Genomic DNA, 69,992 nt, shown 5'->3' with positions numbered 1-69,992 from the left:
CTGTTTTTTGTGTGCTCCTCCAGTGCCTACGAGGTGATTAAGCTGAAGGGGTACACTAACTGGGCCATCGGCCTGAGTGTGGCTGATCTCACTGAGAGCATCATCAAGAACATGAGCAGGATCCACCCTGTCTCCACCATGGTCAAGGTGACGGGATAACCCACACAGTCACACATTATCCACATGCGGAAATGTAAACACACACACAAGAATAAAAACACCCATTTCTATGTGATTATAACTGACGGTTGTGTTTTGTTTCCCTAGGACATGTATGGTATTGGCGAGGAGGTGTTCCTGTCCCTGCCATGTGTGCTGAACAGCAACGGAGTGGGCAGCGTGATCAATATGACCCTGACCGACGCTGAGGTGGGACAGCTGAAGAAAAGCGCAGACACACTCTGGGGCATCCAGAAGGACCTCAAGGACATCTAGACACACACATCTACCCTCCCTTTTCCGTTCCCGATGCAGTCAAACACAGACCTAGTTCCAACCGTCCTCCGATCTACTGGATCCATCTCCCTTTCATCTTAATCTACTGGTATACTCTTCCTTTCACCCCCCCCCCCCCCCCTTTCCTTTTGTAGGATTAGGTTGCTGTGTTTCCATGCTAGGTACTGTGTGAACCAGTATGACTGTGTGCACCCTCATTGGATTCATGTGTTGAAGCTATTGTACTACGATCAAAAAAAAATGTTGGCTTTATCCTCCGTTTGCACTGTCTTGAAGCACTGTTCTGTTCACTTCCTGTAGTGAGCGCAGAAACACAGACCCTGTAACTCAGTCCTCCTGAGGGGAGCAGTGGTGTTGGTTATTGTGTGAGGAGAGATGTTCAGTCTTTCTTTCTGGCAATCAATGTCAGAGGGAGATAGGGCAGAGGTGGAATCAATCGAAACGGCCTACTTTATTTAGACTTACTGTAACACCCATGTTGATTGTGTAATGAATGACAACAACAACCAATTAATAAATATTTGAACCTTACGATGCCTGTTGTGTCTAAAGACGTAAATGTTTCTCTGTAAAAACAGGGCTACACAATGCCTCCCTGTGGTTAGATATTGCTACTACATAATCTGACATTTTTCAAGATGAGTTAAGTGGAGAAGGAAATCCAGATCCCTGGCCATGCTTTTATTCACATAAACCATCAAATTAATTTGGACAATTATTGACATTTTCAGCAAAGAAACATTCTGTTAAATAGCCAACACTACTACCTGCCTTTTACATTGTTTTTCTTCCCCAACCAACAAATGAAGGTCCTGTCAACTGTTTAGTGGTACTGACAGCTGATTATTATTTTTTTTTTAAATGTTATTTTACCAGGTAAGTTGACTGAAAACGTTCTCATTTGCAGCATCGACCTGGGGAATAGTTACAGGGGAGAGGAGGGGGATGACTGAACCAATTGTAAACTGGTGATTATTAGGTGACCGTGATGGTTTGAGGGCCAGGACACCGGGGTTAACACCCCTACAATAAGTGCCATGGGATCTTTAATGACCTCAGAGAGTCAGGACACCCGTTTAACGTCCCATCCGAAAGATAGCACCCTACACAGGGCAGTGGGGAATTGGGATATTATTTTTTTTTAGACCAGAGGAAAGAGTGCCTCCTACTGGCCCTCCAACACCACTTCCAGCAGCATCTGGTCTCCCATCCAGGGACTGACCAGGACCAACCCTGATTAGCTTCAGAAGCAAGCCAGCAGTGATATGCAGGGTGGTATGCTGCTGGCTCAAGACAATTACACTACATGGCCAAAAGTATGTGGACACACCTTCAAATTTAGCAACTCATTTTTAGGGGTGTCCACATACTTTTGTGTAATTGTCTTGAATCATCACGTTGCTGAAAGGTGTATAAAATTGAGCACAATAGCCATGCAATCTCCATAGACAAACATTGGGAGTGGCACCATCAACGTGGCACCATCATAGAATTCTACCTTTCCAACTGACTAGTTGGTCAAATTTTTTGCCTAGTGGTAACAATGGCTCCGCCGTGAGGTGGTAAGCGAAACTCCCTACCGAGATTCAAACTGTCTCTGGAGGCGTAAGAACTGTTCGTCGGGAGCTTCATGAAATGGGTTCCCGTGACCGAGCAGCCGCACACAAGCCTAATCCCCATGAGCAATACCAAGTGTCTGCTGGAGTGGTGTAAATCTTGCCGCCATTGGACTCTGGCGCAGCGGAAATACGTTCTATGGAGTGAGGAATCATGCTTCACCATCTGGTAGTCCGACGGACGATTCTGGCGGATGCCAGGAGAACGCTACCTGCCCCCAATGCATAGTGCCAACTAAAGTTTGGTGGAGGAGAAATAGTGGTCTGGGTCTGTTCTTCATGTTTTGGGCTTGGCTCATTAGTTCCAGTGAAGGGAAATCTTAACCCCACAGCATTCCAGACAATTCTGTGCTTCCAAATTTTTGGCAACAGTTTTGGGAAGGCTCATTTCTCTTTCAGCATGACAATGCCCCCCGTGCACAAAGCGAGGTCCATATGCAACAGACTTTACATCCGTCCCCTCGCCCCGACCTGGGCGCGAACCAGGGACGCTCTGCACACGTCAACAGTCATCCTCGAAGCATCGTTACCCATCGCTCCACAAAAGCCGCGGCCCTTGCAGAGCAAGGGGGACCACTACTTCAAGGTCTCAGAGCAAGTGAAGTCACCGATTGAAACACCACTAGCGCGCACCACCGCTAACTAGCCATTTCACATCGGCTACACATACATAAATGGTTTGTTAAGATCGGTGTGGAAGAACTTGACTGGCCTGCACAGAGCCCTGACCTCAACCCCATCAAACACCTTTGGGATGAATTGTAAAGCCGACTGTGAGCAAGGCCTAATCGCCCAACATCAGTGCCTGTCCTCACTAATGCTCTTGTGACTGAATGGAAGAAATTCCCCGCAGCAATGTTTCAACATCTAGTGGAAAGCCTTCCCAGAAGAGTGGAGGCTGTTATGGCAGCAAAGGATGGACCAACTCCATATTAATGCCCATGATTTTGGAATGAGATGTTCAATGACCAGGTGTCCACATACTTTTGTGGTGCACTTTTGGACATTTAGTGTATTTTTTCTGATCGGTTGTTACAAGGTGTAATAATTACATCACACAATACATGTACAAAACGTTTATTTAGCAGACTTGAATTTCCCAAACCCAACTTACAAGTAGACAATATGACACACACATTCTTTACCTCATGAGTGACGCGCTATAACGACGCTGCTATAACTGCTACAACATTAAGAAATTGACAGTCTCCGTTGTTTAAATATTGGTTCCTTCTTGGGAAGAGAAAATGCGTGTCAATTTAGGCAGGAACTTCTAGTTCTCGGAGGTAGAGTAGAATAGGCAACAGTTTGCTTGTCCTGGATCTTATGAGGCTGGCCTTGGATGGGTCAAATTTGTCGCGCTTTCCAAATCGGAGCCCAAACGGGTTGACGTTGAATTTGCTGGTCCGAGTTAAACGATGTTTGCAGATCATTTGTTGCTGGTCTTCATCTTTCAAAAGGTAACAAAGGTTCGCATCGTCAGGTAAATTCGGACTGACAATCTCGCTTCTCCTCACCACAGAGTGCCCCACTTGCACCTTAGCAGGTGTTTGTCCTGAGAGAAAAGAGAGAGCATCAAATGATAAAACCGAATTTTCTTAGCTTATTACTTTTGGATATTACAACGTTTGGGCTCAGGACATTATGAGAAGAAAATGAACCTGTAAGAAATCCAAAAGTAATTAGAATATATCAAATCAAGAAATTACCTGGGATATCTGTCCACCCAAATCCACGCGTTGGAGTTCCCCATGTTCCATACTGGCGAGTTATTGCACAAACAAGGAAAAATGCCAGCATTCTCATTCTGTCAAAATCCAAGTGATGCAGAAAGAAACTATATGTTATCTAGACTAAGCTGTCTTTCTTTGATGCATGACGTGTATTCGGTGCCTTTTATATTTCCCTCTGTATGCCCCGGATTGTTAGGAGCGAGATGACAGCGAATGAGTCGCGTTCGCAGCGCTGTCCACTGTTTAGTGGTGCTGAAATGAATAGTTCATTACGTTCTAGGAAATGTTGACAACCGCACCAAGGGATGTCTTTTCTCTGAAAATATGACCGTCAGATGTGGTTATTGTTGAATTGATGCAGTTTGCTAAAGTGCACGAGGGGATTGAGGGATATGAAAATAGTATGTGTTATGCGTTTGGCTAAAGTAAAAAAATATATACATCCATACACTGCAAAAATTAAAATCTAAGTAAGATGAAATATCTTAAATCAAGGCAATATATGCTTGTTTTTTGTCTGACAAGATATTTCTTCTGATCAGCCAGTTTTTATGTTGGAGCATTTAACCTGTTTCAAGCTTTTTTGTCCTTAATTATCTTGATAAGATGATATAACTTGATACTGGGATTGTATTACTGGTTCTGAGTAACTTAATGCTCGAAACTAGAATTACCAGAAATATAAAGCTGTTTCATCAACAGTGACAAGTACAAAACTGCTTTGTCAAAGTCCGAATTTCTTATTTCAAGCATCTTATCCTTTTCATCTGTTCACATAATAAGAACAGATAATGAATGACCAAATGGAATTCACTGTTTTATTGTCAATCTTACACACAGCAATCATGCAGACAAAATACAGTACAGAACAAAGACAGTACACTTTTCATATCTGGGGAACACACTATGAGTCATTTGAACTGTTGTACAATTCTATTACATCCCCAAGATGGTATTTGACTTGTACCTAAGTTTGGCTCTTGTTGCTAATTGTGTAATGAGAGGTCAAATCAACCAGCTTTTCAGCATCCACTAACTCAGTGGCCTGTGCAAGGTGTGGGACCTCAACTTGATATGCCATGACGTTTCTATCAAAGCTTATAGTTTGAAATGGTTGATATTCCAAACAATAAAGCCTAGAATCAACAAGAAATATGTTTTTGACCAGTCCAAATTCTGTCATATTACCATTCAGTACTTTGGCAAAGATCATGGACTTCTGAGTTCTGTATTTATTAGAATGTATTTACAAGCCATCTGACTGATACAGCATGGTTTACTTCATTGAAACCTAGGAAGTCTCAATATTCCACGTAAATATTGTAGATCTTTAACCTCTGATACAGGTCCCATCTCCCTTTCATTTGAAAGAATTGGGTGCATTGAACTGTCAACATTTTGGCAGCTTTCATATATTTGGTTCTGATTGATCAAAGACTTGCAAATCTTTTTTAAATTGAGCTTGGAAGCCCATTGTTTAAAGAAACAATGTTTGGACTCAAACCACATACACATATGTCTAACCATTGGACCCAATGATTTTATCTGTGATGGCAAATGTATCATATAATGTGGTTTAGGTGTAACATTGCGGTCTGGAAAAAGCTCCTTCCAATGCTTCAAATGATTTTCAATGAGTAACTTCAACCTAGACACAGTCGCAATGGAAAGAACAGGTGCAAATACTATCTGTACAATCTCTATTAGCTCAATTATCAATTGTATATATGCATTGACTTCCAAACTCTCCAAAACAAATGGCAGTATCATTAGCAGGACAAGCATTTGCCCAGATGACTGTTTTAGTTTACCATCACTTGACGTTAATGTACTAACAGAAATTGGGGATGGCCGATCTCTAACATCTAGAGGGGAATAAGGGAAACCAAGAATAGCCGAATTCACTGAGTCCAGATCAATCTGTCCTGACACAACAAGATGATTCAAAACACATTTGATTTCCAATGGGGCTATGCCCTCCAGAATTACATGCATAATGTATTGCGGAGTTTGCTGTATGATATCAAAGGCTGGGAATTCAACTAACTTGCTCCTTCTATTGATCCCATATTTTGTTCTCAGGCTATTGCGAAGCAAGTCCGTCTGCGCATCTTCTATTGCATCACACTGTCTGTCTGGCATGCTTCTCCAATGTCCTTTTAGTATATGCATCCTCAATGAAGTGTGACTGCATGTCCTCAAAAGAACACTCACAGTGTCTGCACTTACTCTAGGCAAAGCCCCCACCCTCTTTAAACCCTGCTAGTTCATGTTGTGCCAGGGTGTCTCCACAGAGAGAGACCATGGCACCATATATCATTTTCTCTCCGTTAATAGTTAGCATTTTAACCCCACTATACAATGTATCCATGTCTTCCCTGATTCTATTCAATATTACATCTCCACCAGATTGACGGAGGTCTGCTGATCTAGCCATGGCAGGTAGCCTGATAGCAGCCAGGTTAGACCTGTATTTTGGATGTATATTTCCTAGGGTGTAGTACACCATTAACAACTTGTTTTTTTGATGTAAAGGATCCTAGTGGATTACAGATCTCTATTTCATCCGTGTACAGAACAATCTGCAATGCCTTTGGTGTCTCTGAAAATAAGGGATGTGATTTTAGAAGAGCACCATCCACAATGTCATGAACAAAAACTTTCCCTGCACATCTGGGGTCCCTTTTCAACCACAGACAAAATCCTTGGGTGTGATAAGAACTGTTCTAGACTTTTGACTAATGGTACATAATGAAATAATTTATCTTTGATGAAAATTACTTTTGATCCTCCACAGTTCATCCTACATATGGTTCATCCTGCATATGGTTCATCCTGCATATGGTTTGAGCAATTGGAATTTCCTCTGCGTCCAAACAGCTAAACTGCTTCTTTTTGTAACAGTATTTTTATTGGAATTTCACAATTTTCACCCATATTAAGAGATACAACAACAGAGACAAAGCACACAGAAAAAAAAACAAGATAAACAGCACCCACTTACACATATCTACGCTGTCACGACTCCGACCGAAGGACACTCCCCTTCCCGTTCGGGTGGCGCTCGGCGGTCGTCGTCGCCGGCCTACTAGCTGCTACTGATTATTTCCTCCCCCTCCTTGTGTTGATTGTGTGCACCTGTTTTGAGTTAGGTAGTAGGCTTTATTAGTCAGCCGGCCCGCAGGGTTCCTTGTGCGGGATTAATTATTGTGATCGTCTGTTTGGTGTACTTGTGTGCACGTCTATTGGGTTTTGTGTTTTCCCATTTTGTGGGTTTTTCCCTGGACAGTTTAAGTCCCCCTGTTTGGGGCATTTGTTTGTTCAGTACGCCCTGTGTTTTTGTGAGGGTTGGCTTATGTTCAGCGTTTATCAGTGCATTAAAATAGCACTCCCCTGAACTCTCTGCTTCCTGCGCCTGACTCCTCACCCACTACACTCAGACCGTTACATACGCATATATATATATGTATATATATATATATATACACATACATACATACATACACACACCCATACATATACATACATACACTCATGCATATACACACATATACGCGTACACACACACACATACACACCCATACATACGTACACCATTTTCCTCTTCCCGCTCGGTGCTTCTCTCACCCCATCATCATCATTGCGTCTCTCAATACATACATTTTAAACAAACTTACAAACAGAAATGAAACAAAAAAAGAAGCTCAGTTTAAACCAAGAGGTTAGGTTCCACACATGGAACGTACAGTGTAGTTCTGAAATACATAGATCCCCGCCATTCTACGAGAATCCTTGCAGCATAATAGCTGATACCTCAGGTTCTAGGTCATTTAGATAAGGTTCCCATACTTTGTAAAACTGGTCTGTTTTAGAATACAATGTACATGTCAGATATTCCAGAGGCACCCATTCAAATAGTATCTCATGCCAATCTTTAATAGAAGGAACCTTATCACTAATCCACTGTAGAAGGATGTTTTTCCTCGCTGCGAAGGTAAGGATGTTGTAAAGCCTCCTTTTACCCACAGAAGTAACATGCCTACTAGGGAGACCTAACAGTAAAGAAACTGGTTCCAATTCTAGATCAACCCCTAGGATCTTTTCAATTTCTTGCAGAACACCAGACCAGTATCTTTGTATTTTGGTACATGACCATAAACAATGTGTTAGGGTGCCTGTATCAGTTTTGCATTTAAGACACTGAGGGGAAGAGGAAGTGGGGCTAAAAGCATGTCTGCGATTTGGGGATATATGCAATCTGTGTATTATTCTTAATTGGATTGCTCTAGTACGATTACATATAGATATTGTTTTTGCATATCTCCAAATGTCCTCCCACATCTCTTCGTCAATAGTAACAGACAATTCTTTCTCCCACACTTGTTTCACCCTCTGTGTGTTGACAGCAGAAAAGGACCTTAAAGTATCATAAAACAGACTTACAGACATTTTCCTTTGTGGGAAAAAAAAGCATTATTTCAATGACAGATACATCAGGGTTACCAATTAAGGTGGTGCTCTTCAGAATATAATGTCTTACTTGTAGGAAGCGGAAAAAGTCCTGTTTTGGGAGTCGATATTTCTCGACCATCTGCTCAAATGACAACAACATTTTATCAGCAAATAAGTCATTTAGCCTGCGTATGCCCTTATTAAGCCAAAAGTTAAAGCCAGCATCCAGCAATCCTGGACTGAAATCTGGATTGTTAAGAATTGGGGTAAGAGCAGAGGTTAGTTTGGACCTTCCCAGGAAGCGTTGAACTGACCTCCATACTTTGAGTGTGTTAAGTGTAACGGGATTATTGCAGTGATCTTCTACAGACTTGAAACTTCTGAAAAATAAAAGATCCTGTAAGGGGTATTTTGAAAGAGAAGTCTCAATGTCTAACCAAATAGAGGAGTCATCATTTGTGATTCAGTCAGAAATATAACAAAGGTGGGCACACCATTGATAGAACCTGATATTGGGCAGGTCCAAGCCGCCCATAGAACTTGGCAGCTGCAATATTGCCATCTTAAGTCTTGGCTTGCGTTTACTCCATATAAAGGAACTTAGCCATCCATTTACATCCTTTATTACCTCATTGGAGAGTAATACTGGGATCATTTGGATTGGGTAAAGTAGTCTAGGTAAAATGTTCATTTTCAAGAGGGATATCCTACCCAACCAAGAAATCGGGAGAGAGTTCCAGCGCTCCAGATCCTGTCTTATTGTATCAAACAAGAGAACAAAATTGGCTTTGTACATTTGCTGGAATTTAGGAGTTACAAATATACCCAGATACATGAAACCTGAGGGAGACCATTTAAAAGGGAAGGGGGGAGAAGTATTAGGTACAGAGTGTAGGTTACCAAGTGGCATAGCCTCTGATTTAGTTAGGTTAATCTTGTAGCCTGAGAATTCGCTGAATAATTCAATAATATTAATAAGAGATGTAATTGAAGTCTCGGGACTAGAGATGAATATCAGGACATCATCAGCATACAAGCTTATTTTATGGTGAACATCACCAATGAGCAGCCCCTGTATAGCAGGCGTTGCCCTGATGGCCTCGGCCAGTGGTTCCATAACGAGTGCAAAGAGGAGGGGGGATAAAGGACAGCCCTGTCTGGTACCTCTGTGTATAGAGAAGCTATTTGACCTTAGCCCATTAGTAAGGACAGCAGCCTGAGGATCATCATATAAAACTTTCACCCATTTTATAAAGTTGTCACCCAGACCAAATTTATTTAGAGCAAATAATAGGTAAGACCACTCCACACGATCAAATGCTTTCTCAGCATCTAGGGAGAGCACAAGACCATCCACAGCACTTTGTTGGTAGGCTTGAATTACATTAAGAAGCCGCCTGACATTGTTGCATGACTTACGGCCCTTAATGAAGCCAGTTTGGTCTCCTTTCACAATTAGTGGCAGTGAGTCCTCTAATCTTGTGGCTAGAATTTTAGAAAGCAATTTTCTATCCACATTGAGAAGGGAAATTGGTCTGTACGAGGAACAAGACTCTGGACATTTTCCCTTTCTGAGAATAAGTGAAATGTTGGCTTCTCTTAGCGTTTGAGGGAGTTGGTCATTTGAAAATGAGTGATTAAACATATCACGCAGTGGCTCAAGGATCAGGCCATGGAACTCTTTATAGAACTCACTACAAAACCCGTCTGGTCCTGGGGCCTTACCATTTTGCAGATTCTTAATTGCGAACATTATCTCTTCCTTGGTAATAGGGGCATTAAGGAGGGACCTCTGCTCTTCGGAGATAGTAGGGAGCTCAATCTTACAAAAGAAGTTCTCCATTCATTTGGGTGCATCATTTGGCAGTTCTGAGGCATAAAGGTTTGTATAAAATGTCTTAAATGAGTCACTTATCAATTTATTTTCATTTAAATGATTACCATCAGAATCAGTAATAGTAGCAATTGACTGAGAGTCAGCTCTCTTTTTAGCTAAGCATGCCAAGTACTTTCCTGGCTTATCACCATGTTCATATAGCTTTTGCCTGACAAATCTCATTTTCTTTTCAGCGTCCTGTGTTAGGAGAGAGTCTAACGTTGATCTAATGACTGATATTTCCTTTAATAGGGCAGGAGTGGGCGTTTTAATGTAGTCCTTCTCTTTAGTTCCTAATTCACCCTCTAACATTTTCTGCTTTTCACGCTTTTTCCGCCTCTTAGTAGCTGTGTATGACATAATCAGACCCCTGGCATACGCTTTACAGGTCTCCCAAAGGAGCGAGGGGTTATCTGTTGATTGAGAGTTAATAGAGAAAAATGCTTTAAACTCTGTAATAAAATATGATGTGAATGTATGGTCTTTAAGAATGGTTGTGTTCAACCTCCAATGTCTTGACTGATTGAATGCCCCGTTGAGTTTTATGTCCAGGATCACCTCAGCATGATCAGATATGACTATGCTTCCTATCCTAGCGGATAAAACAGACTGCAGAGACGTCCTGGGCATAAAAAAATAATATATTCTAGTCCCATGAGGTGTAGAGAAAAAAGTGAACTCTCTGTTGGAGGGATGAAAAGCTCTCCAGACATCCGCATACCCCAGATCATCACAAATAGCTTTAAGTGACTTAGCTTGAGGAGAGAGTGAAGCTATACTGCTGGGAAACCTATCGATAAGGGGGTTCAACAAGCAGTTAAAATCTTCTCCAACCACTGCAGTGTCCGAGTTTAATTCTGAAAAGTCTAGAAATACCTTAGTGAGGAAATCAGGGGGGTGAGCAGGGGGGAAGTAAATATTCATTATGGAAATGTTCTGCCCTTGTAAAGTACCATTAATTATAACAAAGCGACCAAATTTATCTTTCACACAATTCAAGACCTTAAGTGGTAAGTTATTTTTCACCAGAATTGCTACCCCTCTACTTCTGGATGTAAATGATGAGAAAAACACTTGACCAAACCCCCCTTGTTGTAATGTCAGGTGCTCCTTATCATCCAAATTAGTTTCTTGCAACAGGGCAATATCAATATTTTCTTTTTTCAAAAAAGACAGTACCTTCTTCCTCTTAATGAGGTTATGGCTCCCTCTAATGTTCCATGTACATACACGCAGTCCGTTACCTGCCATTGTATCTTGACCATTCAATATCCAGGCTGGATCCCACTGTAAAAGTGGGGTGGTACCTTTTTCCATGTGTTGAACTCTCCTCTATCTCACCCAGCATAAACAAACGATATGAACCCTGAACTCGAACTATACTAAACATGTAAAGATCCAAAAGGGGGTTTTCCCACTAGCTAACATGCAGGGGATTTCAACTCTCCAATGTAGACTCTTAAGTCCGCATTGCCGCTCAATAGCCTCATCCCTTAAATGTATGGAAAAGAAAATCAATAGAAGAAGATTGAGGCTCTTCCACCTAAAACCAAGCCTGGGCACCAATATGGATTCACACATATCTCAGCCTGAGCTGTAGCGGCTATTACTTTAGCAAGAAAAATAATAAAGATACGAATATCACTGAGCCGGAGTACGTGAGGACTCCCACCACTGTTTCATGATCAGATTCAACCAAAAATAAACAAAGTTATCCAATGCTGCTGAGGTGCAGCTTAAAAGTTATTTACCCGAGAGTCAATAAACGCAGCAGCCTCTTCAGGTGTGTATAGCTTTTTAGGCGATCCGTTGACCATAATCTTCAATGTGGCCGGGTACAACAGTGCGTAGTCCATCTTCATTCTCCTGAGTCGAGCCTTCGCCTCATCAAACGCTTTGCGTCTTCGTACAACCGCAGTGGAATAATCATTGAAGAATGAGACCTTAGGACTTTTACGTTGACTACCATCAGAGCCGATGTTTCTAGCCGCGTCCATGACGCGCTGCTTGTCGGTGAAGTTGTGGAACTTTATAACCACTGTGGGCGCTGATTGGGACCAGGTATCAGTGCTTGAGAGCGATGGGCTCTGTCCAGCTTCACACGGCCAGCCTTAGTGTCCATTTGTAGGTAGCCAGGGATCCATTCCTCAAAGAATTTTACTGAACGTGTCCCTTCAGAATTTTCCGGGAGTCCCACAACACGAATATTGCATCTGCGTCCTCGATTATCCATGTCGTCAATGTGCTCCGCCATTTCGCGCACCTGTTTCTCAAGTGCTTTTATCTTAGCGTCCATAGATGTAGTTGAAGTTTCCACTGCATCAATTCTTCCTTCCGCCTCAACAACACGTTTCACAACCCTCTATAGTTCAGCTGAATGGCCTGCTATTGCTTCCAAGACCGTTCTTATCTTAGCATCGATCACTTTAGTAATGTTACCAGTCATCTTTTGAATCACCAGGTCCATTGTGCCTGGATCCGCAATGGTGTTAGCCTCGCTAACGTTAGCTAGCTCCTCATGCACATCCACAGGGGTGGTAGTTTTGGTCGACTTCTTAGTAGTTCTGTTGGGCCTGTTGTCGGATATTTTTGCGAAATAGCCGTCAAGATTCATTATATGGTAACTTATTTAGCCAATTCGACCACTTTTTCAAGATATGAGATTAATGTAAAAATATAAATTTTATGAATGCCACGAGAGCTCGCTGACACACTGTGTTCTCTCTACGGAGCCATTTTGTCCCCCCCTAAACTGCTTCTTAATAACACTGTCCTGTCTAAATGTTGTTGCAACGCCAGCAGAAGGGTAAATGAAATTGTCAAATATATCCATGGCATCTTCTTCAAGTTGACCTGATGTGCTTCCTGAATGCTTCTTTACCACTGCCTCCATCTGCTTCCTGAGGTCGTCCAATAGTGATGATTGATACTACTAAATTACTTCACCCGTGATTGATTCTTGTGACGTCGGTCCGTCATTATTGGATGCATTATATTTGACCAACATTCAACCCCATTCAGGACGAATGGGGGTGCCAAGTGTTTGCATAGCCAATACAACATATGGGGCCTATTTCTGCGAATGAATCGAGATAATTTGATGAGAAACTATGCCATATACCACCAATAGGCTTACCTATAGGCTGAACCACCGATAGGCTAGGCAACATTGAGAAAAGGACTATATGCTTGAAAAGGCTACATGGACTGAACATGGATTAAGAGCGAGGTCAGGTTTCAATGTGTGGATACACACTACACAGCCCTCACATTTGGCTGTCACTGAATGAGGAGGAGCAAAGTTCAAGCGAACGTTGCGTCACGTACAGCCTGCCGCGTCATCATCTGCGGAAATGAACTATAGGCGACCTAGGTTCTGTTTTTGTCGCAATTGCTGTTTTTTTCCCCTAACTTAAACTATTGTTTCAAAACAAAAGTGTGATTTGTGTAATTTTTTTAGGCTACCATAATTAATGTTGAGGTCCCTCAATTGCAGACATATGATATGCATGATAATAAAACTCCAGTAAGCCTAATATAGTCTACAGCGCTAAATAAGGAGGAAACTATAGCCTTATAAATAGTAGGGACAAATTTATGATATCAATAATAAACATTTACATTTTGATATAAAAAATACAATATCCAAATGTGAATGAGTATTTTTAATATCAGGAATCTGGTGTACTGTTTAAGGCTAGGGAAACCACAGAATAATGACTGTAGGATCTTCAGGATCTGTAGGATCTTCATTTGATCACTCTTTTGTTGCTGAGAATTGTCCTGCACAGCAGGAAATGCAAACTTGTAGTGTATTTGAGTTTTAAAAGTACTTCTAAAGTTGGTCATTTCCAGTAATGAAGAATGTATCAACCCCTATAAACATGTCAATGAATTATAATCCACATAATAATGAATATTTCCTGTTGCTGCAGGATTATTGTCCGGCTGTAGCAAACTGGCTCAAATTAAGATCCTACATCTGTATATTCTCCACTTTGGCTCACTATTGGCTTTGTCAAAACATTACTCTTGATATCTGTGTGTGGACTTCAGTCCTGTACATGCAGCCAGGGAATGTTGACTTTCTGTTCAAAGACGAGGGTCGGGGATTCAATCACAAAAAGTAGGCGGGCTGGACAGTGGACTGCTAGGAGTGACGAACTGGGACCATGGGATGTGTGCTGTATCTTCTTCTGAGTCCATGTGAACTCCAGTGGGACATTCGGGTGTGAGAAGATAGACAGTTTACAGTTGAACCTACAGAGGAGAGGACCAACAACAACTGAGATAGCATCAGTGGCACTTACCTTTTCTTAACTTCAAAAACTCTACCTGTTGACAGTAACATGCCCCTGACCCGTTCCTTGTCCATGACGTCACTGAGCGGTCTGCCTCTGTGGGATGAGGAAGATCTACCTGTAGACGACCTGCTGCTGTTTGAGGTTGCCTGGGAGGTCACTAATAAAGGTTAGTATGACCTGACCGAGAATGATTTGCATGGAGACAGACAATTCACTGTGAAGTCTCTTCCAATGGTCTTGGTCCTTGGAGTATAACAGTTTTGTGTCCCTTCTCAGTAAATGTAATAGTGACAATGGATGCAATGTTGTATGCATCATACAGATGCCATTGATGACCTTGCAATTTTAATAGTCCATCATCTATTTTAGGCAGTGTTACTACTTTTGTGTAAAGATGGGTTGCGGTGGAGTGTACAAGTATGGAGCAACTATTACAGAGTTCATGACCCCTGGACTATTGGTCCAGAGTGGTCAGATTTAGGATACTATCATGATTGAGAGGATCCTCTTAAAATTCCTCTGGAGCTGTGACAGTTTAGCCTAATGCCAGTGTCACCTGTCATATTCTATTTGCTAAATATGGTCATCTTTGAATCTTTGGCCACAAAAGTGCAAATATTGAAATACAGTGAAAATACAGTGTGGAGAACATTAACTGTCTCAGTCTCACAGTCTGAACCTTTAAACATTCAATTCAAGATAAATTCACAATCTCTGTCAAATACATGTCTTAATGTTGTTTGTGTAAGAGGATGTGTGAACCATATGAACTATGGTTATATATACTATATGAACCTTAACCTTACTGGCAAATAAACGTGTGTTCTCAGACTGAACTAGACATGAGAGTCCCAATGATCATAAAAACATGATGTACTTTTTGTAGTATAGGGCTCTTCCTGGTACCTCTCTAGGTTACTTCCTAGGTTCTGGCCTTTCTAGGGAGTTTTTCCTAGCCACCGTGCTTCTACACCTGCATTGCTTGCTGTTTGGGGTTTTAGGCTGGGTTTCTGTACAGCACTTTGTGACATCAGCTGATGTAAGAAGGGCTTTATAAATACATTTGATTGATTGATTGATTCAGTTCTGTGTACTGTACACGGACGGATCTGTTGTCTGAGTCTATCCTGTTGTTGTGCAGAGTTCAGAGGTTATCACTTATGCTGTGTTGGGAGTAGTGAACTTCTGTATATGTAGTTCAACCTACAAAGCTTATCACTAAGCTAAGGACTCAGGGACTAAACACATCCTGGACTTCCTGACGGGCCGCCCACAGGTGGTAAGGGTAGGCAACAACACATCTGCCACGCTGATCCTCAACATGGGGGCCCCCTCAGGGGTGCGTTCTTAATCCCCTCCTGTACTCCCTGTTCACCCACAACTGCATGGCCAAGCACGACTCCTCCAACACCATCCTTAAGTTTAAGGATGACACAACGATGGTAGGCCTGATCACAGACAACGATGAGACGGCCTATAGGGAGGAGGTCAGAGACCTGGCAGTTTGGTACCAGGCCAACAACCTCTTCTTCAACGTGAGCAAGACACCCCCCCCTCCCACCTATTCACATCGACAGGGTTGTAGTGGAGCAGGTAGAGCTTCAAGTTCCTTGGTGTCCACATCACCAGCAAACTATCATGGTCCAAACACACCAAGAAAGCCATGAAGAGGACACAACAACACCCTCTCCCCCTCAGGAGAGGGCATGGGTCCCCAGATCCCCCCCTTTGCTTTTACACTGCTGCTACTCACTGCCCCCAAGCGGGGGGCACGTTGACTCGGTACCGGTACCCCCTGTATGTAGCTTCTTTATTGTTATTTTATTGTGTTACTTTTAAGTTTGGGGTCACTTAGAAATGTACTTGTATTGAAAGAAAATCACATTTTTTTGTCCTTTAAAATAACATAACATTTATCAGAAATACAGTGTAGACATTTGTAATGTTATAAATGACTATTGTAGCTGGAAACGGCTGATTTTTAATGGAATATCGACATAGATGGAATATCTACAGAGTTCCTCTGTCCAGTGTCTGTGTTCTTTTGCCCATCTTAATCTTTTATTTTTATTGGCCAGTCTGAGATATGGCTTTTTCTTTGCAACTCAGCCTAGAAGGCCAGCATCCCAGAGTTGCCTCTTCACTGTTGACGTTGAGACTGGTGTTTTTCTGGTACTATTTAATGAAGCTGCCAGTTGAGGACTTATGAGGCATCTGTTTCTCAAAATAGACACTAATGTACTTGTCCTCTTGCTCAGTTGTGCACCGAGGTCTCCCACTCCTCTTTCTATTCCGGTTAAAGCCAGTTTGCACTGTTCTGTGAAGCCAGTGTTACACATAATTGTACGAGATCTTCAGTTTCTTGGCAATTTCTCGCATGGAATAGCCTTCATTTCTCAGAACAAGAATAGACTGACAAGTTTCAGAAGAAAGTTCTTTGTTGCTGGCCATTTTGAGCCTGTAATCAAACCCACAAATGCTGATGCTGCAGATACTCAACTAGACTAAAGAAGGCCAGTTTTATGGCTTCTTTAATCAGACCAACAGTTTTCAGCTGTGCTAACATAATTGCAAAAGGGTTTTCTAATGATCAATTAGTCTTTTAAAACGATAAACTTGGATTAGCTACACAACGTGCCATTGGAACACAGGAGTGATGGTTGCTGATAATAGGCAGTACAGTACCCCTATGTAGATATTCCATTAAAAACCAGCTGTTTCCAGCTACAGTACTAATTTACAACATGAACAATGTCTACACTGTATTTATGATACATTTGATGTTATTTTAATGGACAAAAAATGCGATTTTCTTGAAAAAACAAGGACATTTCTAAGTGACCCCAAACTTTTGAAGGTAGTGTATATTTTTTATTTTAGTTTGTTTAGTAAATATTTTCTTATCTCTATTTTCTGAAAACTGGGTACCTTTTGTATTCGGCGCATGTGACAAATAACATTTGATTTGATTTGAATGTAACTACATTTTGCAGTAGCTTGGTGGTAGACCTGAATTCAAATCTTGGTTGTGTTTTCTTGGGTAGGCAAGAATTTCATTCATTTTTCTGCATCAGACCTGCCTAATTGTTAATTGAAACAATGTTTTTGTATTTAATGGGCTAAATTACACGTTCTGTTTACATATGACCCCAAAGTGATCTGTTATTGCAATTTGTAGTCTATGACATTTCAGATGAGGTTTGAACGTAGTGAAATACCTTTTCAAAGTCAATTTAGTTAAGTAAACTGTATTGTTCTTAAGGGTTGCTTAAGTCTAGCTTAACTTCTTTCAGATTGAAGTAATTAGTAGCTTGGTAAACTATATTTGAAGAGTAGCATCCCTAACACTGTTTATCAGGTATGCTGAGTAAATGTATTTGGCATCGGGGAAGTGTCTTATACGGCTATAGTATGACGGTGTGCAAACGTAATACTGTGGTTTGTGATTGTCGAGGGTCCTCTTCACAAATATTTGACAACTGTAGCTTATCTTCTATGCAGAATTTTCCTTTTTTAAAATTTATATTTATAAGTAATTTATATCATGGTCTTTGTTTTTGTTAATTCTAGTGTATCTTAGACTATTAATCATGCAAAACACACAATATCATGCAGAATTACACCTTCACATGTGGACACACCTCCCCTTACGGTTGTCATAACAAGTCACAGGTTAGAAAGTTTGAATCTCATGTATATTATATATATTTCCTCCAGTGGGTGGGATCTACACAGTTATCCAGACCAAGGCCAAGATAACAGTGGATGAATGGGGGGAGAACTTATTCATGATGGGTCCATACTACGAACACAACTTTAACACCCAGGTGGAGCAGTGTGAGCCCCCCAACCCAGCCATCAAGAAAGCCATGGGTGCCCTCATTGACAACGGCTGCCTGGTACTACAGACTTACTCTATTCTATTATTTTCTATTATATTCTATGGCTGTGACATGCAAGTGGATAATAGTAGTACTGTAGTAGTACTTTCTGGCCAGAAGAGGGCAGACACGCACATCTACAGAAGTAGGCCTAGACTATTGGTGCCAATAGAGTTAGATAGAGACGATGAATCCACAAGATGGCAGACAAACTCCATCTCCAGGATCAGAAGCAAACAAATACATCAGCAGCTTCAGAAACTATTATTTTGTAGTATTTCAGCTTTGCCCCCATGTGTTTGATACTGTGATTGTGGGTCTCGTGTTGATTGGTGCTGTCTTGTAGAACCACACATATCTTTCCCTTGTGTCGGGGTTATACTGTATGTGTTAGGTGTACTTTGGGCGCTGGCTGATTGAGGGCAGTCCCTATGTGATCCTATTTGACACGGGGTCAGCAGCCTGGAACCTGGACCGATGGAAGGGGGATCTGTGGGACACCTGTGGTATCGGCATGCCCGCCCATGACAGAGAGGCCAACGACTCACTCCTCTTTGGATCCATGGTTGCCTGGTTCTTTAAAGAGGTAATTTGTCAGGTTGTTAAGGATGCTTTGAAAAATACTCTGAAAGAGGTTTAAAGATTGGTGTATCGGTTTGTTTTTTTAAAGTCAAGAATATCTGCTTGATGTGAATACCTTAATGTCAGATACCTTTGAAAATAAATGATACAGTAGCCTACTTCTTTTTATCCAATACATATTCACCCTCTTGGGTAATATGAGATTTCAGAGCTAATTACCAGTAATCAATTGCCTTCATTCCTAGTTAACCGACGAGCTTGGAGACTCGCCCAATGTCCTCGCCCATTTCCATGAGTGGCAGGTAGGGGCAGGACTTATTCTCTGTCGCTCACGGAAGATTCCCTTGGCAACCATCTTCACAACCCATGCCACTCTGTTGGGAAGATACATCTGTGCCGGAAATGTTGACTTCTACAACAACCTGGACAAGGTAAAGAGGCCGCACACGCACACACACACAACGTTTTGTTATTCAAATTCCTCACAAACTTTTTCTGCCTTGACAATGGTGAGGTAATAATACATTAAGCGTCGTTAAGAGTTAGTTTGAGTTTAGCTTCTCATAGTATCTTCCCTGTGGGCGTCAGTGAGCTATGGGTTTGTGTGGTGTTCACGCTGGTGTAGGGTATTGTAATTGGCCCTCAGGCTAAGTGTAAAAAGGTCATTGTGGACCGAAAGGTTATTCACTGGGCAGACAGGGTAATTGACAGCAGCTTCTCCTTATGGAGAGGAAGAGGAAGCCTCCTCATCACTGGCAGACAGAAGACTCAAGGGTGATCTTACTTCAAACATTTGTCAAACTGTTTGATTGACAGATACCCGACAATCTCGATGAATGAACCCCATAGCCCCAATAATAGTTATTGTAGATCTCAACATTTGAAAAAGTTGTGTCCACAGGTTTCATTCACTATTCATCTAATATTTACTTCGAACATGCATGACAATATATAATTACACACTAGTGATCTCTTAACAATGACCCATTAATGACTCTTGTGTTGATTTCTGATGTGCCCCTGTCAGTTCAACATAGACCAAGAGGCTGGTGAGAGGCAGATCTACCATCGCTACTGTCTGGAGAGAGCTGCTGTCCACTGTGCCCATGTCTTTACAACTGTATCCCAGATCACTGCTGTAGAGGCTAACCACATGCTGCACAGGAAACCAGGTGAGGGGGGACAGGGTCCTGTACATTACGGTTGACCGTACCAAAACCTTTTTCGAAATGGAGGAGGTACTACCTGAAATGGTCAATTTATGTCCAATAAGAATGCTCATTTCACTTTAAAAAAAAGGTTTTCTCCTGTTTCACTCTATTTCCTCATTTTGAACAGAAAGTGACAGAGCAGGGATATTTGATGTTGACGTAAGCTGGGTTTCTCTCGATCTGCTGTACAGATGTGGTGACTCCGAACGGATTGAACATCAAGAAGTTCTCAGCCATGCACGAGTTCCAGAACCTTCACTCCACTAACAAGGGTCAGATTCAGGAATTCATCAGGGGACACTTCTATGGGTAAAACTGAAGTCTTTATTACGTTTTCAAGTTTGTTATCCGATACACTGCTTAACTATATCACTATTGCCCGTTGTACAACTATCATCCCTGGTTTGTTTGTCAGTCATCTGGACTTCAATCTGGAGAAAACTCTCTTTTTCTTTATTGCTGGACGATATGAGTTCTCCAACAAGGGAGTTGACATCTTCCTGGAGTCACTGTCCAGGCTCAACTATCTGCTAAGGGTATGGGCCTCTAATCATTACTGCACATGTGCTGGTCTCGCTCATAACAACAGGACAGTTGGAGTTTTTTCTTCTTTCTTCTTCTCTCCCAGGTGCATAAGAACGACGTCACAGTGGTGGTGTTCTTCATCATGCCAGCCAAGACCAACAACTTTAACGTAGAGACGCTGAAGGGTCAGGCGGTGCGCAAACAGCTCTGGTACGTCTCTGCAACCCCCCCCCCCCCCCGATGTTACACCTCACGGAGTTCTGCAAAAATGTCTGCGATGTCCGCTCCAAACGTTTCACGGAAATACCATTCTAATTTGTAGTCTTCTTAGAATGTTGCCTTGGAACTCGTGTTGCCAACACGGTTCCCATGACCATGTTCAATCTTAAAACCGTTGGCTGATTATCTACGTGTCTCTCGCTGACAGGGACACTGCTCACACTGTGAAAGATAAGTTTGGCAAGAGGCTTTATGAGGCGTTGTTAAAGTAAGTCAATTTCAATGTAAATAATAAATACAGAGGCTCTCTTCCACCAGTGCATTCACTAGACCTGTACGGTATGTCATATCAGTGTAACACTTTTCTATTTGACAACCCTGCCATTTAGCCAGGCAATCCTTGAGCAGGCTTTTGTTATGAATGAACTTAAACTTCACTTAGTTCATTCATGCGGATGGTGTGTGACCTTTGGGTCTTCCGTGTTACCAAAGTGTGGAACGAGCTTCCGTGTTAATGAAGGGCTTGTCCATGCGGGTTATAATGTGATTACTTGAGTGTTGCCTTACTGACCTGCTGGTGACCTCGTGACGTCTTCAGAGGAGACATCCCTGATATGAACACCATCCTGGACAGAGACGACTTCACCATCATGAAGAGAGCCATCTATGCCACACAGGTAGGAGTTGAAGAGACAGATAATGTATGAAATATACTCCGGTCAATGTTATAGTATATAATTGTTGTAAGATGTGCGCTATACACAGGATTAAAGCCATTAAGTGTTAGGTTGTTGAGAATGCTAACAGTCTCCATATTGTAGATTGGGTCAGGTCTACATTACGATTAAAAGACCGGTGTATAGACATTTGTGTGATAAACATCAAATAAAACAGAGTTGGGGTGTGAGACAACCAGAGTTGTAGAAAGACAGAGACAACTGGACAACAAGGCAATATAGGGATGTATCGTACAGAGAATCCCTACATATTGTACACTGCTGTTTTATGAAAGGAGCAACTTAACATTGACGTGATAAAATGGGCCTATAGGGTCGCCCTGTACGGTGATCAATTCAGAATGGGACTGGGGGATTCCTGGTGCTAAAATCATGAATGAATGGTCCCTGCAGTTATACAGCCCAGCGTGAATCATTGAACCGCCATAACAGCAGGCCATGGGTCAATAGATTGGCTGGTGTTGCAGTATTTAATAGCAAAGTGCCAGTGAAAATGGTGTTGTCACTTAGATTTATTCATGTCACTTGTGTGCAGGCGTAAAATTACGAGCCGGGTGTTTGATGGGTGGACAGATTGTGGCCGTTGTTACTCTCACTGCCATTTTTATTGACCCCGAGTCTCATTTGTGTTAGATGTACCAGTACAGAATGACTTGTCTGTCTCCACTTTTGCTGCATTCACTCTGTGGTTAGGGTGACGAATGTCTTTGCTTGTCCGGTAAGTTCTTACGCCTCAGAGCTGACGTAGCGGCCTGTTCACGTGTGACATGTTTTTAGCATTACTGTCTATTCAGCAACTCTTTTACATGCAAGTTTATATCTTCTGAGAGAAAGGCCTGTGTTTCTTTTGAGGGTAATCCCAGGAGAAGAGAATCATTAAACATCATTAGGCCAAAGGATAGATATTCTTCTTCAGATCCATATTCCTGTAAAGGTTATTAGTCACGGATCAGTGACTTATAGATGTTGACACGCGCCATGTTTACGGCTCAAGGCGCGTGCACAACGATGACGCTGTTACAACACATGCACACACACACACACACACACACACTGTACTCTGTCTGTCTCCCTCTCTGCAGAGACACACCCTTCCTCCAGTGACCACTCACAACATGCTGGATGACACGTCCGACCCCATCCTGGCCAACGTGAGACGCATCGGCCTCTTCAACGCTCGCACTGACCGAGTCAAGGTCTGCAGGATGTTCGTCTGATGTCCGTGTTCGATAGTGTTTTGCCTCGTTTATATGTGTTAAACCAGTTGAAGCGCTGTCTGGATAAAGCCTGGCAGCCGAGACATTGACAACAGAAAACACCCCATAAAGACTCATACGTGCTTATGATAAGTAATGTACGTACCATCAAAGTATTCTTTATTCCGCTAGAGTAGTGGTTCCACAACTGTGGGTCGTGGGAGGACATTACCCCCCACCCCCCCATTTGTTGTATTTATTTTTAGAAATACATTTTCCGAATAGAAAAAGCACTTTCATTAAACTTAAATGACTTAAAACCAGATAGAAAGTAGGTAGAGAAGATAACGGACCTATACGTTTTTCTATAATAGCTTATCATTTCTTTGAATTTACCATCAACAAAATAAAAGCTAGACAACCAGGACCACATTGATTTTGTTATAATGTTTGAGCATAACAACACAACATTAGCCATGTCAAAATGCATAGAATTGTAGGAAATGAGCTTAAAAACGGCAAAATGTTCTCTAAGCTCCATGGGAAAATGTATAGGATTTCAGGAAATTGGCTTTAAAATTGCAACATTTTCTTTCAGCTCCATGGCAGGATGTGTGGAATTGCAGGAGATTAGTTTTGAAACTGCAACATTTCATCTCCGCTGCCACGATAATGTTTTACTTATTCTTTGGTCTGTGTTTTTTTCACCACACAACACTTATGGTTGTGGCTCAAAAGAAACCTCAATTTGTGGGTCATGAAGCAAAAAAGCTTGGGAGCCCCTGTATAATCCATTTAGCAGACACTTTTATCCTCAGCAAATTGCAGCTATAGATTTTACGTACAGTACAGTTGGTTCTGGGAATTGAACCCACTACCCTAGTGTTGCAAACACCACGCGCTACCAACTGAGCTACAGAGGACCCTCAGAGCATACAGTATAGCCAGTGTTGTGCTGATCTCTATATTTTATTCTAAATGGTACTAACAGACGTTTCCTGATACTCTCAGATAGTGTTCCACCCAGAGTTCCTGTCATCCACCAGTCCCCTGCTTCCTATGGACTATGAGGAGTTTGTACGAGGCTGTCACCTGGGGGTCTTCCCTTCTTACTACGAGCCCTGGGGATACACACCAGGTGACCTGTCACACTTACACAGCCTGCAAACATAAACTCCATCACTTTGGTTTTCTCTGGCTAATGTTTATATCATTGTTTTTGTGTGTTCCTTCATGTGCGCGGAGAGTTGTATGATGTGTGGGTGCACTATTATGTTGTTGCTATTGTTCCCCAGGTGAGTGTACTGTGATGGGGATACCCAGTGTGACCACCAACCTGTCTGGCTTTGGCTGCTTCATGGAGGAACATGTGTCAGACCCCACAGCATACGGTATGTACGTGCATATAGACCTCTTCACTCTCATCACCAAATCAGTGCATAGTTTGATTGACCTCTTATGGAAGAGGTCTGATATATTTTGGGAGTGCCCCAAAACCAGAAGAACTCTTTTTATCAGTGAAATACAAGCCCCTACTTCCTATCAGTCAGCAGTTTAGAATAAATACTCTATTTACATTAGAATGGAATACTTTATTCCTGTGTCTCAGTGGTCCATTCCTGTCCCGCTCTTCTCAGGGATCTACATAGTGGACCGGCGGTTCCGTTCGGCAGATGACTCGTGTAACCAGCTGACCCAGTTCATGTTCGGGTTCTGCCAGCAGTCCAGACGACAGCGCATCATCCAGAGGAACCGCACAGAGAGACTGTCGGACCTGCTGGACTGGAGGTACCTGGGACGGGTGAGTCCCTATAGGTTCATGTCCCTGTTTACCTAATGGTTGGAAAGGCAAGTGGATCTCACAATGCAACAAAGTTTAGATAACAAAATACTAGGACCACCATACTGAAAGTAATTCCACTGAATTGCGTGCTTTTGGCGCTGACTTCATTGCTGTTATTTGTACGATTTATTTTTTGTAACATTTAATGTAAACAATGTCCCTTCTCTCCTCTGAGAAGTATTTTATTGTTCCTTCTTCAGACTAGTTCAGTTGATTTGTGATTGGGTCAGTGGTGTTTTACTTGTGGTTCAATTGATTCAGTTGATTTATGTTTGCAGTTCTACATGCACGCCCGGAGCCTGGCTCTCAGCAGGGCTTTCCCTGACAAGTTCAAGATGGAGCCGCTGGCCCCGCCACAGGTGAGGTACGGAGGAGAGTTTGTCTTCCTCTGACTCTATTGATGGACACTATAGATGCCTCAGAGACCCAGAGTTCATCCCTTCCCTTCGCTTTAATTGACAACCTAACATTTTAGTAAATGACAAGACATGATTTTGTATTTGTGCAATCTGTTACTACTGTTCTCTAAGCACTGTCCTCTTAAGTAAAACATATCCCTGTCTCTCTCTCTCTCTGCTCATTTGTTCCTGGCTTGTATGTTGTATTTATTGTACAGACGTGAATAACTTGTCTCCTCTCTCTCTCTCTCTCGCTCTCTCTCTCGCTCTCTCTCCTCAGACAGAGGGATTCCGTTACCCCCGCCCCGGCTCTGTGCCCCCCTCCCCCTCGGTGTCGGTGCACTCCACCCCCCACCACAGTGATGAGGAGGATGATGAAGAGCCGTATGATGAAGATATGGAGGCGGAGAGGGACAGGCAGAACATCAAAGCCCCATTCACTCTGGGTGCCACGCCCGAGGGCAAGAAGACACACCCAGGAGAGTCTGCCAACTGAGAGATCTCTCGCTACGAGCCTGGGATGGCCAACCCTGGTCCTTGAGATCTGCAGTATGTGGAGGTTTTTGTTCCAGCCCAGAACGTACAACATTAGCTCTGTCTCAAGTAGCTGTTACACATACTACCTATGTATATTTTCTAAGAGAAAATGCCTATTCTTTTGATGCTAAAAGTCCCCTCACGCCCATAGGATATGAGACATGAATAGTTTAATCAGTAGTTATATTTCAGGAATTGCATTGAGAGGTCTCTCGCTCTATAGCCTGGGATGGCCAAACCTAGTCCTGAACACATTACTTCTATGATCAGATATACTCTCAGACAAGTGTGGCTATGAATTCTGAATCATTTTATTCCACATTTTATTAAACAATACATTCAAACATTTTCAGTGTAGCCGTACTTAGAGTCCAGTGTTTTTCTCACATCGCATTAAATATTTGACATCCAACAAGAGATCAACAGATGCAATAGATTATAATGTTATCAACAATAATAAATACATTATGAAACGCATCAGAAGTACTCTCTTTTCCATGCCGGCAAGTCTTGAAAGTACAGTTGTTCAAGATGTTCTTCTCCTGAAACAAAAAAAGTCAACAGTGCAATTACCTTTATGGCCACTTCAAACCTATAGCTTGGATGTAGTTGGGGGAAGCCGATGCCTGAATTAGCGCCTATTGAGGTGGTTTTCCTAGCTAGCTTGGATGTATCCTTAACCATTACTGTAGGTTCCAATATGACCCAACTCACTGTCCTCCTTGGCTTGCCGCAGGAAGTTGAGCAGGACTGTGGCTGCCTGGTTCACACTGAGTCTCTCTGTGTTTTGACTGCGAGTCTCTGGAAAAAGAGGATGTCATACAGAGTAATGACAGGTCAAAAGTAAAAGATGATGGTAAACATCTCAAATCACCCTAATCCCCATACGGTGCACCACTTTACAGAGCCATACAGTAGAAGAGCCATACAAAAGAAGAATATGGGCATACCGCCCGAATACAAGCGTACTGTATTTACCTAAATGTAATGTGTCATATACGTCTCCTTCTTTTCTGTCCTCGCTGATGAACCGCCGTCCCTCTGTATTAGCAACATACACACAGTCACACACAGTTATGAAATACAATATTTTAGTTGCATTCATAAATAAACGTACATAATGAGGAAATAATAGGACAACTTCAGATTTAAATGATAATGTTCATCTCTTTACATTAAATATCATTATAGTTGTGCCTTAAAAAAACAGCTAATAAATGCATATTATTTCCAATTATTCTCTGTGGAGGACATACATGCAGAAATACATTTAAAAGGTACGTCAAAGGGATGCATAGTATGATTAGGCTAATATAGGTAGTAGACGTACGGGTGCCCTTGAGGTACAGCATTGCCTGAGGCGACCAATTTCTCCTCTGGAAACTGCCCTTCGGTGCGCTCCACGAATGGGAGACGAGCGTTGCCAGAAGTAAAAGAGCAAGTGCATAAACTGTAATAGTCCTCACACCCTGAAACATGTAAAAGTAGAGTTATGACGTATGAACAAGCGGACAATGTAAAACAAATATGCGCTCAAAATAAATAACAAGAAGGTAATCATTTTTCGTGCGTCATGCGCATCTCCATTCGTAAGTACGCAAAGATCAAAATGTACTTCCCTAATAAGCAACTTACTTTCATTGCGACGGAGGATATTAGATCCCTGTAACGCCGGTAGAGATCTGTTTCAAGTGGAAAAAGGGCAGAAGTTGTGTGCCTTGGCAAGTGCTATCCCTGTATTTATATTGGACGGGTGGGGGAGACCTCGTAGCCCACAGCGCAACACGTTATGGATGTCAACAGCGATAGGTCATGTAAATTTGATGAAAGAGAGGTGGGCTCCAAGCTCAGAGAGGGAATGCAGAGAGGAACCAATCAAATCACTTACTCACATTTTAATGTACACAATACACACTTTATGAATACAGTTAGCTGCCAAAGGCAATCATGGATCTACAGTGCCTTCAGAAAGTATTCACACCCCTTGACTTTTTACACATTTTGTTGTGTTACAAGGTCTGATTAAAATGGATTTCATTGTCATTTTTTGTCAATGATCTACACAAAATACTCTAATGTCATAGTAAAAAAATAAAATCAAAAGTTTGTAAAAAATGTATGAAAAATTAAAACGTCATATCTTGATTACATAAGTATTCAACACCCTGAGTGTTACACCACTACATGTTAGTTCAATACTTAGTTAAATACTTATTGTTAGTTCAATACTTATTGTTAGTTCAATACTTATTGTTAGTTCAATACTTATTGTTAGTTCAATACTTATTGTTAGTTCAATACTTATTGTTAGTTCAATACTTATTGACTCAAGACATTTCAGCTTTTCTTTTTTATTAATATATTTGTACATTTTTTTTTTAAACTACACAGTACCAGTCAAAAATGTGGACACACCTACTTATTCAAACATTGTAGAATAATAGTGAAGACATCCAAACTATGAAATAACACATGTGGAATCATGTAGTAACCAAAACAGTGTTAAACATATCGAAATATATTTCAGATTCTTCAAAATAGCCACCTTTTGCCTTGATGACAGCTTTGCACACGCTTGGCATTCTCTCAACCAGCTTCATGAGGTAGTCACCTGGAATGCGTTTCAATTAGCAGGGGTGCCTTGTTAAAAGTTAATTTGTGGAATTTCTTTCCATCTTAATGCTTTTCCGCCAGTTGTGTTGTCACATGTAGTGGTGGTATAAAGAAGACCAAGTCCATATTATGGAAAAACAGCTCAAATATGCAAAGAGAAATGAGAATCCATCATTACTTTAAGACATGAAGGTCAGTCAATCCAGAAAAAGTACAGTCCCTATGATGAAACTGGCTCTCATGAGGACCACCACAGGAAAGGAAGACCCAGAGTTACCTCTGCTGCATAGGATAAGTTCATTAGAGTTAACTGTACCTCAGATTGCAGCCAAATAAATGCTTCACAGAGTTCAAATAACATATACATCATCTGTTCAGAGGAGACTGCGTGAATCAGGCCTTCATGGTCGAATTGCTACTAAAGGACACCATTAATAAGAAGAGACTTGCTTGGACCAAGAAACACGAGCAATGGACATTAGACTGGTGGAAATCTGTCCTTTGGTCTGATGAGTTCAAATTCTAGTTTTTTGGTTTCAACCGCCGTGTCTTTGTGAGACACAAGAGTAGGTGAACGGATGATCTCTGCATGTGTCGTTCCCACCGTGAAGCATGGAGGAGGAGGTGTGATGGTGTGAAGGTGCTTTGCTGGTGACACTGTCTGTGATTTATTTAGAATTCAAGGCACACTTAACCAGCATGGCTACCACAGCATTCTGCAGCGATACGCCATCTCATCTGGTTTGCGCTTAGTGGGACTATCATTTGTTTTGCAACAGGACAATGACCCAAAACACACTTCCAGGTTGTGTAAGGGCTATTTGATCAAGAATAAGAGTGATGGAGTGCTGCATCAGATGACCTGGCCTCCACAATCACCTGACCTCAACCCAATTGAGATGGTTTGGGATGTGCCAACAAGTGCTCAGCATATGTGGGAACTCCTTTAAGACTATTGGAAATGCATTCCTCATGAAGCTGGTTGAGAGAATGCCAAGAGTGTGCAAAGCTGTCATCAAGGCAAAGGGTGGCTACTTTGAAGAATCTCAAATATAAAATATATTTAGATTTGTTTAACACTTTTTTGGTTACTACATGATTCCATATGTGTTATTTCATGGTTTTGATCTCTTCACTATTATTCTACAATGTAGAAAATAGTATAACCAAAGAAAAATGTAATGAGTAGGTGTATCCAAACTTTTGACTTGTACTCTAATTCCACTTTGACGTTATGGGGTATTGTTGTGACAAAAAAAAAATCTAAATTTAATCCCTTTTAAAATTCGGGCTGTAACACAACCAAATGTGGAGAAATTCAAAGAGTGTGAGTACGTTCTGAAGGCACTGTATGAGGTCATTTTTGATCAAAAGTCAAGAAAGAAGCCATTTAATGCAAAATGCTGAGACACTATCAGTATTCTTACTGTTGTAAAAAATGAAAGTAATTGCTTTGGAAATATTGATATGTTTACTTCTTGTGCACTGAAGCGGTTCATGGATAGATAGCCTGGTCTTTTTTTTTATGAATGAACATCTGACAGTCTCCCAATGAATGTAGGAGTGTTTGATTGGGATAGACTCAGGGAAGCTGGGATTCTCATTGACATTACCATTAATTATTATATCTAGCCTTATGTTGGTAAACAATCCACAACTAAAACTAAACAATTGAGAGTAGTAGGCCTAGCATATGGATACGATGTAATGTGTATGGAGACAAAGAATACATTATTCCAAAAGTTATTCATACATTAGAAATGAACAAAATAATAGTAGAGCCATCTGGACTTGCCTCGTTAAATAAACATTTTTAAAAATGAAGGACTACAATCTTACATTTTCTGTGCATAAATGTTGAGACAAAAACAGGCCTGCCGTTATAATGTGACATAAAGTCCATTGTTGTGAGTAGTGATGTCATGTTATTGACCCTGTGACCTGTGAGTCTATTACCATAGTGCAGGTATTCCCAAACTGGGGTACGCATACCCCCAAGGGTACGTGCAATACCGTCGGGGGTACACCAAACAAAAATGTGATTCACGTTAAAAAAATAAAAACCTTTTTTTTTTATTCTTCAAATTTACAAATAGTACATTCATATTTCCCAAAGGGCTATACATTTGGGTGAGTTTCCTTTCTCACCTGAGTAGCCTTGTTTCACTGCCAAAAATAAAATGAAACCATCTAGTGTTCAGCGAAATAACAATACAATGTCAAATACAGATAGCCTAGTCAAATAATTAACATCCAATCACATTAACCGTTACTCTCTCACGGGAAACCTCAACTCTTGAGCAGACATTGCCTTCATCAAACAACACTGTTTCATGACGCATCAGTGACATGGCAGGAGATGTTTTGAAACAATTACTGCTTCGCATACAAGCCAGTGAATTATATGCGTTACAGCTGGATGAGTCAACAGACGTGGCGGGCCTGGCACAGCTCCTGGTATATGTCCGTTATGTTTATGGGGGGTCAATTAAGGAAGACATCCTCTTCTGCAAACCACTGGAAACCAGGACATGAGAAGATATTTTTAAAGTACTGGACAGCTTTGTGACATCAAATGGACTTTGGTGGTCAAGATGTGCTGGTACCTGTACTGATGGTGCAAAAGCCATGACAGGGAGACATAGTGGAGTGCTAACGCGCGTGCAAGCAGTTGCTCCCGACGCCACTTGGGTACACTGCAGCATCCACCGAGAGGCTCTTGCTGCCAAGGGAATGCCTGACAGCTTGAAAGACGTTTTGGACACTACAGTGAAAATGGTTAACTTTGTTAAAGCAAGGCCCCTGAACTCTTGTGTATTTTCTGCATTATGCAATGATATGTGCTGTGACCACGTAACAATTTTACAACAAACAGAAGTGCGCTGGTTCTCAAGGGGCAAAGTATAGACAGGTTTTTATTTATTTATTAAGAGACGAGCTTAAAGTTTTCTTTACTGACGATAATTTTCACTTGTTTGACCGCTTGCATGATGACAAGTTTCTCACACGACTGGCCTATCTGGGTGATGTTTTTTCTCGCCTGAATGATCTGAATCTAGGATTACAGGGACTCTCTGCAACTATATTCAATGTGCAGGTGGATGGATTACCTTGGCAAAGGAGAAATACTCACTAACAGGGATGTAAAGAAATGTGTGGACAAAATTTGAGAGAAATACAATTTGTGTGTGTATGGAACATTTCTGGGATCTTTTATTTCAGCTCATGAAACATGGGACCAACACTTTACATGTTGCATTCATATTTTTGTTTAGTGTGGTTGCAATTTCTCACACTCAAAACAATGAATGACAGACAACGGCACAATGGCACGTTTTCTTTATTAAAGTGTCAGACAAAACTTTGTAAAACCATTGTCATATCCCATTCAGTACCCTCCATTACTATAGTTAACATTGATAAAATTCCAACTCAAATGTTGCTCTTGAAATTTAAAATACAAAATGTATCTACAGAGCTTCCTCAACCAGTCATACACAGAAACGGCAGAAAAATAAGGGGGAAATATGCAACTGCCAGATCCGGTAATCATAACGGGCGTGAGAGAAAAGGAAAGTAAAGCTATTTTCTTCCCCAGGACTCAAGTTTCAGTCCAGTGTGAGAAAGCACAGGCACCATAAGTAGGACCAGGAGTCTTTCCAATACCTGACCAGGAAACCACCTTCAACTACGGCTTCGAGTTTTCCCTGGTCTGGTCATATGGTCAGGAAACCCTAACATGGTCTAAGATCTGTTTGTGCCATCTCGCTAACCCCTAGTTCATTTTTTGGCAAGACAGCACAGCACTAGGAAAACCCCCTGGCCCATCTACAGTGTAACAATAGGACCAGCTCTCCTCCGCCACACCTCTTGAGGTTGTCCAGAGGCGATGACATGGTGAGTTTGTCTGTACATTCAATAGTAGAGTGTGAGTGCCAAAATGGACACGGGTTCTCTTCAGTCCGGTAGAGGGACTCTCCTCCTTGTGGGGAGTACTCCAGTAGAGGAGAGCAGCATTCAATAACACGTAACAATTCTGGGGTAGCCATCTTAACCAACTCCAGATTCATTAGTAACAGTTGCCCGTAGCAACCAGGACTGGTACCCTTGGCTGGTACGGACCTTAAAATTGCAGAATCAAGATACAAAAAAAGTGGATTGTTTTCCCTTTACATGGGAAGAGGTATCAATTTACAAAGTCTCATGAAAGTTACCTAGCTAACTGTTGGAGGTAAGCAATTGACCAATGGGGGTTACGTGGCTTGATGAGAACAACTGTATCATAAATATAATAGATTGTTTTTCTCCATAAACAAAAAGTCACTGTTATACCATGGTGTTGCTCTCTCCCACTTTGTCCACGAACTGAAAGAGAGAGAGAAAATAAACTAATTTAAGTCAGTCTACTGTCCCCTTTGTAAAGTAGAGCAAAAATAGATGACATATACAAGCTTGGCTAAAACGTTTAGTGCATAGTTGTACATGGGAAATGAAATGTTTGCTTGACGTGACTGATTGAGTAGACTATTCAAAATGGCGTGTAGGATAAATGCTGTTGCTGGTGTCCTAGTATAAATTATTTCCAATACCAATGGTTCCCTACTCTGGTCAGGCATAAGGCAACATTACAGTATAACATACATTATAAACAGATGTGAATCATGCTCACATGCAAGGGAAAATCTGCAGTGACTGACCAAGACAGCGGATTGTCCTCAGAGTTAATTATGAAGGCTTTAAAAGAGAGAGACACATTCTCCTCAAAACAAGTGACTTCACGAACATACACCGCATACCACACACACACACTTATATGACAGAAGATTGAGTGACACAGTATGAGACACTACAGCCTTCCAGAACCAATGTCAGAGACCAATTGGAACCTGTGTTGTCTTTAGTGTAACCACCTCAGCCCACCCAGCACCAACTGCATTGTAGCTCCTGTTCCCATACACTTCCACTACACCACTGTGTGAGGAAGAGTAAGTCTACCCACCGGGAAAAATGCATCGAAACTATTGGAGCGTTTCTTTTTTTTTACCGTGACCAGCAATCAGAATTTACCCAGCTATTTAGTTTTTACCACTATATCTCTGAACTCACCCCACTGATGAATGGGAGGTTTAGCAGGGAGCCCAGGAAGGGTATCCTTCTGATGAAGCCTACTGCCGCTGGGAAGAAACCCCTGGAGAAGATAAAGAGAGAGTTAGTTGACAACAGCAAGCACATGATGACGGACTACGGATCTTTACACGCAGCAAGCCCTTGCATAAAATGAGGGCTGCACTCAACAGGGGGACGGGGGGGGGGGGGGCGAGGGGGCGAGACAGTTGACAGGGCAAACAAAGATGTCCTTGGCTTGTTTTACCTCCAGACTGCATCTTATTCGAAAGATAAGCTTAGGGCCTGTACTTGACCCACCTGAATAAAAGGAAAAATCCATAGACCTCTAGGACCACTCCCACAATTGGCCAGCCAATAAGAACGATCAACACTCCACCCAGGAAGAAGCTAGTTGCCTTCATCTTGTGTTTTTGGAAGAAGAACCGGAACGTCCTCTCCAAACCGATCACAAATGACAGGCCAGCCACAAACAGGATCTATAGCGAGATAGAAGGGACAGGGAACAGACAATGTCAATGTTTGTTGACAATGACAGAGTACTTCACAGTTAAACCCTACAACTCCCCACTCCTCTATAAGGTGGTGATTGTGCTCAGTTGATAATCAGAAAGGCGAGGAGGGCTCTGCAGCTGTGTTTTTCTCAGTGTCACTCAGAGATAATGTAATTGCATTTCAGACCAACGTTCCAATAAATATAGCAAAACCTAAGCCTCGTGTATGTAGCTGCAGAAGGTAGACAAATACATGAACAGTGGATGGTGATGATGAAATCACTCACATTTCCTATGGCAAGGAGGGCTTTGTCAAAAAACAGTATCATTCCAAAGAAGAGGAAAAACACGCCGAAGCCCGTTAGTCCCATTCCGATCTCTGCAAGAAAGAAGAATCACATTATTTAAAGTATCCAAGCACACTAACGTTAATACGTTTGAATCACAGGATGGGAGGGTTGAGGGGGGGACAACTCATAACAATGGCCGGAACGGAGCGAATGGAATGGCATCCAACCTTTCCACTGCCTATCCTCCCAATTGACATCCCCCGTCCCTAACTAGCCATCTGGTTCAGGATGAATATGTTATTAATTAGCTAGCTATAACGTTAGCTGTCAATGGTCACTCTATCTAGCAAACAAATACGATTCAGCAGGCTAGCTATTTCTAGCTGTTTTCCTGTTTTAGTAATGTAGCTGAGAGGATAGCTTGCTAATGTTAGTTAGAGAGCTGGAACAAATTGGCAAGCAACAACCGTTAGATAAAATATAAATCGCCTTACTCTGTGAGTCCGTTAAAGAGATCATTTTGACAATGAATCAACAGCTTGTAAAATATAAAAGTTGACACTGTCAATTGTAGTTTACTAAAATACAAGTTCAGGTGCTGCCACTGTAGCACTAGCCACGTCTTCCGGAAACACGCCTTCTTGGTTTCATCAAAAAGATCATTCTTCCGGACAAATTCAGGGTTGCATTCAACATTCTAAAGGGTTGTATAAAAACGTTAATTAAAAAAATAAGGAGAGCACTTATCTGCTGAATATAACTAGTTAGTTGCTGGAAAATATATTCCCTGCCTACATACACGTCCATTTTACGGATGGAAAATGTTTTCAGGTTGTATTGTATCGTAAAATAAAAGGTTAAATAAAAATACAACATTTATTCAGCATTGATTGCAGTTGGTTTGTTGAATGTACCCAATATCACGGAGAAAGTGAAACAACCACAATCTGATTGGTCTGCACAAGAAGAAAAAAAAAATCACCCGCGCGAGCTGTCTAGCAACCGTCAAGAAAAAAGGGAGCGCAAATAAACAGTGCAAACTCGAGAAGTGAGGGGAGTACATTTTGGATGGTGAGTTTTGCTTTGTTCTTTCAACATCCTCTTTCCCTAATTTTCCATAATTTCGTTCCACATTTTAGTTTCATTAATGACTAGCCAAATATGTAGCTGTCAAAAAGTATAATTTGCTAGCTGGTCAGCTACAGGTTGGCTAACATTAACATTAGGCTGTTTGGTGGAGCAGGTGGCTGATTCCCGATGGAGGCTGGTTAACGTACTGCTAGGGTGGTTGATCATTGGCAATCTATTTATCTAACTATCATTGGCTAGCAAGCTAATATGGTGAAGAAAAAGCTAAGATAAAGGGTAAAGCCACATGGAGGAAGGGTGGGGGCTTTCCCGGTTCACACATGTCCGTTTACTTTATACAATACATGTTTACATTCCGCCCTGCTTGCCAAAAGCTCAAGGAAACAACTTGTTCGTGTATGGATAGATTCAAAGTGTATTTTATGCATACAGTTTATAATATATCCTTGGATAATTAATAAATAAATAAAGCCCGAGGGAGTGTGGTATGTGGCCAATATACCACCTAAGGGCTGTTCTTATCCATGTGCTAGGACACAGCCCTTAGCCGTGGTATATTGGCCATATATCACAAATCCCCGAGGTGCCTTATTGCTATTATAAACTGGTTACCAATGTAATTAGAGCAGTACAGATACATTTTGTCATAGACATGGTATATGTTCTGATAAACCACAGTTTTCAGCCAATCAGTATTCAGGGCTCGAACCACCCAGTTTATAATGCACATTATACCATGGCATCGTTGAGTACTTGTTTCTGATTGGCTTGAAGGACATTCAAGAGCGTGCATTATTTCCCTAAATAATGGACAGTATAATTGCACTGTAGAATTAATTGCCAATAGTTGATTCTAACATGATCGATGTTTGAGCTGATTTGGAAAGCAATAGTCTAATTGAAAACATTATTGGCATTGTTGAATTTGATTTTCATAATGGTAAGCTAGGACATACCCATAACATTCAGCCACCACCGTGCTTGAAAATATGGAGAGTGCTACTCAGTGGTGTGTTGTGTTGGATTTGCCCCAAACATAACACTTTGTATTCCGGACATAAAGTTCATTTCTTTGCCACATTTTTGTGCCTTATTGCAAACAAGATGTATATTTTGGAATATATTTATTTTCAGTGTTGTTGATCCATCCTCAGGAGAAAACTTTTCAAAGCCATTCAACTCTATTTTATATCTCTGTTTTTTTTCTTCTCAAACTTCTGGGCGATTCTCGTAAAAAAATATAAAATGTTTTCTCTAAATAAGCATTGTTGTACTATTAAAGGTCAAATACACTGCATTTCAAACAGTCAGCAATAATCTAATGAATTCAGGGCTTGTGAAATTATATATAGACTAAATATAAGCCTTCCACAACCATAAAACCCACAAATAATTTCATTATTTTATAAAAATATTTTAATAACCTGCTTTTTAAAATGTTTTTATAATCACTGATCTGGCTTTCAAGTATGTCTATGAAAATGCCCTTTTTTGTTACAAATTTAACTAGTATCATGCACATTCACTGATAATGACTAACTTCTTGTAGTAGGCATTAGGCACTAGACAATTAACACAGGTCTCATCAACAATATCTCAAGCCCACGTGCTAGTGATTAGCCAGCTAATCTTTAGACAACTTTGATCTAGTTGCTAGCTAACAAAGTTGAACAGTTGAATTGTTATGAACACACCCTTCTGTCTGTCTCCAACTGTTTGAAAAGCATGTCCACTTTGTTCAGATGTTGAAATCAAGTGGCCTACCTTATTTCTCAGAATGAGAACGAGTTGCCAAGTACTTATTTAATTGTGTTTTATTCTTATTGCACATTTATAAATCACAGACTAGACAGCTAGTATAATAACAGCCCTTTGGCTAAAATGCTGCTAGCGGTAAGTGGTACCCCAATGCCGCACGGACAAACTTGAGCATTCATTTTCCAGAATCAATGTTCATTGACACTCTCGTTTTAGTAGTCTGCTTTGCGCACAATTTGAGTAGTTGAGACAACATTTCTAACGATACAGTTTTTAACTTCTCTATTACAGTAAAATAATGTCTCAATGTGTTTTGGTGTCCATATGACCAATTCTGCAGGACCAAAATGCAAATAGTGAGTTGAAACCGCATGTCAGAGAGGAAGATGTGATCTCTCAATTTTGTTGGTGTGAGAGGAAGGGGGAGGAGCTTGGTATGTGTGTAAATCATAGATGAAGAGATGAAGCAAGATGTTTCACTTTTGATTAAGTCTGTTCATAAATAAGGCCAATGTGTTTCTATGGGCTTATTTTGGATCTAAACATGTCGCCTACCTTCCCACCTTTGGGACAACGACTCGTATTGTTAGGGCGGAGGCCAGTGACACACAATCTCAGTTTAATCTATTTTAAATTTAGGCTGCCTGTATCCCAACAAAATCAGGGGGAAAGAACAAGGGGTAGGAATTCTTTCTGAAGGCACTATATCTTGCTAGCTACATTGCATAACACTGCCATTTCCCCCCTCATTCAACAGAGTGATAAAAGTCTGCAAGGTGATTGATTGTGTTGTAGATTTGCCTTGGAAATGGACAGTGACAATGCCGACGGTAAGTGAATGTGATCTCACATTTCTATCCCCCTTTCTTAAAATGATGGTACCAAACCCATAGAGAAACAGTGACTGTGAGATAGTCTGATGTGTGTCTGACATCATTAGCACCCTACCTGTGAAACACAGGTCGTTAGTGACTTGGAAGTGTCAGACCTGACAGGCTCCTCGTCTAGGATCACATATGATTGGTCCCAGAGGAAAGCTAACCAGGGCAGATTGTGCTTTGAAATGGATATAATAATTTATATTAGGCCCTGGTCAACATGTAGATAAACACAAGGATTTAGCACAGCATTTAAAAGAGAAGAACTGTGGAGTGAGCTTGCTGTTTTCAATTTCTGATTCATGGTACCACTGTTGTCTTTGTGCATGTGTGTTCAATGCATATTCTAGATTATTTCTATGCAGGGCCTAGAAACCGTAGAAATTTGACTACAGGAAAAAGTCATTTAAAATATCAAATAGTTATTAACCCAATGCTCTCCTCCCTACCAGAGGGGCATGTGTGTTACATGAATGCTCCATCGTAAGTAGTAGATACCATAGAGCACGTTGAATACAGCAAATGTTTTGTTATTTTTTGTTAATATTCTCCTCCCCAGACGTGCAGGCAGGGCTGGACTCTGTGGAGGCTGAGCTGGAGGTGGTGAAGCTGCAGATAGCTGAGCTGCTGGAGAAGCAGGCTAGCCTGACCTCCAAGAGGAAACAGCTGCTCCGCAGGCTGGAAGAGCCATGTGACTCCACCCAGCCCTCTGGATCTGGACCTGCAATGACCAAGCAGGAGCTGCTGCGCTATGAGAATGATGGTACGGTAGAGGCTGTATAGGATGTGGCACATATGTACAATTTACACTGAGTGTACAAAACATTAAGACCACCTTCCTAATATTGAGTTGCACTTCCTTTTGCCCTCAGAACAGCCTCAAGTCGTCAGGGCATGGACTCTGCAAGGGGTCGAAAGCGTTCAACAGGGATGCTGGCCCATGTTGACTCTAATGCTTCCCACAGTTGTCAAGTTTTCATGATGTGCTTTGGGTGGTGGACCATTCTTGATACACACAGGAAGCTGTTGAGTGTGAAAAACCCAGCAGTGTTGCAGTTCTTGACACACTCAAACCGGTGCGCCTGGCATCTACTATCATACTCCGGTCAAAGGCACTTAAATCGTTTGTCTTGCCCATTCAACCTCTGACTGGCACACATACACAATCCATGTCTCAATTGTCTCAAGGCTTAAAAATTCTTCTTTAACCTGTCTCCCCTTCATCTACTCTAATTTGAAGTGGATTTAACAATTGACCTCAATAAGGGATGATGGCTTTCACCTGTATTCACCTGGTCAGTCTGTTAGGGATGCAAATTTCGGTCAATTTTGCTGCCGACTAACTGACCCTTATTAACCGGTCAACAAACAGCAAAAAAAATGAGGTGACCAACAGAAAATACTATCAGAGATCTGAATATAATGACGAAATACTTACATTTCCGCCCTAACAATGGGAGTCGTCCCAAGGCGAGAAGGCAGGCGACAAGTTTAGGCCCAAAATAAGCCCATAGAAAAGCATTGGACATATTTTGGCGAGAGTGAAACCTCTCGCTTCGCCTCTTCCTCTCTGATACTATTCATGCATACAGTTGAAGTCGGAAGGTTACATACACTTAGGTTGGAGTCATTAAAACTCGTTTTTCAACCACTCCACAAATGTCTTGTTAACAAAGTATAGTTTTGGCAAGTCGGTTAGGACATCTACTTTGTGCATGACACAAGCAATTTTTCCAACAATTGTTTACAGACATATTATTTAACTTATAAATTCACTGTATCACAATTGCAGTGGGTCAAAAGTTTACATACACTAAGTTGAATGTGCCTTTAAACAGGCTAATTGACATAATTTGAGTCAATTGGAGATGTACCTGTGGATGTATTTCAAGGCCTCTGCTTGACATCATGGGAAAATCAAAAGAAATTAGCCAAGACCTCAGAAAAATAATTGTAGACCTCCACAAGTCTGGTTCATCCTTGGGAGCAATTTCCAAACTCCTGAAGGTACCACGTTCATCTGTACAAACAATAGCACGCAAGTATTAACAACCATGGGACCACGACGCCGTCATAGCGCTCAGGAAGGAGATGCCTTCTGTCTCTTAGAGATGAACATACTTTGGTGCGAAAAGTGCAAATCAATCACAGAACAACAGCAAAGAACCTTGTGAAGATGCTGGAGGAAACAGGCACAAAAGTATCTATATCCACAGTAAAACGAGTTCTATATCAACATAACCTGAAATGCCGCTCAGCAAGGAAGAAGCCGCTGCTCCAAAACCGCCATCAAAAAGCCAGACTACGGTTTGCAACTGCACATGTGGACAAAGATCATACTTTTTGGAGAAATGTCCTCTGGTCTGATGAAACAAAAATAGAAGTGTTTGGCCATAATGACCATCGTTATGCTTAGAGGAAAAAGGGGGAGGCTTGCAAGCCGAAGAACACCATCCCAACCGTGAAGCACGGGGATGGCAGCATCATGTTGTGGGGGTGCTTTGCTGCAGGAGGGACTGGTGCTCTTCACAAAATTATGTGGATATATTGAAGCATCTCAAGACATCAGACAGGAAGTTAAAGCTTGGTCGCAAATGGGTCTTCCAAATGGACAATGACCCCAAGCATACTTCCAAGGTTGTGGCAAAATGGCTTAAGGACAACAAAGTCAAGGTAATGGAGTGGCCATCACAAAGTCCTGACCTCAATCCTATAGAAAATTAGTGGGCAGAACTGAAAAAGCGTGTGGAGCAAGGAGGCCGACAAACCTGACTCAGTTACACCAGCTCTGTCTGGAGGAATGGGCCAAAATTCACTCATCTTATTGTGGGAAGCTTGTGGATGGCTACCCAAAAAGCGTTTGACCCAAGTGAAACAATTTAAAAAGGCAATGCTACCAAATACTAATTGAGTGTATGTAAACTTCTGACCCACTTGGAATGTGATGAAAGAAATAAAAGCTGAAATAAATAATTCTCTCTACTATTATTATGACATTTCACATTCTTCAAATAAAGTGGTGATCCTAACTAACCCAAGACAGGGAATTTTTACTAGGATTAAATGTCAGGAATGTCACCAACACATCTATTGGTCTCGGTGTGTTTCCAAGGGTATGGAAGTCGGCCATAATAACGGCCATCTTTAAATCAGGCGACCCTGCTAACGTGAGTAACTACAGGCCCATTAGTATACTACCTGTGGTGTCAAAGGTTGTTGAAAAGTGTGTAGCAGAACAACTGATTGCCCACCTCAACAACAGCCCCTTCACATTACACTCCATGCAGTTTGGCTTCAGAGCGAAACACTCCACAGAAACCGCCAACTGCTTTCTTCTGGAAAATGTGAAGTCCAAGATGGACAAAGGGGGTGCTGTTGGGGCTGTGTTTCTGGACCTAAGGAAGGCTTTTGATACTGTTAACCATGAGATTCTCATCACAAAATTGTCCAAGTTCAACTTTTCCCCTGATGCCTTGAGATGGATGAAATCATACCTGGAAGGCAGAACTCAGTGTGTCAGAGTGAGCAATGAGCTGTCGCCCACTCGTAGCTATGATGTGGGCGTGCCCCAAGGGTCAATACTGGGGCCCCTCCTGTTCAGCCTGTACATTAATGATCTGCCTTCTGTCTGTACTGGGTCTGAAGTTCAAATGTATGCAGATGATACAGTGATATATGTGCATGCAAAGAGCAAACAACAAGCTGCACAAGAACTCACTACTGTAATGGTCCAGGTTACAAAGTGGCTCAGTGACTCGTGTTTGCATCTCAATGTGAAAAAAACTGTTTGCATGTTCTTCACAAAGAGGGCAACAGATGCTACTGAGCCAGATGTCTATGTGTCAGGGGAGAAGCTCCAGGTGGTATCCGATTTTAAGTACCTTGGCATCATACTTGATTCCAACCTCTCTTTTAAAAAGCATGTGAAAAAGGTAATTCAAATAACCAAATTCAACCTAGCTAATTTCCGATTTATATGAAATTGTTTGACTACAGAGGTAGCAAAATTGTACTTCAAATATATGATACTCCCCCACTTAACATACTGCTTGACTAGTTGGGCCCAAGCTTGCTGTACAACATTAAAACCTATTCAGTCTGTCTACAAACAGGCTCTCAAAGTGCTTGATAGGAAGCCCAATAGCCATCATCATTGTCACATCCTTAGAAAGCATGAGCTCTTGAGTTGGGAAAATCTTGTGCAATACACCGACGCATGTCTTGTATTCAAGATCCTTAATGGCCTGGCTCCCCCTCCACTCAATATTTTTGTTAAACAGAAAACCTAGACCTATGGCAACAGATGCACAAGGTCTGCCATGAGAGGTGACTGTATAGTTCCCCTAAGGAAAAGCACCTTTAGTAAATCTGCATTCTCTGTGAGAGCTTCCCATGTCTGGAATACACTGCCATCAGACACACATAACTGCACCACATATCACACTTTCACAAAATGCTTGAAGACATGGCTAAAGGTCAATCAGATTTGTGAACATGGTCCCTAGCTGTGTGTTGCCGCTTTCCATGTTGTCTGTTGTCTGTAGCTTGTGAGGTGTGGAAACACTTTGTTGCTTTTATGAATTTTGTCTTGCTGCTTTTTATTTTATGTTGCTCTGTCTGTATGCTGCGTCTTGCTTGTCCTATGTTGCTATGTCTTGCATGTTCTATGCTGCTATTGTCTATATTGTAATTGTTTTTAATAACCTGCCCAGGGACTGCGGTTGAAAATTAGCCGGCTGGCTAAAACCGGCACTTTTACTGAAACGTTGATTAATGTGCACTGTCCCTGTAAAAATAAAAAAATAAAACTAAACTAAACTGAATTGTGAAAAAACGAGTGTAAGTGTATTTGGCTAAAGTGTATGTAAACTTCCGACTTCAACTGTACAAGTACTCAACATTGTTCATTACGAACTTAATGTTAACATGCAATAATGGCAATGCTATAACCTATTAGTGACATGCGACTCCTGTCATGAAACAGCTAATAAAGCATTTTGCCCAAATGCATTTAGCGGAAAACACAGTTCTAAAGTGCGCACCTAATGCGAGCAGTGACAGAGAGAGAGAAATCTCCTTTAGAAAGCGTCAAATAGCAACTACTATGATGGGTTGCTAATATGTCTAGGATTGTGCCTTTGGCTTCTGGACAACGAAATAAAGTTTATATGAAAACCAATAGAACAGGAGAGAAATCCTGGTTAATGGCATGAGGAAGTCATTATAAAATAATTACCTCCAGGTTTCTATGGATGGATTTTTTTTGCAAGGCTACTTTGAAGGAAGGTAAGACACGCCTCATTATTTCAAGTAATTTAAAATGTTCAGGTTTCAAACAATTATACTGCCTCAAGCAAACATTACTGATAGTCAACGGTTGGCAGGCTATATATAGCCTATGCATCCAAATAGCGAATGGGAGGTGAGATAGAGAAATAAAAATAGCTCCTTTTTTAATCGTGGCCACCAAAATGAACACGCGTTTTGTTGCGCAATGACTGGGCTTACAAAAGCAGGTTTCACTCCAGTAGCCTACAGGCTTTTTGAGGAGCTATTATCGCGCTGTCTGACAGGCGGTAGGCCATTCCGCTCTTCAATATTCTCTGTATGCTGTGCGCGCGGGATAAATAACATGCATGACGGCTAACAAATATACACATGCGCCAATTTCATTCCACAAACGAACATTATGCTAATAAACCTATAGACGGAGAAGCATGATTGGTCAAATGTTTTTTTCAGCTAACCAATTAACAGTTAACCTTAACAACCCTAGTCTATGTCATGGAAAGAGCAGGTGTTCCTAATGTTTTGTACAGTGTGTGTGTACAGTACCAGTCAAAAGTTTGGACACCTATTCATTCCAGGGTTTTTCTTTATTTTTACTATTTTCTACATTGTAGAATAATAGCGAAGACGTCAAAACTATGAAATAACACATATGGAATCATGTAGTAACAAAATAAAAGTGTTTTGTTGATTTGTTAAACAAATCAAAAAGTATTTAATATTTGAGATTCTTCAAAGTAGCCAGCCTTTGCCTTGATGACAGATTGGCACACTCTTGGCATTCTCTCAACTAGCTTCATGAGGTCACCTGGAATGCATTTCAATTAACAGGTGTGCCTTGTGGAATTTCCTTTTTTCTTAATGGGTTTGAGCCAGTCAGTTGTGTTGTGACATGGTAGGGGTGGTGAACAGAAGATATTTGGTAAAAGACCAAGTCCATATTATGGCAAGAACAGCTCAAATAAGCAAAGAGAAACAACAGTCCATCATTACTTTAAGATATGAAGGTCAGTCAATAAGGAACATTTCAAGAACTTTGAAAGTTTCTTCAAATGCAGTCGCAAAGAACATCAAGCTCTATGATAAAACTGTCTGAGGACTGCAACAGGAAAATAAGACCCAGAGTTACCTCTGCTGCAGAGGATAAGTTCATTAGAGTTAACTGTACCTCAGATTGCAGCCCAAATAAATGCTTCACAGAGTTCAAGTAACAGACACATATCTGTTCAGAGGAGACTGCGTGAATCAGGCCTTCATTGTCAAATTGCTGCAAAGAAACCACTACTAAAGGACACAATTAATAAGAAGAGACTTGCTTGGACCAAGAAACACGAGCAACGGACATTAGACCGGTGGAAATCTGTCCTTTGGTCTGATGAGTCCAAATTCTAGGTTTTTGGTTTCCACCGCCGTATCTTTGTGAGACACAGAGTAGGTGAACGGATGATCTCGGCATGTGTTGTTCCCACTGTGAAGCCTGGAGGAGGAGGTGTGATGGGGCTTTGCTGGTGACACTGATTTATTTAGAATTCAAGGCACACTTAACCAGCATAGCTACCACAGAATTCTGTAGCGATATGCCATCCCATCTGGTTTGCGCTTAGTGGGACTGTCATTTGTTTTTCAACAGGAAAATGACCCAAAACACACCTCCAGGCTGTGTAAGGGCTATTTGACCAAGTTGCTCTCGGAGGATGTGTTGGTACCATTCTTTATTCATGGCTGTGTTCTCAGGCAAAATTGTGAGTGAGCCCACTCCCTTGGCTGAGAAGCAACCCCACACATGAATGGTCTCAGGATGCTTTACTGTTGGCATGACACAGGACTGATGGTAGCGCTGACCTTGTCTTCTCCGGACAAGCTTTTTTCCGGATGTCCCAAACAATCGGAAAGGGGATTCATCAGAGAAAATTACTTTACCCCAGTCCTCAGCAGTCCAATCCCTGTACCTTTTGCAGAATATCAGTCTGTCCCTGATGTTTTCTCTGGAGAGAAGTGGCTTCTTTGCTGCCCTTCTTGGCACCAGGCCATCCTCCAAAAGTATTTGCCTCGCTGTACGTGCAGATGCACTCACACCTGCCTGCTGCCATTCCTGAGCAAGCTCTGTACTGGTGGTGTCCCAATCATGCAGCTGAATCAACTTTAGGAGACGGTCCTGGCGCTTGCTGGACTTTTTTGGGTGCCCTGAAGCCTTCTTCACAAGAATTGAACCGCTCTCCTTGAAGTTCTTGATGATCCGATAAATGGTTGATTTAGGTGCAATCTTACTGGCAGCAATATCCTTGCCTGTGAAGCCCTTTTTGTGCAAAGCAATGATGACGGCACGTGTTTCCTTTAATCATGGCTGACAGAGGAAGAACAATGATTCCAAGCACCACCCTCCTTTTGAAGCTTCCAGTCTGTTATTCAAACTCAATCAGCATGACAGAGTGATCTCCAGCCTTGTCCTTGTGAACACTCACACCTGTGCTAACGAGAGAATCACTGACATGATGTCAGCTGGTCCTTTTGTGGCAGGGCTGAAATGCAGTGGAAATGTTGTTTTTGGGGGATTCAGTTCATTTGCATGGCAAAGAGGGACTTTGCAATTAATTGCAATTCATCTGATCACTCTTCATAACATTCTGGAGTATATGCAAATCACCATCATATAACAACTGAAAATTAACTGAACTTAACTGAAAATTAATATTTGTGTCATTGTCAAAACTTTTGGCCACGGCTGTACATGACTCCATATGTGTTATTTCATAATTGTGAATTATTCACTATCATTCTACAATGTTTGTTAAATGAATTGAGAAGCACAACCACACTGCTGTGTGTGTAATATGTTCCAGACCTGGGTTCAAATACTATTTCAAATATCAATAATATCAATTACTTTCACATACATTTCTAAGGAAGTACTCAGATTTTTTATTTTTTGAAACGTCAAGTAGTTGAATATTGGAATGTATTTGCCAATGCTCATACACTGACTCAAATACACTCCCATACATTTAAAACAGGTATTTTGAAAAAAGTATTTGAAAATACTTTCAAATAGTAGGCTAATTATAGGAAATGAAAATACATCCAATAGAAGTAGTTGATTCGGGCCACATTATTTGAAAATACTCAAATACATATTTTAAATAACTAATAATTGAATACACATGTATTTTAACTCTGCCTATCTTTTTGGATGTAAACATATCAGATATATCTTTCCAGGAGCTGAATTGCGCAGTTCAATTTAAAGCAAAAATGAATATGTAGATTGTGCTATTTTATTAGGTGGGCTACAATCTTGAAGGCTGAATATATTGCTGTACTGTATTTTGACATGCTTAAATGTTGTCTTTCCAAACCTAGATTTCTCGTGGTCAACAGAGCTGGGGCAGAATCTGAAGGATGTCTTCCAGCTCTCTAAGTTCCGTCCTCTCCAGCTGAAGGCCATCAACCTTAGTATGTCTGGTAAAGACCTCTTTCTAGTGATGCCCACTGGACGAGGGAAAAGCCTCTGCTATCAGCTACCTGCAGTCTGCTCTGAGGGTAAGGGGAGAACGCACACACACCCATAAAATGCATGCATACATACATGCATTACACGCACGCACACACACACACACCAGGTGCATATACTGAAAACACTAATGTTACAGTTCATTGAATAATTGTGTGTGCTGTGCAAACACGTACTGCAGACAGGGCTCTAAATGAACATGTTTCATTGGTAGCTCTGGTGCACCCCATTTTGTTTTTTTAAGTTAGGAGCACCAGAAAATAAGATTTTTTTCAAATTAATTGTGATAGACTATATTGGACCTATATGAACTTGACTTACTTTTGAACCACATGTTATGCCTTAGAAACTAACACTGTGAAGACATGAGTTTATTATAAAGGCTAAAATGTTAATACGAATGAATACCTGTCATTGAATTTTCAAAGTCATTTGTAGAATATTAGGTTTCTACATTGTGTAAAAGCACTATTTTCCTATTGAGATGCATTACGTTTAAATTTCTATACTATCTTTAAGAACGTCAGGTTTGTGATGACATGCAGGAGCTCGGTCGTACAGTACATTCATTGCTCTCCTGAAAAAGCTGTCCCTTTTTCTTTCTGTGCCCCCAAATGTTTGGATATACTGGTAAAGTTACCAGGATGTTAGCTAGCTAGCCAATTCGGTAACATGACTGAACAAAGTTTAAAAGGGCGCACTGTGCTACAAAAATAAAACTCCTGGTCGCACAGCAAAATATTTGGTCACATATGCAACTAAATTAGTCGCACTTTAGCGCCCTGACCGCAGATGGTTGCAGCCATTACTCGCTGCAGTGTTGTTGTTTTTAACGTGTGTTTGTGTGCTGCCAGGTTTCACTCTGGTCGTAACTCCTCTAGTGTCTCTGATGGAGGATCAGCTCATGTACTTAAAGTCCATCGACGTTGAAGCCGTCTCTCTCAACGCATCCAGCAGTAAGGTAATAACCAACACAAACATATGTTTGATTCTTTGCTGGTATTGATTATGATTATAGCTGTAGGATTCGTGTTTGATTTGACTTCTGCTATGCACCTCAGGAACATGCTAAAACGGTCCTAGCTGAGATGACGGACTCCAAAGCGCCTTTCAAGCTGCTGTATGTGACTCCAGAGAAGATAGCGAAGAGCAAGCTGCTGATGTCGAGGCTGGAGAAGGCCTACAACGCAGGCAGGCTTAGCCGTATTGCTGTGGACGAGGTGCACTGCTGCAGCCAGTGGGGACACGACTTCAGACCTGGTGAGAGACCGTACAACTGTACTGTATATGGACTACTTACTCTTTATTAGTCTCCTTGCTTTGTTTTGGAAGGTAAAGGGCCACTCAAACATCACTTTACGTTACAATACCCAAACAAGGATATCACCATGTAATAAACAGAACACTTCAATGTATCTCTATGCATACCACTTAGAATGCATGCCCAATAGATTAATTCTATTGAATCTATAGATAAATTAATTCTAAGGTGTATGCTGTGAGTTTTGTGTTGGGCTGATAGCCAACTACCCTTCCTCTTCCGCCAGACTACAAGCTCCTGGGGATCCTGAAGAGGCAATTCCCAAAGGTTCCGTTGCTAGGGCTGACGGCCACGGCAACCGGCAGTGTTCTAAAGGACTGTCAGAAGATCCTGTGTGTCCCTGAGCCAATCACACTCACCGCCTCCTTCAACCGCACCAACCTCTACTACGAGGTGGGCGTCATGGCAACTATACACACCTGGCCGCCACCTGTTTGGCAAACACCTGTTGATGTTCTTTTGACCTTTAAAAATACACACAAATACACACCCGCTGTATCTCTGCACAGAAGTATTTGAGGATCTGTACTGTTTATGTGTCTCAGGTACGCCTTAAAGACTCGAACAGTGATGATTCAGTCAGTGACATCTCCGCACTGATCAAGGAGAGATATAAGGACCAGTCAGGTACTTCGAAAGGAAAAACAAAGGATAGGTCAAAATTCAGTTTGTCCCATTTTCGAAACCATCAGCAGCTTGTTATCCAGACTTGAGGTATTATGCTTTTGCCTTTGGCAGGGATAGTGTACGTGTTTTCCCAGAAGGATGCGGAGACGGTGTCAGCAGACCTACAGAAGAAAGGCATCAATGCATCTCCATACCACGCTAACATGAATCCAGAGGACAAGTCACAGGTTCATCGCAAATGGGCCACCAACAAGATCCAGGTGGTGGTAGCTACTGTGGCGTTCGGGATGGGGATCGACAAGGCTGACGTCAGATTTGTCATCCATCACACCATCAGCAAGTCCATAGAGAACTACTATCAGGAGAGCGGACGAGCAGGTAGACAACTCTTTTCTCCCCACTCAAAAATGTGATAATTTAGAAACAACACCTGATCCCTTGACCTCAGAAAATGCCGAATACTATTCTACATTTGGAAGAGAGAAAAAATCCCCCTCTGATTTTCCAACTGCGCTTCTTCTTCGACCGCAGCCATGGGAGTAGACAGTTAGTTTTTAAACTCTTTTCCTCTCAAAACTCTTAACTTATTTCCCCTTATCTTTACCATGGTCATCGCTCCTTTCCTCCAGGCAGAGACGATAAGCCGGCTGACTGCATTGTGTACTTTGGCTTCAACGACATCTTCAGGATCAGCACCATGGTTGTCATGGAGAACGTAGGACAACAGAAGCTGCTGAACATGGTCGACTACTGTCAGAATGTGGACAGGTACTGAGCTGGACCAATAACAACGCTCTCATTGACAATTTCAGTTGTGTAGATATCTGTGTGAGGATCTCTATTGTTTTAAGGTGTCGGCGCTCAGTGATCGCTGTTCACTTTGATGAGGTTTGGGACGATGAAGGATGCAACGAGATGTGTGACGTCTGTCGTCATGGCAATGGTATGTATACAATATAGTGAACATACCACTTTTCAAATCCAACGTACATGGCGTGCTAGGGGCGTAGGAGTAGATTTGGAATTTGGCATATGAGTTACACTCCCATCGAATGGAAAGGTCTGCCATCATTTATGTTGAGTCTTCATACCTAAGATGCCTGTGTTTTTATCCAGACTATATCACGGTGGACATCACGCAGCATGCTAAAGATGTGGTCCAGATTGTGGAGCTGGCGGGCTCTCTGGAAGAGAAACTGACCCCCCTGAAGGTGACCGAGGCGTGGATGGGGAAGGGTCCGGCCAAACGCAGGAAGATGATCCAGACCACCACCTTGTCTCGCCTGGAGGTGGAGGCCATCATCACAAGCCTACTGCTGCAGGGCTACCTCAGGTACTGACTGACTTCACTTTAAACCCTTTACCAGTTCAATATGCTTACTGCTGCAGGGCTACCTCAGGTAGGCCTACGACCTAGGGCATGTTCAGCACACCATAGGAAAAACTTTGCAACAAAAATTGTTTTCACTTCAGGCTGTACCTCTCTAAAGAACAGATCCTTGTCTTACATCAGGTACTGACTAAGGACAAATAGGGTTGTCTGGAGATAATTGTGAGGTCACAATGGACTTGTATTACTGCACAGCTTGTTGCTTTTAGATTGTTGATCTTTGTTTGATACCCTTTCCCCCCCCTCTTCTCCACAGTGAAGACTTCAGTTTCACTCCATACACCACCTACTTCTACCTGAAGCTGGGTGGTAAGGCACCACTGCTGAAGAACCAGAGTCACTCCATCACCATGAAGATGAGGAGGACAGGCCTGGACGCCAACACGGTCAGTACTACACAGCAAACGGTACAGGAATCATTCAGGCAGGAAGCCTTTGGGTGCATCTCAAGAGACTAAAGTGGCCTCCTCCCATCTGCACGGAATCAATATGATAAATGACTACCCGGTAATAGCTTTTTTTGGTTGTCATTTATTTTCTAGTCCGTGCAGACTAAGGATAGGAAGCCACTTTTGTCTGAAAATACGTACATCATGTCTCATCTTTTCTGCTTATCACATTTTTTTCTATTTCTCCTTCTGCACTTCTGAAATATTTCAGTGTAATGTGTAATTATTTCCCTGTACTTTACTCAACTTTCTCGCCGTCTCAATCCTCATGTCTTTGCCCCGTCTTCTCTCTGCCCTTTCAATCCGTTTAGTCTTCCCTGTATCTGCTCTGTGTACCTCCTATTGTTTACTTGTCTACTGATCTGCAGGTAAGTGAACTATGTTGTCAGTTTCTTTTCCTTTCAGGCCAGCGGATGAAGGATCTCGATTTTTCTTCAGCATTTTGATTGATTGAATAATACAATCAACAAAATCAGAGCGTTTTCCCTTTTTTATCAATGTTAATTATTCTTTTAAAGATTGGGTAGAATCATTCTTACCATCATTCTTATTCCTAATCACTCTATGTAAATCACTGTAGTTCTAATGCTGTAGGTTTTCTAAACAATGTAGTGTTGCGTAGTACCAGACAGGCGCCGATATCAGGGCTCCAAGTGTAGTACAACACCTGTGGGTTTGGGTGTTGCTGAGACCTAGGCCTACTTATCTAATCCATGTTGATATTTGCTAAAGGTGACCAAGGTTTCGGTAATGGCCGATCACAATCAGTCCTAACACCTTGATATGGGAATGATTCATGTTTCTGGTTCTCCCATGTCAATTCTAAAACCCCTTCTCTTACATTATTACCCACACCTAGCTTAGGTGAATGAGTGAGTGAATGTGTGTGATATGTGAGAGACAGACAGGTTAAAGCTGTTGTTGATAACCTACAGGTAAAAGTGTCCCAGGTAAAGACCAAAGAAGGAAAGAGATCTGGTGACAATGCTGCAAACTCCCCTGTCACCAAGAAAGTCAAGAGAGACCTCTAGTGCCCCCCTGAAGAGACCAAAGAAAAAGTACAGTTCCCCGATTCTCTATTCAACCCACTGCATCTATGGCATGACACTGTCTGGGCAACCATGTGTATGTCAATCAGGTTAAAGACAAATCTGTAACGTTGGGCCCTGAATGATATCCAGAATGCATAATTATTCATAAAATAATAGAATATGCATGATGTCATACAGTACCATTCAAAAGTTTGGACTTACCAACTCATTCAAGGGTTTTTCTTTTTTTACATTGTAGAATAATAGTGAAGACATCAAAACTATGAAATAATACATATGGAATCATGTAGTAACCAAAAAAGTGTTAAACAAATATATTTGAGATTCTTTAAAGTAGCCACCCTTTGCCTTGATGACAACTTTGTACACTCTTGGAATTCTCTCAACCAGCTTCATGAGGTAGTCACCTGGAATGCATTTCAATTAACAGGTGTGCCTGTGGAATTTTTCCTTAATGACGGTCAGTCAATCTGGAAAATGTCAAGAATTTTGAAAGTTTCTTCAAGTGCAGTTGCAAAAACCATGAAGTGCTATGATGAAACTAGCTCTCATGAAGACAGCCACAGGAAAGGAAGACCCAGAGTTACCTCTGCTGCAGAGGATAAGTTCAAATAAATTATTCAAGAGTTCAAGTAACAGACACATCTCAATATCACCTTTTCAGAGGAGACTGCGTTGAATCAGGCCTTTGCTGCAAAGAAACCACTACTAAAAGGACACCAATAAGAAGAGACTTGCATGGGCCAAGAAAAATGAGCAATGGACATTGGACCGGTGGAAATCTGTGCTTTTGGTCTGATGAGTCCACATTTTAGATTTTTGGTTCCAACCGCCGCGTCTTTGTGAGACGCAGAGTAGGTGAACGGATGATCTCTGCATGCGTGGTTCCCACGTGAAGCATGGAGGAGGAGGTGTGATGGGGCTTTGCTGGTGACACCGTCAGTGATTTATTTAGAATTCAAGGCACACTTAACCAGCATGGCTACCACAGGATTTTGCAGCGATATGCCATCCCATCTGGTTTGCGCTTGTTTTTCAACAGGACAATGACACAAAACAGTCTAAGACTGTTAAAAAAGCATTCATCATGAAGCTGGTTGAGAGAATGCCAAGACTGCAAAGCTGTCAAGGCAAAGGGTTGCTACTTTGAAGAATCTCAAATATAAAATATATTTTGATTTAACACTTTTTTTGGTTACTACATGATTCCATATGTGGTATTTCATAGTTTGACTGCACTATTATTCTACAATGTAGACAATGGTAAAAATAAAGAAAAACCCTTGAATGAGTTGGTGTGTCCAAACTTTTGACTGGTACTGTATTTCTGTAAACACTTATAACCATTGTTACAGCTTTCATGGTTTGTGTCCTAACTCAGTCCTGTGTGTATGTCCTGTCAATGTCTACACACATGGCTGTAGATTCATTATGGAGCATGCTTTCACTAACTTGCGCTATGCCACACTAACATTGGGGTTCACTAACATGGTTCTGCATAACAACATGCCCAATCCAACCATCTTCGATTTATGATTGGTTCTTCAGTAACGTCAGGGGTTATTGACACTTCCTGTTGTCTCCCATAGGAGGACCAATTAACTGCTGGAGTTAAAAAGGTGGTGGTGACCTCCCAGCCTCCTCCTCCCGTTGCCCCCAACAACAGCAGCACTCCCCCTCCCAGACACAACAAACTGATCAAGATGGATAAAGAGCAGCAGAATCTGGCCAGGAAACAAGACAAGGACCATGAACAGACAGAAAGTCAGACAGGGTACGACCAGAATGACCCTGCAGCTGCCCAGCCCACTGCCATTGAAGTAGACGTAGAGATCAATATTATAGAGAATGTTAATGACAGCGAATCCCCACTACCACCATTAAAACTAAATTCAAAACCTAAATCAACAACCCCTCAAAAGAAGCGAAGGAAACCCTGTACTGCTGCGGTCCCAGCTCCTTCAGAAGGTGCAGTTACAGACTCTGACCACCGGAGGCCAGCATTGGTCAACTCTCCCTCCCAGGTCTCCATCATCTCTGAGGCTGCAGTGGAGGAGCTCTGTGACCTGAGGAACTACTACAGCAAACAGCTGAGGCGGATAAACTACATTTCCCATGAGTACTTGCAGAATCAGGGGTGCTCAGACCCAGGGGTGCTGGCCTGTATCAGAGAGCCACTAAAGAGCCTGCGCCTCCCCCGTGGCTCAACCATCGCCCGGACGGCACGTAACCTGTGGACCAGAGTCAGCTCCAGAAGGAAACTCATCCAAAGATGAACCTTGACCTTACATGGGACAGTTAACATTCAGATGTGGACAATACTGTATCTCTTTCACGTCTCACGTTGCCAGACCTAGAGCCCTGGGGCAGACAAATCTACTTTTTTCTGTGCCACTTAATGTTCTATTTTCGGGATTGGCTTTGACAGAGAATATCCCCATCCAAGTTAGTTTGTAATATTTTACGGTTGGATTAATACCACTGTTAGCCAAAAATCAAGAGCTGTTTTTGTTGACATTTCAATATTTTACTTTGGATAAACTAACTCCCATGAACTGAAAGGTTTGTTGAACTGAAGAATGTTTTCACAATGTCACTTTTTTTTTTAAATATTCAAACATTCCCTAATCTAACAGCCACAATGTGCACGCTAGTGAATTTGATTCACTCTAATACGGTTTATAATACTGCACTGCAGCTTTGGAATAAGAAGGTCCATTCACATTTGAGGAACACAGTATATATCTTTAGCTATCATTAATAAAAATCCGATTTTAAAATGTAAATGTTTCATGTGACCATTTCAATTTGAATCTTTTGGTTGTAAAGTTTTTGCACCCTCTTCTGGTATATTTTTTAATAATTCCTTTTCAGTTACACGAACTCCCCAAAAACACAGTAAGAGCACTGATCAGGAAAATAATTACATTAAAACGATATTGAATCTACAAACGCTGTAAAAAAAAATTGTTGAATCTGCTTAAATTAAGGCAACAATTTAAACAATATTATTGAGTAGATGTAATTATCTTTTGTTTTTGAAGAAAAACAAGTTATTCAAATGTACACAATTAAAGTCCAGGGAAATAATAATAGTCGTAATATGAATGAGATTTACTTCATTTCTGATTAGTTACTTTCAGTGATGGTGTCTTAAATACATTAAACAATGCCATTTACCAGCTTTGGCAGGCATTGTAAAGTGCTCAATCCATCTGCAGTAACTGGAGGTAGAACTGCAAGCATTACAATGTGCTGCATTTGCCTCTTGTTTAGGTTGCTGATGGTGGAAATGAGTGGTCTCACAATTGAATGTCAATTTGTCTGACGGTTTTGATATCCATTCATCATGATCCATTACACCTTATTGCACAACAAGCTGCTTAATACTAATATAGAAATATACTTTTCTTCAAACATGTACACAACTTTGTGTAAAAGAAACGGTTCTACAAATGTTGAATTACCCACAATTCTGTAAAAACAGCCATTCATTTAAATTCTCTCTTTGGTTATCCTCAATATACTTAGATTTTATGCAACAGAGTTGGATTTATTCTTAACTTGTTTGGTAAAATGACTTGCATTGATTTTATTAAGTATGTTGGTTCAATTCACCCCAGAAGTTTTTCTTTACAGTGTATTGCAGATTACTCATAACCCTTTTCTTGAAAACAATGTTAACTCGAGGTTTGATATTGATACGCAAATCTGTTCTTAGCCCTGCAGGATTCAGTCAAGAGCCCCGTTTATACCTGGTGCTAACACGTGTCCTGATCTTGTCCACATTTTTAGACAGGTTAAGACGATTAAAAGAACTGATTGTGATCAGAAATTCCAGACTGTTTCCAGAGGTACTCAGGGACGAATTGATTGGTTGGATGAAAGCTCGATGGACAGGTCAAAGAGTGTACAGGTGAGAGTCAAATAAAGAAAAGCCTTCTTTAGGGAAGTAGGTTTGAGGGCGTTAAACACGGTTTGCGACACAATGTTGCCAGTTGGAATGCCAATGCAGCTTTTGTTTTCCAACCTTAATCACAATTCTACCTGACTGAACAGCTTTATATGTAAAACAAAAAACTAGTTGTACCCTCCCAATTGCTTGTGCAATAGACTAGGCACTGGGATAGGGACCAGGATGTCAGGTTCTAAACTTGCCAATGCCCTTTCTCAACAAAGGTATATTTATAGCCCTGGTTACACCTTGCATTAACATGTGGTTTTTGTGGTCAAATCGAGATGATCCGATCACTATTAGCGGCTACACAAGGATCACATACACACGCGTGCAGGTTGAATAAAGGGAAAACAATGCATAAAAAAAATCCATAAATTAATCATTATTGTGCAATTCATATCTATAGCTACATTGAGATTTATCTTTCATTTTTATCTGGATTTAGTGTGTGGGCCTAACTGTACACGTGCCAAATGCTTTGGTAACTTGGGCAGAAAAAGTTCACATCGATCCACTGAGGAAAAAAGGGAAGGCGCATTTTTTGCGGGGGTTAGTCAGCTGTGGGCCTCATATTTTCACTATCACATGTAGTCGGGTGGTTGCAGATGGGTTATTAGCAAGTGCTGTTGAAAAAACAGCTGACCACCGCATCACTAGTCTACACATTTGCAGCAACTACACATGGTATTTTAATCACATTGGCAGTTTAAAGTGACAAAAAAATACATGCATATCAGATTTTAATCTATTTTTCTTGCAGTCTGAACAGCCAAAAAGCACATGGAATCTGATATTTCAAACCACCTTCAAAGGTGATTTTAAATAAGATAAATCTGATTCCTGGCCATATGCTACTTGTCTGAACGGTCAAATCTGGTTTATTTGCCCTCAAGTGGTTTTTAGACTGTCATTTGGTATATCGTGTTGCTTCCTCGCTACTCTGACAGTTTGACAACATGTGGTAGCTAACTAGCTTGTTAATTGTTTACAAACAAATGAGTGACTGTGCTAGAAAGCTAAATGGCTACCTAGCTTCTGTTCTTACACTACGATTTTGAACATTCAAAGTAACTGGGAAATGTCCATGGCAGGCATTGCTATCACTTTAGCTTGCTACAGTAGATAACTTCCGAGGGATAGGAAGCACCAATCAGCCTACACCACTGCGCACACATCTGTTGTTACTATGACAGCTAGCGCAGCCATGTTAGCAAATGACTGCTGTCTGAACACACACATCCGATTAGGTCACTGTTTGGAAAGTCAGTATTCCAAAATGGATTTGAAAAATCAAACTGATTTGAGCATTAAGGGCTGCCGTGGGAACAAGACTATCTATCCACAGTGTCTGCATTGTTACCAGATGACCTGGTCCCTCCCTGTATGCAAATTATTTGACAGATATTGTTTCAAAATAATAAATGTTTTATGTTAAAACAAGTACTGACACATTGGGTCAATAGTGCCACCTGTCAATGATTTTAGAGGGACAAATTAAATGGTTTGATAATCCAGATCTGTGTACACAATCCAGATACAATGTGTCCCTGACTACCTCCGGAGGTGGTCAGGAAGATCTGATCACAATCAGTTTTTTTTTATTTTTAAATCATCTACACTAGTCTAAAAATGTGGGCAAGATCAGGACGTGTTAGCACCAGATATAAACAGGGCTAAAGCAGACATCCAGTTTAGTATTGATTTACGAGGAAGTTCTTGGCCCCTCAGTCAAAGTGGTCTATGTCGGGGTTGAGTAGTAACCCTCCATAGGGTGTTAGGTAGACACACAGGCTCAGTCAAAGTAGTCCTCTATGTCTATGTTGGGGTTTAGTAGCTCTTCTCCGTAGGGTGTTAGGTCCATCTGGTTGAGGATGAGGTTCTCAAAGGTCTCTTCCAGGTCAGTCTCTCCAATAAGGACTGCTCCCAACATCCTCCCTCCGCTCAGCACTACCTTGACGTACTCATGGCCCTTAGTGCAGCGCACCAACAACTCCTGGTTCAGACCCAGACCCTGGCCGTTAAACTTCCCCAGCAGAACCACCTGGAGGGAGAAAAAAAAAAGCACGTCAAGTGGACACACCTTATTTAGCATTTCAAGTCAAGTGATGATTTATTATTACAACGTGACAGGAAATGCAGCTTGTTGCAGGGAACACACCATAAAAGCAGATTCAACACGTCAACAACTGATGTAGAAAAGCATTAGCAGCTTTGCCTTCACACACACCTTGTAGTTGAAGAACTTTGTAATGTGAGAGAAGAGTTCAAAGCAGAAGTCCAGCTCTATGGTTTCAGACAGGACATCAGCAGCCATACATCGGCCTGCGTACCAGCCCATCTGACGGGCCTGCGTCCACAGACGCATCTACAGAGGAGAGAAGTATACAGGATGTCATATCTCACGACTGAATTGATGACAGGATAGTTCACCACAAAATCCAAAAGGCCTCATACCCAAAGGAATGGTCAGACGCAGCATAACGTGATTAGAAGTGATTCAGTGTGGTCTGTGTACCTGCTGCCAGAGGTGGCTTGGCTCCCAGCCTGCTGTACATACGTCTCCAGCAGCGTAAATGTCTGGTTCTGTTGTCATCATGTGGTCATCCACTTTCAGCCCAGAGTCCTCAGCTAACGCAAACTGAACAGAATATGTATGGACAAATATTGGTAAATATTGCTTCTGAGTATAAGTGGCCTGAGTTGTCAGGAAATAATGGATGATATGAAACATCTAGCATCTGTTTAACTTATTTTCCTTACGCTGTTTCCATGGAGAAAAGGTTCGGTGTTTGGCACGACTCCTGTAGCACTGATGATGAAGTCACAGCCAAAAGTCTTCCCATTGGTCAGCTGAGCATACACTGGCCAAGAGCCTATATAGTAGGGGAAAACAGTACAGTGGTTGAAAAGATAAATCAACAATACTGAACTAAAATATAAATGCAACATGTAACGTTTTTGGTCCCATGTTTCATGAGCTGAAATAAAAGATCCCAGACATTTTTCATATGAACAACAAGCTTATTTCTCTCAAATGTAGTGCAGAAATTTGTTTACATCCCTGTTAGTGAGAATTTCTAATTTGACAAGATAATCCATCCACCTGACAGGTGTGGCACATCAAGAAGCTGATTAAACAGCATGATCACTACACAGGTGCACCTTGTGTTGGGGACAAAACGCCACTCTAAAATGTGCAGTTTTGTCACACAACAAAATGCCACAGATGTCTCAAGTTGAGGGAGCGTGCAATTGGCATGTCCACCATAGCTGTTGCCAGAGAACTGAATGGTAATTTCTCTGACATCCAACCGGCCTCACAACCGCATACCACGTGCATAGCGTCGTGTGGGCAAACAGTTTGCTGATGTCCACGTTGTGAACAGAGTGCCCCAAACTATGGACAACAAACACAATTGCATTTTATCTATGGCAATTTGAATGCACAGAGATACTGGGACGGGATCCTGAAGCCCATTGTCAAGCCATTCACCCACCGCCATCACCTCATGTTTCAGCTTGATAATGCACAGCCCCATGCTGCAAGGATATGTACACAATTCCTGGAAGCTGAAAAAGTCCCAGTTCTTCTATGGCCTGCATACTCACCAGACATGTCACCCATTGAGCATGTTTGGGATTCTCTGGATCGACGTGTACAACGGTGTGTTCCAGTTCCCGGAAATACCCAACAACTTCACACAGCCATTGAAGAGTGGAAAACAACATTCCAAAGGCCACAATCAACAGCCTGATCAACTCTAAACGAAGGATTTGTTTCACGATGCATGAGTCAAATGGTGGTTTTCTGATCCACACCCCTACCTTTAAGGTATCTTTGACCAACCGATGCATATCGGACTTTTGTATATGACCTGTAACTCAGTAAAATCTTTGAAATTGTTGCATGTTGCGTTTTATATTTTTGTTCAGTATAATTTACTATTTGATTGATGGAAACAAACACATTTTCAGCACATCATATTTCCATCTCTTTCCCACCGGTATGTGTTCCATTGTCATAGGTTCCTCTCACCAGTGTCTGCTGTCTGTGAGGCAAGCGGTGACAGCAGGAAGTCCTGGTGAGTGTAGATCTGTTTCACCTCAGACTGGTACTCCACTGACACCCTGTGAGGCACCTGGCCACAGCAAGAGTTAACACAACTTAGGTTACTATGAATTACTGCTCCAGGCTGACCTCTCTTTCCTTGTTCCAGACAAATTCCCATCTCTGAATGGATACATTTCTACCAACATGTTATATTTGTTTATAACAGATTTATAAACCATCTATAAACTAATAAAATTGCTTTACTAAAACAATATTAAAGTTGTATTCTATAATTGTGAACACACAGAGGCACACTTACCTCCTCTGCTCCTCTCAGACTGATGCCTTCATGCCAGTCTGGTCCCAGGGCACTGCCTGGCTCTTCCAACCCTCTTCTCTGGCCTTGTCTGTCGCCACCTACAGCAAGGCCCTGCGTAGCTGCAGGCCCCTCTATGGTGTAGCGAGCCCTCTTACAGGTAGCAGCTCGCTCTGGTTTGTCTGTGTCCAGGGAGGGGATCAGGAACTGGGCTGCTCCCGCGTCAAAGAAGGTGTTTCCTATGGCCTTGTCTTTCACTACCCAGATTACCTCACAACCTTCCACCTCATACCTGAACCCAATACACAGTACATTTAGCTATAATATATATACACACACTTGAGATTTTAGAACAAGACCAATTCAGACAAAAATAAGGTCGATATACTCACACTAGTTCCAAGGCAATCCCTCCATTTCCAACGACTACAATTCGCTTGGCTTTGGATAACCGCTTCTGAAACTCCTGCCAGCACAAAAGACATCATGAGTACTAGATTAACTGAAGCAAATGGGTGGGGAAACAAGCAAATCTTTACTGGGAAGCCATTGTCAAGTACCTGGGCACTATCTGTGTCTCGTATCCCCAGCACATAGGGGTTATCCTGGGTAAGGAGTTTGGGTCTGCCCCCGCTACAGATACACAGCTTCTCATAGTGGATCTCCAGACCATCCACAGACTGCAAAGTCTGAGAGAAGCAGGAAGGAGGATCACGTTGTGCTTGCATTTTAATAGCATACACGGTACTGTATGCATACTCTGTATGACAATGTATGACATAGTAATTGATGAAAAGACATCCAGAAGGTGGTAGTGTTGGACAGGGATTTATGCTTGGGACCTAATGGTACACTATATATACACAAAAGTATGGGGACACCCCTTCAAATTAGTGGATTTGGCTATTTCAGCCACACCCGTTGCTGACAGCTCTATAAAATCGAGCACACGGCCATGCAATCTCCATAGACAAACATTGGCAGAAGAATGGCTACACTGAAAAGCTCAGTAACTTTCTATGTGGCAACATCATAGGATACCACCTTTCCAACAAGTCAGTTTATCAAATTTCTGCCCTGCTAGAGCTGCTCCGGTCAACTGTAAGTGTTGGAATTGTGAAGTGGAAACGTCTAGAAGCAACAACGGCTCAGCCGCAAAGTGGTAGGCCACACAGGCTCACAGAATGCGAAAGCCGAGTGCTGAAGCACGTAAAAATCACATCCTCGGTTGAAACACTCATTTCCAAACTGACTTTGGAAGCAACGTCAGCACAAGAACTGTTCGTCAGGACCTTCATGAAATTGGTTTCCATGGCCGAGCAGCCGCACACAAGCCTAAGATCACCATGTGCAATGTCAAGCGTCAGCTGGAGTGGTGTAAAGTTCGCCGCCATTGGACTCTGGAGCAGTGGAAATGCGCTCTCTTGGGTGATGAATCACTCTGCACCATCTGGCAGCCCGACGGACAAACCTGGGTTTGGCGGATGCCAAGAGAACGCTACCTGCCCGAATGCATAATGCCAACTGTAAAGTTTAGTGGAGGAGGAATAATGGTCTGGGGCTGTTTATGGTTTGGGCTAGGCCCCTTAGTAACATTGAAAGTAAATCTTAACGCTACAGCATACACATTCTAGATGACACCTACAGCACCCAATGTCACAGGAAGGCCAAAAAGATCATCAAGGACAACAACCACCCGAGCCACTGCCTGTTCACCCTGCTATCATCCAGAAGGCGAGGTCAGTACATGTGCATCAAAGCTGGGACCGAGAGACAGCTTCTATCTCAAGGCCATCAGACTGTTAAATAGCCATCACTAGCACATTAGAGGCTGCTGCCCTATATACATAGACTTGAAATCACTGGCCACTTTAATAAATGTTTACATATTTTGCATTACTCATCTCATATGTATGTAATGTATTCTATTAGATTGTACTGTATCTCTTAGTCTATGCCGCTCTGACATTGCTCGTCCAAATATTTATATATTCTTAACTCCATTCCTTTAGATGTGTGTATCTTGTGTAGTGTTGTGAAATTGTTAGATATTACTGCACTGTTGGAGCTAGAAACACAAGCATTTCGCTACACCCGCAATAACATCTGCTAAACACGTGTTTGTGACAAATGAAATTTGATTTGGATAAATTGGAGCGCTGACTGTGAGCCAAGCCTAATCGCCCGTCCTCACTAATACTCGTGGCTGAATGGAAGCAAGTCCCTGCAGCAATGTTCCAACATCTAGTTGAACGCCTTCTCAGAAGAGTGGAGGCTGTTATAGCAGCAAAGGGGGGACCAACCAATTAATGCCCATGATTTTGGAAGGAGATGTTCGACGACCAGGTGTCTGCATACTTTTGGTCATGGATTGTACATTAATACATTTGAAAGGTTATATTAATATAGATAGCTATAATATAACTGTATACATTAACATAAAAATACCATATATTAGACTAATCTAATGCATTTCAGCCTGTGTGTGTTTACTATTAAAACGTACATGTTGTTGTGCATGAAGGGCCTTCACTGCAGACTGGATGACTCTCAGGTTGGCATACTTTTCCTCTAGAACACTGGAGGGCCTCTCCTCCACATCAAACTCCTCCAGCGTCTTAGATACCTGTCCAGGGAGGGGAGTGTATGGGTTACCGTTAGGGCATTATGAATTACTGGATATACTATGGACAGATCTATTCTAGACATAGCTATAGTATTAACTAATAAACTAAAGCTATTTTGAACATATTAGTAGTCTATAATAAAATATAGACTAACTTTTATCTCTGACACAATTTAACAATCATGATAGCTCGTCTTTCTGTGTATGATCACCTGTTTGAAGTTGCAGACTGCCTTAATCAGAGGGGCTGCTGTCAGGAGAGCAACATCAGCTGATGGGAACTGGGAGGCCAGCTGTCAAAGACAATCACAAAACAGCGTAACATGCCAAGTCGATAATGTTACAGGCGGTACAGGCAGTTGTGACAAAGTGCACAGTGGTCTCACCTGCTCAGCACACGTTACACCTGCAATGCCACCACCGACGACCACAAACTTGAATGTCTTTTCGGGATTTGCTGCCATAACTGTTCAGCTAAACTAGCAAGTTAGCTAGCTAGCATACCTGCATTGACAGAAATTGGAGATCTCGCGCAAGGTCCTTAACCTATAATAGCCAATTTAATTGTACCCGTTTATAATGAACTGCACTGTATGCATCCAAATTGTTTTATGTCAAATAAAGTAGCAATACATGGTTTAAATGCATTACATTCACTATTTTGTTGCTCTAAATTTTCAATATAATGCACTTCCTTGTTTGTGTCCAAACTATGGCAAGCGGCTGGGTCAAAAGTACATTTCATTATGCAGAGAGAAACCTGTAAATACCGTATGGTAAAAGACAGGCAATATGGATTTTCTCATTTGCAAATTGAAAAAAAACCTCTACTAGCAAAAGCATGCACGTTTTACTCCAGAATATTTTTCATAATATACAAACCATATGTTTATTATTTTCAAAACACAATTGGTGTGGCCTTTTTATTGGGACAGTTCAATCAATGGCTCTCTCTCCTCTAGCTAAAAAGTGATGCCACCAGCATGCGTCACCAATTATATAAATAGAGAGTGGAGGCATCCAGACAGAAATAAAACCTTCGCAATGAGAAAAATTACTTTGGAAAAAGAAAACACTGTAGAAACAGTGATAAGGCATGCCCTAGCTTTCCCCCATCAACATAGGGAGAGTGTCTGGGCAATCTATCATGCATACAAACCAACATTACCACCGCCCTGACAGTTTCAATTTCCACCCTTAGATTGAATGCTCTCTCAACCTGGCCTCTTGGTCCACACTGACCTTTGTAGGGGGCTATCCTATATTTGGGGATCGGGGTGTGGGGGCGAGCACATTTGGAAACATGTGAAATAAATGTGACAAAATGGGGATGCAACATTGTAACATGTGATACCATGAACCTAAGCATTGTGAAAAATGTTTGCACATGTGAAAACCCAGGTGTCAAATGTCATTGAGAATATTTGACTTCAAAGGCATAATTGACATACATTTAATTTAAACAGTCATGGTCACCTGCAGGTTTTGTCTTGTTCCCGGTTTGTTCCAGGAACGTCCCCAAGAAAATGTTTAGAACGCTTTTAGATCCTGGAGGTTTTTGTCTAGTTGCGGTCAGTGACTGACTTGGACTGAAATAGGTGTCTGTACTCATTTTGGGTGCTGGTACTGTTTACAATCAGGTGCAGGAGTTCCATAAAATGTTCAAGGTAATATTTTATAAAGGTGGTGCAGGATCTCAAGCTTTAGAACATTTGAAGAGCCGGTACTCAGCTCAGTTACTGCACAGCTATTTAAGTCTTTCCATAGATATTAGATTGGGTTCAAATCTAGGCTCTGGCTGGGCCACTAAAGGACATTCAGAGACTTGTCCCAAAGCCACTCCTGCATCATCTTGGCTGTGTACTCAGGGTCATTGTCCTGTTGGAAGGTGAACCTTCGCCCCCGTCTGAGGTCCTGAGTGCTCTGCAGCATGTTTTCATCAAGGATCTCTCTGTACTTTGCTCTGTCCATCTTTCCCTTGATCCTAACAAGTCATTTCCCTGACCAAGGCCATTCTCCCCAGATTGCTCAGTTTGCCCTGGCAGCCAGCTCTAGGAATTGTCTTGGTGGTTCCAAACTTCTTCCATTTAAGAACGATGGAGGCCACTGTGTTCTTGGGAATCTTCAATGCTGCAGAACTATTCCTTCAAGCCCATGGCTTGATTTTGCTCTGACATGCACTGTCAACTGTGGGACCTTATATAGACAGGTGTGTGCCTTTCCAAATCATGTCCAATCAATTGAATTTACCACTGGTGGACTCCAATCAAGTTGTAGAAACATTGCAAGGATGATCAATGGGAACAGGATGCACCTGAGCTCAATTTCAAGTCTCATAGCAAAGTGTCTGAATATTTATGCAAATAAGGTATTTATGTTTTTTCTTTTTTAATCAATTACCAGCATTTCTAAAAACGTTTTTTGACCTTGTTATTATGGGGTGTTGTGTGTCAATTTATAAGAAGAAATATATATTTTATCAATTTTAGATTAAGGCTGTAACGTAACAAAATGTTTTAAAAAAGTCAAAGGGTCTGTATACTTTCTGAATGCACTGTGTGTGTATTAAAGTAGTCAAAAGCTTAGCTTAGGCCCATATTCCTGGCACGCAGTGATTACATCAAGCTTGGGACTCTACAAATGTGTTGGATGCATTTGCTGTTTGTTTTGGTTGTGTTTCAGATGATTTTGTTCCCAATATAAATGAATGGTAAATAATCTATTGTGTCATTTCGGAGTAACTTTTAATGTAAACAAGGACAGAATATGCTGCTAAACACTTCTACATTAATGTGGATGCTACCATGATTACAGATAGTCCCGAATGAATCGTGAATGATGATGAGTGAGAAAGTTACAGATGCACAAATATCATACTCCCAAGACATGCTAACCTTTCACCAATAACAGGGGAGGTGTGCATTTTTGGCGGGTATGATATTTATTAGTTGCTTTTGACTGGAGTAATTTGTTTGGGGGATCGAGAAGACAGGTTTATGTGCACCATGGTGACTGTAAACTTAAAGTCTGGGGTCTGTCACCGCCTTCAGCAGCCCTGTAACCTCGATTCTTACTTCTATGTCGTCTGAATGCGTACTGTACATTCAATGTCAGAGAGGAACTGGTTTGAGCTAAATAGGCCGCTAAGGCTAATAACACCAATGCTTTATACACTTAGCTAAGAAGCTAACTAAACTCTGTAGTGGTGGGCCGTGAGGTAAACCTGACCCCACCCTTATAAATCAAAATCAAATATTACAGGTGGATACGTATCGCGTTATCCACTTAACCTACCACAGATGAGAAGCGTTTTTTATAGCTTTTTATGAAAACCGAAAGGAGTCATACATATCCACCCCTGTGGCTTTCCGTAGACCGTACACACACTGCAGCGCGCTATGCCCATTGTGCTGAAACAGCGCAGTAGAGATACAGATTTTGCGCCAACCTCTCACTCGATCATTTGAACTTTTTTGCTATTTTTATATAGGGACATCTTTTTTATATATATATAGGGACATCAAATCTATTCAGGGCCTATGGCAAGATGACGCCGTTGAACATGGTATCCTCGCCTCAAGCTCCTACAAAACTCGCCTCGAGCTCCTAGTGATTTTTCTAGTGTTTTTCTCAAATTCTCTTACCCAGGTAGAACTATTGGAATATGAATAGCTGGGTACTCACTGTGGTGGAACAATGGTCTAGCCTCTTCAGTGAGGGGCCGGGTAGCCTGGGAGTCCTACCAGTGAGAAGGAAAGGAAGACACTGCCTGAGAGGCAGACGTGGAGGGGTCTTAGTGAGTTTGAGATGCTGGAGATGCTTTGAGATGCTTCAAACTGGAGACCGTGTACCCGGAGGCAGAGTTCATTGTGTTCACTTTAACAAAAGTCATTTGATGTCCGTGCTCCCGAATTACGATCAACACAATTACTGTCCAACTCGTGGAAATTCCACTCTTGACCACTGCTACATGCCATTTCGACAAGGATATAAGGCCCTCTCTCATCCTCCTTTTGGCAAATCTGACTACGACTCCATTTTGCTCCTCCCCACCTACAAACAAAGACTCAATAGGGAAGTTCCGGAGGTCAGAACTGTACAACGCTGGTCTGACCAATTTATCCATGCTCCAAGACTGTTTTGATCACGTGGACTGGAATATCTTCTGGGGCGGCTCTGGGAGTAACATCAATAAAAACGCCAACTCATTCACCGGATTCATCAAGAAATGCATCGATGATGTGATGCTGATGGTGTCTTTAAAAACTTACCCAAGTCAAAAAACGTGGATTGATGGCAGCCTTGTCGGGAAATTGAAGGAGAGAGATGCTGCTTATAAACACTGCAAGGTGACCAGGGATAATTGTATGGCTAAACAGTGCAACTATGACCTATGCAGATCGATCAAGATGGCGGAACACAAGTAGAGGAACAAAGTATGTAGCAAGGGCTTCTAACGATCCCGAATTACAAAAAGAAAGCCAGTGACAGTGCAGACACCAACTGCGCCCTACCGGATGAGCTAAACACCTTTTCTCACGCTTCGAGTATAACGATTCGGAGCTGCTGAGGATAGCCCTTGAGGGCAACGAGGGCTACGTGCTTACGGTCTCTACGGAGGACTGACTGTATGTAAGTCATTCAAGCATGTCAAACCTCGCAAAGTTACCAGCCCAGACAGCATCCCTAGCCATGCCATCAGAGCATTTGCAGACAAAGCTCATGGCCCTGGGACTGAACTCCTCCCCATGCAACTGAGTCCTGGACTTCCTGACAGGCAGTCCCCAGGTGGTGAAGGTATGCACATTTCCTCCACACTGATCCTCAACACGGGGGCCCCACAAGGGTGCGTCCTCAGTCCCCTCCTGTACTCGTTGTACACCCACGACTGCATGGCCACATACAGTTCCAACTCCATCATCAAGTTTGCTGATGACACGACAGCAGTAGGCCTGATTACCAATAACGGTAAATATGCTCTTCCCCAACGTCAGCAAAACAAAGGAGCTGATTGTGGATTTCAGGAGGAACCAGGCAGGGCCAGAGGCTCATGAAATTTGCCCTGACCCTGAGGTCCTTCACAGTGTTCTACAGGTGCAACATCAAGAACATACTGACGGGCAGCATCACAGTCTGGTAGGGCAACTCCACCACCTAATCAACCTAATCAAGTTGCTGAATATCCACCACAAGGCAGCTATCTGCTCCCTCTGTCCCCCTCCTGCCCCCCAATAGCTTTTACCCCCAGACCATCAGGCTGCTGGATAGTAGTGATGTTACGTTTGATACTGGAGCTCCGAGGCTTGCGTCAAAATTGCTAAGCAGTGTACTTTGAAGCAGTGTGCCCGATGCCTGTATCACTTTATCAGAAACACCTGATCAATGATGTCCGAAGCTTTGTTTCGTTGAAAAACCACCTGATTGGTTCGGTATTGGTTTGGTAGAAGACAAAAGGCTACCCTGCAAACGCCCTATGCTGTGTGGGACGTCATCTATAATAATTTGGCTGTTCTAAATTATTTTGACTATCAAGTGCCACTAGTGTCCAACGTGTTTATCAACTCTTGAGTAATCAACCTATTTTAGACACAATTGGTTGGAAATGCTCAGTGCTTCATTTCCATATCACTACTGAATAGCCAGCATTAGGCAGCTATCTGCACCCCCTGTTCCACTCCTGCCCCCAGAAAACTGTATAGTTTGGTACCTTGTAGGTATAATGGGATAACTTTCTACCCAATATTTTGAACATAAGGTACAATCATCACTGCGCTTTGGAAGGTGGGGGCAATGTACTGGTGGGGCTCATTAGCATATTTGGGGCATGGTTAAATATATGCATATTTGTGCCAACTGTCAGTGTTGTAGCAGTTTACATGTTTGATGGTTATGCCAATACATGTTTTTATATTTTTTACCAGGCAAGTCAGTTAAGAACAAATTCTTATTTACGATGATGGCCTAAGCCAGCCAAACCCTAACGCTGGGCCAATTGTGGGCTGTCCTATGGGACTCCCAATCACGGCCGATTGTGATACAGCCTGGAATCGAACCAGGGTCTGTAGTGATGCCTCTAGCACTGAGATGCAGCGCTTTCGACCACCATGCCACTCGGGAGCCCCTCCTTTTTTGCTGTCTAGTCTTAACATCCTCTTGTTTTAAGAGGATGTGTCACTGGCGAGCGGTACTTTAAAGATGTTCCAGTAATTTAATGGCAACATGTTGCCAGACGACAGTGTGAATTAGTCATTTCTTAACTGGAAACCATTTGTCAGTAAGTTATGGTAAAATTCTCAACAGGTTACTGGCAAAACACTTCCAGTACCTTACAGGCAACTTACTGCCACTAGCAATACATGCCAGTAACCTACTGTGACTTTCACGGACTCTTTTGTTGACAACATGCAACATTACTTGCTCATTGACAGTATACTATACCAATTTGACCAAATTGTGCTTTTAACACAATGCACATTAGTGACAGCTGCTGGTCAGCAGTGAAAGACAGTTGATGTTTATAAAGAAGTTTATTTCACAATAAATCAAATCTCCGAGAGGCAGTGGTTAATCGTGGGTCTTAGTAGCCTGCTATCAGTTACAGTTTCCCCTTTTTTTGCTGTGAAAAACTGTGAATCTATGGCATTATTTAGGATAGAAGCTTATACTTTACAAATTTTTTTTTTTTTGAACAACAATGTGCAGAAAGTGTGGTGTCACAACTATTTCTCGAAATAATATGCCTTCACCAGGATCCAACACCTTTCCCTATCATCTGTGAGTGTGGTCCCCAGGACCCAGACTACCTGCTGAGCTACCATTCAGGTAACTCTGAATTAAACATTCGTAACTATACATTGTAAGTACAGTGTCAAGTAGAGGTCGGTGTTTGCAACCAACTTGGAATCGAAGCACTTAACCACAGCAAAATCAATGGGATCTCGCAGTTTTGAAAAACTACACGATCAAACGAAGCTTTGGACGTCATAATGATACTTGTGAAACAATCATCTGTATTTATTTAACTAGGCCAGTCAAGACTTTGAGTCCAAGTAAAAAATGCCTTGAGGATTATAGTGTAGCAGGGGCAGCCAATCAGAAGATTGTAGGTGTGGCTAATTAAAGGGGCATTCAGCTGTCTCTTTTAGGTCTCCCATGAGAGGGAATGTCGTCCCAGTGAATCTGCTCTGTTGTATTCTGTTCGTAAACATTACGTTTGTACATGGTCAGTTCTCCTGCAAGACCTTTTTGTAAACCAGGGAAAAGCATTGTACCGTAACCGTACTCTGACTGACGTAAGCTGACGTAAGTACAATGTAATACTAAAGACCCATACAGTATTTCAGTCATTGATGGTCACCATGTCATTGTAATAACCACTTCTCTGCTACACCCTCAGGTCATTGAGTGACAGATTAGCTACAGTAAATTACTGTGAATTTGACAATATCCCACTAGTAACTAGTAGAAAATCATTCATTGAAAACTAAACATTAACTTTGTGTGTACCAGCTGCCAATAAGCTACAGGAAGATGCATAGTAGCCTTTTTTAACAGTGCAACTTTTGATTGTCAGAAGTACTTACAACAATTGAA

The 69,992-nt window shown here is 41.8% G+C and overlaps 7 protein-coding genes across 13 annotated transcripts in view; 3 read left to right on the top strand and 4 right to left on the bottom strand.

Annotated features, from left to right (window-relative positions):
- LOC110490189 (L-lactate dehydrogenase B chain) overlaps positions 1-987 on the top strand; it is an 11,185-nt gene extending 10,198 nt beyond the window's left edge. The window contains exons 7-8 of the mRNA XM_021563424.2: positions 24-147; positions 268-987. Coding sequence (XP_021419099.1) covers positions 24-147; positions 268-435 — 292 coding nt within the window. The 3' untranslated portion in view covers positions 436-987. The remainder of the gene's footprint in view (positions 1-23; positions 148-267) is intronic.
- A 2,182-nt stretch (positions 988-3,169) lies between these two features.
- On the bottom strand, positions 3,170-3,924 carry kiss2 (kisspeptin 2; the record flags this gene model as incomplete). The annotated part of the gene is given in 2 exon segments (NM_001281386.1): positions 3,170-3,627; positions 3,782-3,924. Coding segments are annotated over 2 exon segments (393 nt in total). The 3' UTR covers positions 3,170-3,331.
- A 10,273-nt stretch (positions 3,925-14,197) lies between these two features.
- On the top strand, positions 14,198-25,912 carry gys2 (glycogen synthase 2). Of its 3 annotated transcripts, none has more exons than XM_021563420.2 (16): positions 14,198-14,603; positions 18,155-18,336; positions 18,713-18,904; positions 19,146-19,331; positions 19,928-20,072; positions 20,303-20,420; positions 20,527-20,647; positions 20,740-20,846; positions 21,064-21,123; positions 21,454-21,532; positions 22,675-22,788; positions 23,800-23,926; positions 24,084-24,179; positions 24,426-24,589; positions 24,910-24,995; positions 25,310-25,912. In XM_021563420.2, the coding sequence occupies exons 1-16, from the start codon at positions 14,483-14,485 to the stop codon at positions 25,689-25,691; spliced, it is 2,280 nt and encodes a 759-aa protein (XP_021419095.1). In that variant the 5' UTR covers positions 14,198-14,482; the 3' UTR covers positions 25,692-25,912. The 3 variants fall into 3 exon arrangements, with proteins under 3 accessions (XP_021419095.1, XP_021419096.1, XP_036800365.1); XM_021563421.2 differs by having other exon boundaries at positions 14,200-14,603; positions 24,910-24,990; XM_036944470.1 differs by lacking the exon at positions 14,198-14,603 and adding an exon at positions 17,234-17,294.
- LOC110490188 (spexin prohormone 1) lies at positions 25,857-27,592 on the bottom strand. Of its 2 annotated transcripts, XM_021563423.2 has the most exons (5): positions 27,202-27,592; positions 26,897-27,035; positions 26,545-26,607; positions 26,281-26,367; positions 25,857-26,108 (listed from the first exon to the last, which is right to left on the bottom strand). In XM_021563423.2, the coding sequence occupies exons 1-5, from the start codon at positions 27,205-27,207 to the stop codon at positions 26,044-26,046; spliced, it is 360 nt and encodes a 119-aa protein (XP_021419098.1). In that variant the 5' UTR covers positions 27,208-27,592; the 3' UTR covers positions 25,857-26,043. The 2 variants fall into 2 exon arrangements, with proteins under 2 accessions (XP_021419098.1, XP_021419097.1); XM_021563422.2 differs by lacking the exon at positions 27,202-27,592 and having other exon boundaries at positions 26,897-27,044.
- A 3,911-nt stretch (positions 27,593-31,503) lies between these two features.
- Positions 31,504-34,926, bottom strand: LOC110490186 (vesicle transport protein GOT1B). 3 transcript variants are annotated; one of them, XR_002468675.2, is made up of 6 exons: positions 34,582-34,926; positions 34,085-34,176; positions 33,604-33,782; positions 33,286-33,367; positions 32,849-32,913; positions 31,504-32,544 (listed from the first exon to the last, which is right to left on the bottom strand). XR_002468675.2 is itself a non-coding variant. In XM_021563419.2 (6 exons), exons 1-5 carry the CDS (start codon positions 34,604-34,606, stop codon positions 32,905-32,907), a joined length of 387 nt encoding a protein of 128 aa, XP_021419094.1. In that variant the 5' UTR covers positions 34,607-34,926; the 3' UTR covers positions 31,504-32,544; positions 32,877-32,904. The 3 variants fall into 3 exon arrangements, 2 of the variants coding, with proteins under 2 accessions (XP_021419094.1, XP_021419093.1); XM_021563419.2 differs by having other exon boundaries at positions 32,877-32,913; XM_021563418.2 differs by lacking the exon at positions 32,849-32,913.
- Positions 34,927-35,028: 102 nt separating this feature from the next.
- Positions 35,029-54,234, top strand: LOC110490184 (ATP-dependent DNA helicase Q1). Of its 2 annotated transcripts, none has more exons than XM_021563415.2 (15): positions 35,029-35,158; positions 37,692-37,764; positions 38,372-38,575; positions 46,459-46,638; positions 47,464-47,570; positions 47,671-47,869; positions 48,157-48,323; positions 48,476-48,557; positions 48,669-48,935; positions 49,187-49,325; positions 49,409-49,500; positions 49,674-49,890; positions 50,204-50,333; positions 51,332-51,454; positions 53,038-54,234. In XM_021563415.2, exons 2-14 carry the CDS (start codon positions 37,743-37,745, stop codon positions 51,425-51,427), a joined length of 1,902 nt encoding a protein of 633 aa, XP_021419090.2. In that variant the 5' UTR covers positions 35,029-35,158; positions 37,692-37,742; the 3' UTR covers positions 51,428-51,454; positions 53,038-54,234. The 2 variants fall into 2 exon arrangements, with proteins under 2 accessions (XP_021419090.2, XP_021419089.2); XM_021563414.2 differs by having other exon boundaries at positions 35,033-35,158; positions 50,204-50,354.
- Positions 54,235-54,981: 747 nt separating this feature from the next.
- pyroxd1 (pyridine nucleotide-disulphide oxidoreductase domain 1) lies at positions 54,982-63,121 on the bottom strand. The gene is made up of 11 exons (XM_021563417.2): positions 62,786-63,121; positions 62,612-62,692; positions 62,280-62,399; positions 60,334-60,462; positions 60,166-60,239; positions 59,777-60,065; positions 59,443-59,545; positions 58,167-58,279; positions 57,922-58,044; positions 57,634-57,771; positions 54,982-57,447 (listed from the first exon to the last, which is right to left on the bottom strand). The coding sequence occupies exons 1-11, from the start codon at positions 62,861-62,863 to the stop codon at positions 57,199-57,201; spliced, it is 1,497 nt and encodes a 498-aa protein (XP_021419092.2). The 5' UTR covers positions 62,864-63,121; the 3' UTR covers positions 54,982-57,198.
- Positions 63,122-69,992: the final 6,871 nt, after the last annotated feature.

The sequence above is a fragment of the Oncorhynchus mykiss genome, chromosome 15 (genome assembly GCF_013265735.2).
Source record: "Oncorhynchus mykiss isolate Arlee chromosome 15, USDA_OmykA_1.1, whole genome shotgun sequence".
NCBI lineage: Eukaryota > Metazoa > Chordata > Actinopteri > Salmoniformes > Salmonidae > Oncorhynchus > Oncorhynchus mykiss.
This window is presented reverse-complemented; position numbering and strand designations above follow the sequence as displayed.

What these genes read in the sequence shown, in the direction of transcription:
- gys2 (XM_021563420.2), top strand. Translation starts at nt 14,483, where the DNA reads ATGCCCCTGACCCGTTCCTTGTCCATGACGTCACTGAGCGGTCTGCCT. An exon ending in CTGGGAGGTCACTAATAAAG is followed by an intron (nt 14,604 to 18,154) that starts GTTAGTATGACC and finishes TATTTCCTCCAG; the next exon opens with TGGGTGGGATCTACACAGTT. An exon ending in TCTACAACAACCTGGACAAG is followed by an intron (nt 19,332 to 19,927) that starts GTAAAGAGGCCG and finishes TGCCCCTGTCAG; the next exon opens with TTCAACATAGACCAAGAGGC.
- LOC110490188 (XM_021563422.2), bottom strand. Translation starts at nt 27,044, where the DNA reads ATGTTTCAGGGTGTGAGGACTATTACAGTTTATGCACTTGCTCTTTTA. An exon ending in GCTGTACCTCAAGGGCACCC is followed by an intron (nt 26,608 to 26,896) that starts GTACGTCTACTA and finishes TTGCTAATACAG; the next exon opens with AGGGACGGCGGTTCATCAGC. An exon ending in ATATGACACATTACATTTAG is followed by an intron (nt 26,368 to 26,544) that starts GTAAATACAGTA and finishes CTCTTTTTCCAG; the next exon opens with AGACTCGCAGTCAAAACACA.
- LOC110490186 (XM_021563418.2), bottom strand. Translation starts at nt 34,606, where the DNA reads ATGATCTCTTTAACGGACTCACAGA. An exon ending in GGATTTTTCCTTTTATTCAG is followed by an intron (nt 33,368 to 33,603) that starts GTGGGTCAAGTA and finishes TATCTTCTCCAG; the next exon opens with GGGTTTCTTCCCAGCGGCAG. An exon ending in ACCTCCCATTCATCAGTGGG is followed by an intron (nt 32,545 to 33,285) that starts GTGAGTTCAGAG and finishes TCTCTCTTTCAG; the next exon opens with TTCGTGGACAAAGTGGGAGA.
- LOC110490184 (XM_021563414.2), top strand. Translation starts at nt 37,743, where the DNA reads ATGGACAGTGACAATGCCGACG. An exon ending in GGACAGTGACAATGCCGACG is followed by an intron (nt 37,765 to 38,371) that starts GTAAGTGAATGT and finishes TCTCCTCCCCAG; the next exon opens with ACGTGCAGGCAGGGCTGGAC. An exon ending in TCAGTACTACACAGCAAACG is followed by an intron (nt 50,355 to 51,331) that starts GTACAGGAATCA and finishes GATAACCTACAG; the next exon opens with GTAAAAGTGTCCCAGGTAAA.
- pyroxd1 (XM_021563417.2), bottom strand. Translation starts at nt 62,863, where the DNA reads ATGGCAGCAAATCCCGAAAAGACATTCAAGTTTGTGGTCGTCGGTGGT. An exon ending in CAGTCTGCAACTTCAAACAG is followed by an intron (nt 62,400 to 62,611) that starts GTGATCATACAC and finishes CTCCCTGGACAG; the next exon opens with GTATCTAAGACGCTGGAGGA. An exon ending in CTCACAGACAGCAGACACTG is followed by an intron (nt 58,280 to 59,442) that starts GTGAGAGGAACC and finishes CCTACTATATAG; the next exon opens with GCTCTTGGCCAGTGTATGCT.